This window comes from Lolium perenne, chromosome 2 (assembly GCF_019359855.2).
Source record: "Lolium perenne isolate Kyuss_39 chromosome 2, Kyuss_2.0, whole genome shotgun sequence".
Taxonomy (NCBI): Eukaryota; Viridiplantae; Streptophyta; class Magnoliopsida; order Poales; family Poaceae; genus Lolium; species Lolium perenne.
The window spans coordinates 7,495,085-7,564,591 of record NC_067245.2 but is presented as its reverse complement, the minus strand read 5'-3'; the positions used below and the strand labels follow the sequence as shown (position 1 = coordinate 7,564,591).

The 69,507-nt window shown below is 44.9% G+C and overlaps 7 protein-coding genes and 1 long non-coding RNA gene across 9 annotated transcripts; 4 read left to right on the top strand and 4 right to left on the bottom strand.

Moving 5' to 3' along the window:
* The first annotated feature begins 14,559 nt into the window (after window positions 1–14,559).
* Window positions 14,560–19,006, top strand: LOC127331048 (disease resistance protein Pik-2). The gene is made up of 2 exons (XM_051357127.2): window positions 14,560–15,680; window positions 16,178–19,006. Exons 1-2 carry the CDS (start codon window positions 14,719–14,721, stop codon window positions 18,162–18,164), a joined length of 2,949 nt encoding a protein of 982 aa, XP_051213087.1. The 5' UTR covers window positions 14,560–14,718; the 3' UTR covers window positions 18,165–19,006.
* Window positions 19,007–24,769: 5,763 nt separating this feature from the next.
* On the top strand, window positions 24,770–29,369 carry LOC127331046 (phosphoglycerate mutase-like protein 1). Of its 2 annotated transcripts, none has more exons than XM_051357125.2 (10): window positions 24,770–24,996; window positions 26,138–26,199; window positions 26,296–26,403; window positions 26,549–26,628; window positions 27,456–27,618; window positions 27,893–27,967; window positions 28,049–28,137; window positions 28,624–28,743; window positions 29,048–29,092; window positions 29,170–29,369. In XM_051357125.2, exons 2-10 carry the CDS (start codon window positions 26,140–26,142, stop codon window positions 29,237–29,239), a joined length of 810 nt encoding a protein of 269 aa, XP_051213085.1. In that variant the 5' UTR covers window positions 24,770–24,996; window positions 26,138–26,139; the 3' UTR covers window positions 29,240–29,369. The 2 variants fall into 2 exon arrangements, with proteins under 2 accessions (XP_051213085.1, XP_051213084.1); XM_051357124.2 differs by having other exon boundaries at window positions 24,771–24,996; window positions 26,134–26,199.
* A 3,229-nt stretch (window positions 29,370–32,598) lies between these two features.
* LOC139835946 (uncharacterized) lies at window positions 32,599–33,824 on the bottom strand. Its single transcript, XR_011751282.1, has 2 exons — window positions 33,239–33,824; window positions 32,599–32,912 (listed from the first exon to the last, which is right to left on the bottom strand). It is a non-coding gene; the product is annotated as an uncharacterized lncRNA (long non-coding RNA).
* A 5,962-nt stretch (window positions 33,825–39,786) lies between these two features.
* LOC127331045 (phosphoglycerate mutase-like protein 1) lies at window positions 39,787–44,881 on the top strand. Its single transcript, XM_071825843.1, has 11 exons — window positions 39,787–39,823; window positions 39,861–39,894; window positions 40,967–41,028; window positions 41,117–41,224; window positions 41,720–41,799; window positions 42,499–42,661; window positions 42,986–43,060; window positions 43,151–43,239; window positions 43,782–43,901; window positions 44,226–44,270; window positions 44,355–44,881. Exons 3-11 carry the CDS (start codon window positions 40,969–40,971, stop codon window positions 44,464–44,466), a joined length of 852 nt encoding a protein of 283 aa, XP_071681944.1. The 5' UTR covers window positions 39,787–39,823; window positions 39,861–39,894; window positions 40,967–40,968; the 3' UTR covers window positions 44,467–44,881.
* Window positions 44,882–45,248: 367 nt separating this feature from the next.
* Window positions 45,249–50,809, top strand: LOC127331043 (phosphoglycerate mutase-like protein 1). Its single transcript, XM_051357120.2, has 10 exons — window positions 45,249–45,603; window positions 46,545–46,606; window positions 46,707–46,814; window positions 47,742–47,821; window positions 48,711–48,873; window positions 49,106–49,180; window positions 49,273–49,361; window positions 49,943–50,062; window positions 50,268–50,312; window positions 50,454–50,809. Exons 1-10 carry the CDS (start codon window positions 45,450–45,452, stop codon window positions 50,566–50,568), a joined length of 1,011 nt encoding a protein of 336 aa, XP_051213080.1. The 5' UTR covers window positions 45,249–45,449; the 3' UTR covers window positions 50,569–50,809.
* A 378-nt stretch (window positions 50,810–51,187) lies between these two features.
* LOC127331047 (mitochondrial ATP-independent inner membrane protease subunit 2) lies at window positions 51,188–54,698 on the bottom strand. The gene is made up of 5 exons (XM_051357126.2): window positions 54,384–54,698; window positions 53,957–54,132; window positions 51,819–52,002; window positions 51,569–51,675; window positions 51,188–51,463 (listed from the first exon to the last, which is right to left on the bottom strand). The coding sequence occupies exons 1-5, from the start codon at window positions 54,453–54,455 to the stop codon at window positions 51,382–51,384; spliced, it is 621 nt and encodes a 206-aa protein (XP_051213086.1). The 5' UTR covers window positions 54,456–54,698; the 3' UTR covers window positions 51,188–51,381.
* A 2,744-nt stretch (window positions 54,699–57,442) lies between these two features.
* LOC127331044 (ethylene-responsive transcription factor ERF094-like) lies at window positions 57,443–58,456 on the bottom strand. Its single transcript, XM_051357122.2, has one exon. The coding sequence runs from the start codon at window positions 58,349–58,351 to the stop codon at window positions 57,482–57,484; it is 870 nt and encodes a 289-aa protein (XP_051213082.1). The 5' UTR covers window positions 58,352–58,456; the 3' UTR covers window positions 57,443–57,481.
* A 7,438-nt stretch (window positions 58,457–65,894) lies between these two features.
* On the bottom strand, window positions 65,895–66,929 carry LOC127329697 (uncharacterized). Its single transcript, XM_051356169.2, has one exon. The coding sequence runs from the start codon at window positions 66,858–66,860 to the stop codon at window positions 66,027–66,029; it is 834 nt and encodes a 277-aa protein (XP_051212129.1). The 5' UTR covers window positions 66,861–66,929; the 3' UTR covers window positions 65,895–66,026.
* Between the last annotated feature and the right edge of the window lie 2,578 nt (window positions 66,930–69,507).

The window sequence follows — 69,507 nt, the reverse complement described above, 5'->3', positions numbered from 1 at the left end:
TGCCATTTTTATTTCAGATTGCAATTACTACTCATAATAATTGTGATTTAGAGTAGCGTAGTCACGCACGCTTTTATTTTTATAGACAGTTTTGGGCCTCCAAGTGCAAAGATTTGTAGAACAGCAATAAGTTTCTCTTAAGTGGATCACCCAAGGTTTATCGAACTCAGGGAGGTAGAGGTCAAAGATATCCCTCTCAAGCAACCATGCAATTACGATACAAGAAGTCTCTTGTGTACCCAACACACCCAATACACTTGTCAGGTGTATAGGTGCACTAGTTCGGCGAAAAGATAGTGAAATACAAGTAATATGGATGATTGTAAGTGGTAATTGTAATCTGAAATAAAAATGGCAGCAAGCAAATATGTAGCAGAAATGGTTGTAAATGGTGTTTCAATGCTTAGAAACAAGGCCTAGGGCTCCTTACTTTCACTAGTGTACACTCTCAACAATGATGCCCTGAATACATAGATATTATCTCTTTACTACGCTACTCTAAACCACTTTCCTACTTGATAACAAACACAAATTCACCGTTTAGGGTCGCATAAGCATTCCTTAAAGTTCGCATTCCCAATCTATGGACACCCCACACTGTCACTTTGAGCATACAAAGATGGTACTAACTAGACACCACAATTCATAAGTATTTCTGTAAATTAAGCTTAAGAAACAAGCACGGTGTGCACACTGTCACCTTCACACCGTTGGACAAGATGTCCCCGGAGATCACATAATAAAACCACTTGAGTAGCATAGTAGTTGGAGAATAACATCTACATATTCAACTATATTACAAAGCTCATGATCACATAAAGATCATACATGGAGAGACAGATAGACCACATAGCTATCGGTAAAGCCCTCAGCCTCGGGGGAGAACTACTCCCTCCTCATCATGGGAGTCAGCAACGATGATGGAGATGGCGGTGGAGTCGATGGAGATGGCGGTGGAGTTGATGGAGATGGCTCTGGGGGCAATTTCCCGTCCCGGCAGGGTGTCGGAATAGAGACTTCTGTCCCCCGGGATCTTGTTTTCGGCGGCTGCGGAGCTACGAAACTTTTCTGGGACGGAGTCTAGATTTATTTAGGGTTTTCACGTCGGGATGCATTTATAGGCGGAGGAGATATGTCGGTGAGGTGCCGGGGTGGCCCACACCATGCCTAGGCGCGGGCCAGGCCAGGCCGCGCCTAGGCATGGTCTCGCCGCGTGCTGCACCTCTTCGACCCCCCTTCAGACTTCGTCTTCGTTACGGTAAAATATTGACTTTGGCTTTTGTTTCGTCCAATTCTGAGAATATTTCATGTACAGCTTTTCTGAGACCAAAAATAGAAGAAAACATGGAACTGGCACTGTGGCATCTTGTCAATAGGTTAGTGCCGGAAAATGTATAAAAGTGCAATGAAGTGTAAGCAAAACATATATAAATTGGTGTAAAACAAGCATGGAGCATCAAAAATTATAGATACGTTTGCGACGTGTCAGCCACGCCGCCCTGCCATCGTCGTGGTCGTAGTCTGCGCGCTCCGCCTACTCATCCTCGTCCTCCTCGTCGTTCTCCTCTTCTTCTGCGGCGATATCGTGGTCGAAGTACTCGAGGTCGCCAAGGTAGCCAGCGCGGTGGCGCGCGTCGAACTCCCTCGTCCCGAACATGATCCAGTTGTAGGAGTTGAGCGCGTACGCCGGATCTTCTCGGAGATCGCTCGGCTGTGGCGAACCTCGTCCCGGCACTCTGGGCCCTCGCGCAACACGGGAGGGACCGGCATGCTCCTGGAGTTGAGGTACCAGCCTCCTCCAGGCAGGTTTGCGTCCGTCCATGGTACCAGCCGGTTTTCCACCGAAAGGCGGCGCGCGAACTCAATGCGGACGTACCGCCCGACCCATAGCTTCTTACCGTACCGCGAGCCGCTAGCCTCGTGGTCGTTCTTGGTATTGCGGAACGGCCATCATTTCTTCCCCATGGCGTCGGTCGGGTGGATAGGGTGGGCTCTGGTAATGGTGTGGTCGGGGAAATGGGCGCCGGCAGCGTTCCTTTAAGAGGCTCGGATGCCATCTCACCTTCAATATCCTTCCACTCCGACGCCACCCAGCAGCGCACGCTTGAGGAAGCCGAGGCGCGCCATTAACGCGGCCCTAAAAAGCTGCAGCGCGCCGCCCGTAAGTAATACCGCGGAAGACGAAGCATATGTGTCCCTGCCAGGCGGGCCCATGTGGGGACCAGCGGACGATAGATACGTCCGCATAGCATCCACAGAGATGCAAACCTGACGCATTTTGGGGCCAAGTTTGCGTCGCTGCGGACGGCCCGGTTATGATGGGTCGTCCCGCTGGAGGTGGTACGAGACACATTTTGGTCCGGGTGAACACAAACGTTCGCTCAGCGTCATCACCCGTTGGAGATGCCCTAACAAAAAGAACAGTAATACAAAAGATTAGCTACTAGACTGAGATCTCGTTCCTTTCGTCCCACCCCGCAAAAGAACTCCGTGGGTCGGCTGGGATCAGACTCGGCGTGTATTAATCCCAATCCAAACTAGGGGTCCGTTTGTTTGGGCTTCTACTTCAGCTTTTGGGGTCTAAAAGTGGAAGCCCAAACAAACACCCAACAATTGATAAGCGCTTTTCAGAATCGCGGCCAGAAAATAAACTAGGTCCGCGTCCCGCAGGAAAAGCGACGCGGGAGGTGCTTCCCGAGCTTTTGCCCGCTTCCCGCAGCAGCAATGACTCAAGTGCCCTCTATACTTCACCCTATTTACGAAAAAACTGCCAGGCCATATATAAACAAGAAACCTGCCCTTCCTGCCCTTGAAACGGACGAGCCGCACGCCCCCCCGAACCGCATTTCCCCATTCCCCTGCTGGTTAGGGTTAGGGGTTGGCCGCCGCCGCCCCCGTTCCCCGCCGCCGCCGCTGTTCCCCGCCGTCCGCGCCGCTTCCCGCCGCCGTCCGCGCCGCTTCCCGCCGCCGACGTGCGCCTCCTTCCTTAGAACGGGCGCAGCACGGGGCGCGCAGCACGGGCGCGCTCGATCCCGTCGGTCGGCTGTTCCCCGCCGTCCGCGCCGCTTGCCGCCGCCGTCCACGCCGCTTACCGCCGCCGTCCGCGCCGCTTCCCTCCGCCGACGTGCGGGCAAGCCTCCTCCCGTCGGCCGCCAGAGACGGGAGCATCTGGAGGCTCGGCGTCGCCGTTCCTCGTCCGACACCGTCCCTGCGGCCTTCTCCGACGCCTCACCAACGTCCTGCTCCGACCCCGCCAACTCTGCTTCTCCGGCGACCAACACTGCCTCCCTGCCGCACCAACGACCTGCAACGAGAAGGTGAGACACTTGACCAGAACCAAGTACCTGTGGCCCTTGTATGAATTAAGTTGGTGAAATATGTATGCTTGTTTAGGCGAAATATGTATGCTGGTACTGAATTGAATTGCAATACATACAGAGATGTCATGTCTGTGCATGTTTATGTGAATTGGAATCTGTAGGACTTGCAATCTGTTAAATATATTTTGCCTTATGCCTTTGATGGAAGATAAGACACCTAAGGCACATTGGGATGCATTATCTACTACAACATTTTGTGAAATCTGCATGGAGCAAAAGCGAAAAGGAAATAGGCCAACCGCTTTCCTTAGTCCGGAGGGGTACAAGAATTTAGGTAGAGAATTTGGTATTAAGACGGGGAGAAACTACACGAAGCCACAATTTAAAAATAAATGGGATTCAACGAAGGCATTGTACCAAGCATGGGTGTACTACACTACCAAAGCTACTGGACTTGGTTGGGATCCGGTGAAGCAAACAATTACAGCAGATGATGCACAGTGGGCTGAATTGATCAAGGTATGATATATATAGGATGTGTATGCTATATTTACATTTCAAAAAAGATGGATCAGATTTTGGTTATTAACTTGTGAAATCTTATGCAGGCTAACAAGCTTATTGCGGGGTTCAAGAAAGGTCCGCCCGACAACTTGGGGTTGATGGAGATCATGTTTGAGGATGCCCATGTTGATGGAACATCGGCGGTCATGCCAGGAGTGCCAAGAGAAGTACCAAAAGAAGTGCCCGCTGATTTGGTTCATCTTGTAGATGATGAAGGCTCGGCGCCAACACCTCCAAGTGTGAATAGAAAGCGTGGGTCTGCTAGGATTCCATGCAGCCCGGGGAAGAAGAAGAAGAACCCCATGCAACAAGAATTCAAGCGTTATGTTGACCATTGCATTAATGAAGACCGTGGAATATCATCTTCAACCAAAGTGGTAGTCAATTGTTATTGAGAGAGCATTCGGGGTATTGAAGCAGAAATGGCGTATCTTGCATGGCATATCAAGTTACTCGATAGAGAAGCAGACAGAGATTATCATTGCATGTCTAGCACTACATAACTTCATTCGCGATAGTCAATTGTTTGATCTACACTTCTATCGATGCGATAATGATGAGAACTATATGCCTCCGGGGCATGTTAGTTCCACATCAGCCGGCAATGTGGGCAATGATTTGGGAGAGGATCATGTTAGCATGAATAGCACTCGTGACAACATAGCAAACGCTTTGTTCGCATCAAGGGGAGGTGGCTAGGCGTTGAGAACACTTCTAGCTCTTTTGGGTCCATATGGACAAGTCTTGTAATATATATCTAGCTCTTTACAAACTTGTTGCTCTTTTGGGTTCATATGGACAAGTCTTGTATATTTAATATGAACAAGTCTTCTAACATAATTAAATCGACGTAATTCAATCCTTAAGCGTGGCAATTATGTTAAAAACACTCAGAATTAGCTAATTCGTCTCAAATCGGCATTTATAGAAGTTCACCAGCATTCAGGGGCATTTCAGACATTTCATCCTTCTTACCAGCAACAGCAGCCATCCACAGCACTCCTACCAAACATCAAATCTCAGCTTCTCACAGCTGCTTCCTACAGCTGCTTTTCCACAGCTCAACAGCTACAGCTGCTTTTCAAAAGCTGCAGCCCAAACAAACAGGGCCTAAGAGCGTCTCTACCGGCGTTTCCTAAATAGGCGCCGACAGGGGTATCGGTACTGCTGTATGGGGGCGTCGACACTGCATCTTCTATTTGGGGATGTTGTTCCCACACCGGTGTCCCCCACATGATAGCCTCGATATAATTCAAATGTAAAAAATATTGTAAAAAGACAAAAATTATACGAATTTAGATAATTTTTATACAAATGTGACTCGAATTTGAACTAAAAACTAAAAATAACTACTGGCGGTGTGCATCGAAGGCGCTGAAGTCGAGGTTGTCCACGTCGTCGTCGTCATCGTCGAGGAGGTGCCGAAGGACCAGTCGTCCTCGTCCTTTGGCGCCTGAAGTTCGAACCACACCGCCACCTACCTCGGGCCGAGCGTCATCTGCCGGTAGTCCTTGTCGATGGAGCGACCGATGATGAAGTTCTGCCCCGGGAATTCCTTGTCATCGTCGCCACGGAGGGCCGCCTAAGCCTCCGCTTCCATCTCCCACCATCACCTTTTCGTCGCGGGAGGCGGTGCTGAGGGATCGGCGTCCTCCTCCTTGACGCGCCAGCGTTGGACAGATGCTCCGACGTCCTCCGAGTCGGTGCGGAAGCCGTGCACCGTTGGTTGTCGTGGACAACGACGCCGACAAAAGGAGGCGCGGCTGAGCGCGTGCGTCCACTGACGCTTGATGAAGCGGACCGTGAGTGGGCCGACGTGGTTCTTGCCAGCGGCCTCTGTAGAGGTGGCGCCTTCGGTGCCATCCAATGCGCATGGGGAAAGTAGAGCAGGACGTGCGGAGTGTCGTCGTGGACGCGCGGGTGGTAGCCGTACTCCTCCAGCATCGTGTCGATGTCGCGGCCTTTCCACCAGGCCCGGCGGCCGACACGGTTGAAACGGCCGGTGTCACAGCCGGTCAAACGAGCGGGTGATACGTCTCCGACGTATCGATAATTTCTTATGTTCCATGCCACATTATTGATGTTATCTACATGTTTTATGCACACTTTATGTCATATTCGTGCATTTTCTGGAACTAACCTATTAACAAGATGCCGAAGTGCCAGTTGCTGTTTTCTGCTGTTTTTGGTTTCAGAAATCCTAGTAAGGAAATATTCCCGGAATTGGACGAAATCAACGCCCAGGGGCCTATTTTTCCACGAAGCTTCCAGAAGTCCGAAGACGAAACGAAGTGGGGCCACGGGGTGGCCAAACCCTAGGGCAGCGCGGCCCCACCCCTGGCCGCGCCGGCCTGTGGTTTGGGTCCCCCGTGCCGCCTCCTGACTTGCCCTTCCGCCTACTTAAAGCCTCCGTGACGAAACCCCCAGTACCGAGAGCCACGATACGGAAAACCTTCCAGAGACGCCGCCAACGCCGATCCCATCTCGGGGGATCCAGGAGATCGCCTCCGGCACCCTGCCGGAGAGGGGAATCATCTCCCGGAGGACTCTATGCCGCCATGGTCGCCTCCGGAGTGATGAGTGAGTAGTCTACCCCTGGACTATGGGTCCATAGCAGTAGCTAGATGGTTGTCTTCTCCCCATTGTGCTATCATTGTCGGATCTTGTGAGCTGCCTAACATGATCAAGATCATCTATCTGTAATTCTATATGTTGCGTTTGTTGGGATCCGATGAATAGAGAATACTTGTTATGTTGATTATCAAAGTTATATCTATGTGTTGTTTATGATCTTGCATGCTTTCCGTTACTAGTAGATGCTCTGGCCAAGTAGATGCTTGTAACTCCAAGAGGGAGTACTTATGCTCGATAGTGGGTTCATGCCTGCATTGACACACAGGACGATGTGAGAAAGTTCTAAGGTTGTGTTGTGCTGTTGCCACTAGGGATAAAACATTGATGCTATGTCTAAGGATGTAGTTGTTGATTACATTACGCACCATACTTAATGCAATTGTCTGTTGCTTTGCAACTTAATACTGGAAGGGGTTCGGATGATAACCTGAAGGTGGACTTTTTAGGCATAGATGCAGTTGGATGGCGGTCTATGTACTTTGTCGTAATGCCCAATTAAATCTCACTATACTCATCATGATATGTATGTGCATGGTCATGCTCTCTTTATTTGTCAATTGCCCAACTGTAATTTGTTCACCCAACATGCTGTTTGTCTTATGGGAGAGACACCTGTAGTGAACTGTGGACCCCGGTCCAATTCTCTTTACTGAAATACAATCTACTGTAATACTTGTTCTACTGTTTTCTGCAAACAATCATCTTCCACACAATACGGTTAATCCTTTGTTACAGCAAGCCGGTGAGATTGACAACCTCACTGTTTCGTTGGGGCAAAGTACTTTGGTTGTGTTGTGCAGGTTCCACGTTGGCGCCGGAATCCCTGGTGTTGCGCCGCACTACATCCCGCCGCCATCAACCTTCAACGTGCTTCTTGGCTCCTCCTGGTTCGATAAACCTTGATTTCTTTCTGAGGGAAAACTTGCTGCTGTGCGCATCATACCTTCCTCTTGGGGTTCCCAACGAACGTGTGAGTTACACGCCATCAAGCTCTTTTTCTGGCGCCGTTGCCGGGGAGATCAAGACACGCTGCAAGGGGAGTCTCCACTTCTCAATCTCTTTACTTTGTTTTTGTCTTGCTTAGTTTTATTTACTACTTTGTTTGCTGCACTAAATCAAAATACAAAAAAATTAGTTGCTAGTTTTACTTTACTTGCTATCTTGTTTACTATATCAAAAACACAAAAAATTAGTTTACTTGCATTTACTTTATCTAGTTTGCTTTATTTACTGTTGCTAAAATGGCCAACCCTGAAAATACTAAGTTGTGTGACTTCACAACCACAAATAATAATGATTTCTTATGCACACCTATTGCTCCACCTGCTACTACAGCAGAATTCTTTGAAATTAAACCTGCTTTACTGAATCTTGTTATGCGAGAGCAATTTTCTAGTGTTAGTTCTGATGATGCTGCTGCCCATCTTAATAATTTTGTTGAACTATGTGAAATGCAAAAATATAAAGATGTAGATGGTGATATTATTAAACTAAAATTGTTCCCTTTCTCATTAAGAGGAAGAGCTAAAGATTGGTTGCTATCTCTGCCTAAGAATAGTATTGATTCATGGACTAAATGCAAGGATGCTTTTATTGGTAGATATTATCCCCCTGCTAAAATTATATCTTTGAGGAGTAGCATAATGAATTTTAAACAATTAGATACTGAACATGTTGCTCAAGCTTGGGAAAGAATGAAATCTCTGGTTAAAAATTGCCCAACCCATGGGATCGACTACTTGGATGATCATCCAAACCTTCTATGCAGGACTAAATTTTTCTTCACGGAATTTATTGGATTCAGCTGCTGGAGGTACCTTTATGTCCATCACTCTTGGTGAAGCAACAAAGCTTCTTGATAATATGATGATCAACTACTCTGAATGGCACACGGAAAGAGCTCCACAAGGTAAGAAGGTAAATTCTGTCGAAGAAACCTCTTCCTTGAGTGATAATATTGATGCTATTATGTCTATGCTTGTGAATGATAGGACTAATATTGATCCTAATAATGTTCCGTTAGCTTCATTGGTTGCACAAGAAGAACATGTTGATGTGAACTTCATTAAAAATAATAATTTCAACAACAATGCTTACCGGAACAATTCTAGTAACAACTATAGGCCATATCCTTATAATAATGGCAACGGCTATGGTAATTCTTATGGGAATTCTTACAACAATAATAGGAACACACCCCCTGGACTTGAAGCCATGCTTAAAGAATTTATTAGTACACAAACTGCTTTTAACAAATCTGTTGAAGAAAAACTTGGGAAAATTGATATACTTGCTTCTAAAGTCGATAGTCTTGCTGTTGATGTTGATCTTTCGAAATCGAAAGTTTTGCCTAATGAGAATCATCATAATAAAATTGGTACTACAGCAAATGCCATTCAAGTTAGAATTAATGAGAATATAAGATTAATGGCTGAACTGCGTGCTAGGTGGGATAGAGAAGAAAATGAAAAACTAGCTAAAGAGAAGAATGTAGCTAAAGTTTGGACCATTACCACCACTAGTAATGCTAATGCTACACATGTTGCTGCACCTCCTACTAATAATAATAAAAGAATTGGTGTTAGCAATGTTTCCACTTCTAATGCAAAGCGCGAGAAACTGCCTGAAACTGCTAAAACTGCTGAAACTGCCTGTGATAAAGCTGCTGAAATTTTTTCCAACATTGGGGATGATGATCCCATTGCTTTAGATTATAATGGTTTGAATTTTGATGATTGCCACATCTCTGAAGTTATAAAGTTCTTGCAAAAACTTGCTAAAAGTCCTAATGCTAGTGCTATAAATTTGGCTTTCACGCAACATATTACAAATGCTCTCATAAAAGCTAGAGAAGAGAAACTAGAGAGCGAAGCCTCTATTCCTAGAAAGCTAGAGGATGGTTGGGAGCCCATCATTAAGATGAAGGTTAAAGATTTTGATTGTAATGCTTTATGTGATCTTGGTGCAAGTATTTCTGTTATGCCTAAGAAAATTTATAATATGCTTGACTTGCCACCGCTGAAAAATTGTTATTTGGATGTTAATCTTGCTGATCATTCTACAAAGAAACCTTTGGAGAAAGTTGATAATGTTCGCATTACCGTTAACAATAACCTTGTCCCCGTTGATTTTGTTGTCTTGGATATTGAATGCAATGCATCTTGTCCCATTATATTGGGAAGACCTTTTCTTCGAACTGTTGGTGCTATCATTGATATGAAGGAAGGTAATATAAAATATCAATTTCCTCTCAAGAAAGGTATGGAACACTTCCCTAGAAAGAGAATGAAGGTACCTTTTGATTCTATTATGAGAACAAATTATGATGTTGACACTTCGTCTCTTGATAATACTTGATACACACTTTCTGCGCCTAGCTGAAAGGCATTAAAGAAAAGCGCTTATGGGAGACAACCCATGTTTTTACCTACAGTACTTTGTTTTTATTTTGTGTCTTAGAAGTTGTTTACTACTGTAGCAACCTCTCCTTATCTTAGTTTTGTGTTTTGTTGTGCCAAGTTAAGCCGTTGATAGAAAAGTAAGTACTAGATTTGGATTACTGCACAGTTCCAGATTTCTTTGCTGTCACGAATCTGGGTCCACCTCCCTGTAGGTAGCTCAGAAAATTAAGCCAATTTACGTGCATGATCCTCAGATATGTACGCAACTTTCATTCAATTTGAGCATTTTCATTTGAGCAAGTCTGGTGCCATTTTAAAATTCGTCAATACGAACTGTTCTGTTTTGACAGATTCTGCCTTTTATTTCGCATTGCCTCTTTTGCTATGTTGGATGAATTTCTTTGATCCACTAATGTCCAGTAGCATTATGCAATGTCCAGAAGTGTTAAGAATGATTGTGTCACCTCTGAATATGTTAATTTTTATTGTGCACTAACCCTCTAATGAGTTGTTTCGAGTTTGGTGTGGAGGAAGTTTTCAAGGATCAAGAGAGGAGTATGATGCAACATGATCAAGGAGAGTGAAAGCTCTAAGCTTGGGGATGCCCCGGTGGTTCACCCCTGCATATATCAAGAAGACTCAAGCGTCTTAGCTTGGGGATGCCCAAGGCATCCCCTTCTTCATCGACAACATTATCAGGTTCCTCCCCTAAAACTATATTTTTATTCCATCACATCTTATGTGCTTTTTCTTGGAGCGTCGGTTTATTTTTGTTTTTGTTTTGTTTGAATAAAATGGATCCTAGCATTCACTTTATGGGACAGAGACACGCTCCGCTGTAGCATATGGACAAGTATGTCCTTGGTTTCTACTCATAGTATTCATGGCGAAGTTTCTCCTTCGTTAAATTGTCATATGGTTGGAATTGAAAAATGATACATGTAGTAATTGCTATAAATGTCTTGGGTAATGTGATATTTGGCAATTGTTGTGCTCATGATTAAGCTCTTGCATCATATGCTTTGCACCCATTAATGAAGAAATACATAGAGCATGCTAAAATTTGGTTTGCATATTTGGTTTCTCTAAGGTCTAGATAATTTCTAGTATTGAGTTTGAACAACAAGGAAGACGGTGTAGAGTCTTATAATGTTTTCAATATGTCTTTTATGTGAGTTTTGCTGCACCGGTTCATCCTTGTGTTTGTTTCAAATAAGCCTTGCTAGCCTAAACCGTGTATCGAGAGGGAATACTTCTCATGCATCCAAAATACTTGAGCCAACCACTATGCCATTTGTGTCCACCATACCTACCTACTACATGGTATTTTCCGCCATTCCAAAGTAAATTGCTTGAGTGCTACCTTTAAACAATTCAAAATTTATTACCTCTGATTTGTGTCAATGTTTTATAGCTCATGAGGAAGTATGTGGTGTTTATCTTTCAATCTTGTTGGGCAACTTTCACCAATGGACTAGTGGCTTCATCCGCTTATCCAATAATTTTGCAAAAAGAGCTGGCAATGGGATTCCCAGTCCCAAATTAATTAACAAAAATAGACACTCCTCCATGGTATGTGATTGTTGGACGGCACCCGAAGGATTCGGTTAGCCATGGCTTGTGTAAGCAAAGGTTGGGAGGAGTGTCATCATAATAAAACTAAAATAAAAAGGCACTCCTTCATGGTATGAGATTGTTGGCAGGCACCCGAAGGATTCAGTTAGCCATGGTTTGTGAAAGAAAGGTTGGAAGGAGTGCCACACAAAAATAAAATAAAATGGGAGCCGCTCTTTGAAGGTTTGTCTGGCAAGGGGGTTAGAGTGCCCACTACCATTCGTTGACAACAACAAACACCTCTTAAAATTTTACTTTTATTGCTCTTTATATGTTTTCAAAATCAAAGCTCTAGCACAAATATAGCAATCGATGCTTTTCCTCTATGGAGGACCATTCTTTTACTTTCAATGTTGAGTCAGTTCACCTATTTCTCTCCACCTCAAGAAGCAAACACTTGTGTGAACTGTGTATTGATTCCTACATACTTGCTTATTGCACTTATTATATTACTCTATGTTGACAATATCCATGAGATATACATGTTATAAGTTGAAAGCAACCGCTGAAACTTAATCTTCTTTTGTGTTGCTTCAATGCCTTTACTTTGAATTATTGCTTTATGAGTTAACTCTTATGCAAGACTTATTGATGCTTGTCTTGAAGTGCTATTCATGAAAAGTCTTTGCTATATGATTCACTTGTTTACTCATGTCATATACATTGTTTTGATCGCTGCATTCACTACATATGCTTTACAAATAGTATGATCAAGATTATGATGGCATGTCACTCCAGAAATTATCTGTGTTATCGTTTTACCTGCTCGGGGCGAGCAGAACTAAGCTTGGGGATGCTGATACGTCTCCGACGTATCGATAATTTCTTATGTTCCATGCCACATTATTGATGTTATCTACATGTTTTATGCACACTTTATGTCATATTCGTGCATTTTCTAGAACTAACCTATTAACAAGATGCCGAAGTGCCGATTCTTTGTTTTCTGCTGTTTTTGGTTTCAGAAATCCTAGTAAAGAAATATTCTCGGAATTGGACGAAATCAACGCCCAGGGGCCTATTTTTCCACGAAGCTTCCAGAAGTCCGAAGACGAAACGAAGTGGGGCCACGGGGTGGCCAAACCCTAGGGCGGCGCGGCCCCACCCCTGGCCGCGCCGGCACTGTGGTTTGGGTCCCCGTGCCGCCTCTGACTTGCCCTTCCGCCTACTTAAAGCCTCCGTGACGAAACCCCGGTGCACGAGAGCCACGATACGGAAAACCTTCCGCAGACGCCGCCAACGCCGATCCCATCTCGGGGATCCAGAGATCGCCTCCGGCACCCTGCCGGAGAGGGGAATCATCTCCCGGAGGACTCTACGCCGCCATGGTCGCCTCCGGAGTGATGAGTGAGTAGTCTACCCCTGGACTATGGGTCCATAGCAGTAGCTAGATGGTTGTCTTCTCCCCATTGTGCTATCATTGTCGGATCTTGTGAGCTGTCTAACATGATCAAGATCATCTATCTGTAATTCTATATGTTGCGTTTGTTGGGATCCGATGAATAGAGAATACTTGTTATGTTGATTATCAAAGTTATATCTATGTGTTGTTTATGATCTTGCATGCTTTCCGTTACTAGTAGATGCTCTGGCCAAGTAGATGCTTGTAACTCCAAGAGGGAGTACTTATGCTCGATAGTGGGTTCATGCCTGCATTGACACATGGGACAGTGACAGAAAGTTCTAAGGTTGTGTTGTGCTGTTGCCACTAGGGATAAAACATTGATGCTATGTCTAAGGATGTAGTTGTTGATTACATTACGCACCATACTTAATGCAATTGTCTGTTGCTTTGCAACTTAATACTGGAAGGGGTTCGGATGATAACCTGAAGGTGGACTTTTTAGGCATAGATGCAGTTGGATGGCGGTCTATGTACTTTGTCGTAATGCCCAATTAAATCTCACTATACTCATCATGATATGTATGTGCATGGTCATGCTCTCTTTATTTGTCAATTGCCCAACTGTAATTTGTTCACCCAACATGCTGTTTGTCTTATGGGAGAGACACCTCTAGTGAACTGTGGACCCCGGTCCAATTCTCTTTACTGAAATACAATCTACTGCAATACTTGTTCTATTGTTTTTACGCAAACAATCATCTTCCACACAATACGGTTAATCCTTTGTTACAGCAAGCCGGTGAGATTGACAACCTCACTGTTTCGTTGGGGCAAAGTACTTTGGTTGTGTTGTGCAGGTTCCACGTTGGCGCCGGAATCCCTGGTGTTGCGCCGCACTACATCCCGCCGCCATCAACCTTCAACGTGCTTCTTGGCTCCTCCTGGTTCGATAAACCTTGGTTTCTTTCTGAGGGAAAACTTACTGCTGTGCGCATCATACCTTCCTCTTGGGGTTCCCAACGAACGTGTGAGTTACACGCCATCAGCGGGCTCCATGGCGTGCTCCTCTTTGAAGCGCCCCGGCCACGCCGGGCTTGTGGGCGCGTTCGACGGCTGGCTTCGGTCGCCGGCGACATGTGCGCCCGCCGCTCGGCGATGAGGACGCGCGTTTCCGGCCCAGGAGGAGGCGGCGGCACGGCGTAGCCGGCGTTTGACACGTGCCACCCCTGCGGCAGCTTGAACTGCAGCGACACGGGGATGTGCTGCTAGTATATCACGTTCGCCTCGTTGTACATGAGTTGCAGCGATCGGAGCCCGCCGCTGCCGCTGGCCTCGACATTGTGCGTCATCGCTGGGTTTTTCGTCAGTAGGTGTTTCACGCGCCATCTGCGAGAATGGCAGTGGCAACGGCTAGGGTTGGAAGACGGGGAAGAAGAGAAGTGCCAGAGAGGTGGTTTTATGGACGGCAAGCGGACGAGCGTTGAAGGCGCATGGAGAGGTGGGTGGACGCCGCGTGGCTAGCCGCGTCCCTCGTCGCCGCTTCAGTTTCCGAGCGAGAGACAATTAACGCCGATGACCAATTTTTCCACGTTGTTTTCACACCTTTTGCCGGCACGGGGTTATCTGCGCTTTTATTCGGGCACACCGTTGTGAGGGAAAAAAAAAAAAACCCACCAAAACCCTATCCGGATCGCTATGTGGGTTCACATATCCGCAGCTCCCTTGATGGCTCGTCTCTGCTTCTCCTCATCCATTCTAAGTTCTAACTTAACCATCTTCTGTTTTCCACCCAAATTTGTGCAGAGATCTTAATCGGCCTGGAAAAAGCAAGGGCGCAGCAATGGAGCTGGTGGTGGGAGCTTCGGAGGCGACGATGAAGTCCGTCATGGCTAAGCTGGGCGGCCTTCTGGCCCAGGAGTACACCCTGATTAGGGGCGTCAACGGCGACCTCCAGTACATCAACGACGAGCTCGCCAGCATGCAGTCCTTCCTCCGCGACCTCGCCACAATCAGCGCCGGCGGCGGGCAAGCCCAAAGCCACGGCCACCGGATGAAGGACTGGATGAAGCAGATCCGGGACATCACCTACGACATCGAGGATTGCATCGACGACTCTGCCCACCGTCTCCACGGCCTCCGCTCCGACATGTACTGCTACTTCCTTGTCAACAGCGTCTATGAGGTCCTCACATGGTGGCCTCGCCGGGACGTCGCTGCCAAGATCTCTGTTCTCAAGATGCGGGCGCAGCAGATCGGCGAGCGGCGGGAGAGGTACGGCGTCAACAACCCGGAGACTGCCGGCGGAACCGAGGGACCTCATGCTGGGCACAGCACTAGCGCTGGATTCGACGCTGCCGATAACCAGGATGCAAGCCTTCAGCTTGTGGCGATGAAGGACCCAGTGGGAGTGGAAGACCACATGAAGGAGCTGGAAGAGTGGGTGACTAACGACAAGAACAGCTGCGGCGTGCTCTATGTTGTTGGATTCGGAGGGGTGGGGAAGACCACCATCGCCACGGCCTTGTTCACGAAATTTGGGGACCAATTCGATCACCGCGCGATGGTCACCGTGTCTCAGAGCTCTGACATCAACGCTGTTCTGACCAGCATCAAGAATCAAGTCATGCCGCAGTCCAGCAGCCAGAAGCAGGAAGGCGCTGAAGGTGTATTCGGTCGGCTCAAGCAAGGTGCCTCCGCATTTGCAGCCAAGTGCTGCAGCGCCGGCACGTCAGAGGAAACGCGTGGTGAGACGAAGCTAGATCAGCTCAAGAAGGACCTCAAGGAGCACTTTGATAACAACAGGTATATAGTACACATCCAATCCGTATTGCCTTCTCTGACCAAGTAACATGATGTATTTGGTTGATTCATGTATCTACTCTAGCTGATCCGTGATTGTAATAAGTACTATCGGAATTTTGGTGATTTGACACTTTGGTTTAATAAAGCAAGCCGTGTGCATCTATTGATGCAGAGGCTGGGGCTATGCTCTTTTATCTAAAAAAAACATGATGTAGTCAATTGTACCGGATAGTACTTCTTACTGTTTCTGTTAATGACATAGTGAGTACATATCATCTGGGGACATGGATTAGTTCTGAATCTTCTGATATACATATGCATTTCGCTAATTGATTCATAAGGAAAACAACATATTTGGACCATGGAATTTGCCACTTAGATCTTTTCGTCCTACCATGTTAGACAAGAATTAGACAGTCATTTAATAATTCAGAAAAGGATTATAGATATTCTGGTCCCTCACTCTCTGCTTGCACTTTATATTTCATTTCTTGCAGTTACTTGGTCTTGATTGATGATGTTTGGTCTGCAACAACATGGGACCAGATCAGAAAGTCGCTTCCTCCAAGTAAGCAACGCAGCAGAATAATAGTTACTACACGATTTCAAGCTGTTGCTACAACACGTAGAGGAGAAGAAGGTGATCATACTCGTAAAGTTGTCCCTCTTGGCATTGAAGAATCTGAGAAGTTATTCAAGCAGGCCTTCTTTGAATCCAAAGGAAACAAGGTTGATAAGGTTCCGAAGGAAGTCTGGAAGATGTGCGGGGGCCTGCCTTTGGCCATAGTTACCATGGCCGGCCATGTGGCCTGCAACCCAAACAAATCAGAGGAAGAATGGTTGAAGGTTTGTAAATCTCTGTTTCCAGAGTCAGGGAAGGATCATGGGAAAGATGGTAGGAAAGACCTTACCCAGGAGGAAGTTGGTAGGATTGTTAGTCATTGCTACAATGACATGCCTGCTGACATCAAGACTTGCTCTCTGTATTTGAGCATATTTCCGAAGGGCCAAAAAATCAGCACAAAGCGTTTGACACGGAGATGGATAGCTGAAGGCTTCGTTGCGGAGAAGCAGGGGCTGAGTGTGGAGGATGTTGCAGAGACATATTTCAATCATCTCATAAGAAGGAAGATTATCCGACCAGTTGAGCACAGCAGCAACGGAAAGGTGAAGAAATGCATAGTCCATGACATGGTTCTTGAGCACATTGTAGCGAAGGCAAGTGAAGAGAATTTCATCACTGTCGTTGGTGGTAACTGGCTTATGCCGCCACCTAGCAGCAAGGTCCGTCGCCTATCCCTCCAAGAAAGCGATTCCAAACGTGCAAATGATACAGAGAAGATGAACTTGTCTCATGTCCGCTCACTTACCATGTTTGGGAGCTTGAACCAACTGCCTTCCCATTCGTTCAAGTTTGGAATTGTACAAGTCCTGGATCTTGAAGGCTGCACAGGTTTCAAAGTGCATCATACAGAGGAGATATGCAAAATGCTTCTTCTAAAGTATCTCAGCCTTCGAAGAACCGACACTAAACAGCTTCCAAAAGCGATTGGAAAGCTTGAGAACCTTGAGACTCTGGACATTAGAGAGACAAATGTTGTTGAGTTGCCTAAAACTGTATGCCAGCTTGAAAGGCTGGTAAACATACTTGGTGGGGATAAAAGAACAAGAAGGGCATTAAAGCTTCCTGAAGAGTTGAATAAGAAGAAGAAAATGAAGGCCTTGCGCATACTCTCTGGGATTGAGATTGTTGGGGGATTGGCGGACCTTCATCATTTGACTGAGCTGAGGAAGCTTGCCATCTTCAAGCTCAGCACCATGGGCGATGATGCCAGTTTCAAAGATTTAAGCTCCTCTATCGAGTACCTTGGTGGCTACGCTCTACACGCCCTCATAATTGATGACGAGTCATCCAAGTTCATCAAATCACTGGATGATATGTCATCACCTCCAAAATTCCTTGTTGCCCTTGAGTTATCTGGCAAGATGGTTCAGCTCCCTGGCTGGATGACACAACTGAGTGCTCTCAGCAAGTTAACCCTTTCAGTAACAGCTCTCCGGACAGACAACTTGCTGCTCCTTAGCAACCTAGAGTCACTGTTCTCTCTCACCTTCTCATTCAGGGCAGAGAAGCAGGATTCGGAAACAATGACCATTCTTGCAGAAAACAAGCTGTCGTCTGACGGAGAGATCACTGTTCCAGGTGCTGGATTCAAGAGCCTTAAGCTTCTCCGCTTCTGTGCTCCTCTGCTTCCAGTACTGAGCTTTTCAAAGAATGCCATGGCAGAGCTCGAAAGGCTTGAGCTGCGGTTCAGCATGCTGGAGGGCCTTTGCGGCGTGGAAAACCTTGCGGAACTGAAAGTGGTGCATTTGATATTGGACGACAAAGACGGCGAACATATGACCAAGATGGTACAACGCGAGGTGGAGGGAGCAGTGAAGAGGGCCGATGGCAAGGCGCCCAAGATAATCCTCGACCAGTGACTTATGGAAAGTATGCCCAACAGTGGTGCTTTGTGGGTCTATGTAAGTTTGAAACTCATCACATTCGTATCTGTTATCTGCCACTACTTGTGCAGTTGTGCTTTACCTATGCAAAGAAGGATGATGCTTCCCCAGTAACAGCTCTCGAGACGGACAACTTGTTGCTCCTTAGCAATCTAGAGGCACTGTTCTCCCTCAAATTCTCATTTAGGACAGAGAAGCAGCACTAAGAAACAATGGTGATTCTGGCGGAGAACAAGCTGTCCTCAGATGGGGAGATCACATTTCCAGGTGTTGATTTCAAGAGCGCAAAGCTTCTCCGCTTCTGTGCTCCTCTGCTGCCAGTACTGAGCTTTTAGAAGAATGCCATGCCAGAGCTCGAAAGGCTCGAGCTGCGGTTCAGCATGCTAGAGGGCCTTTGTGGCGTGGAAAACCTTGCAGGACTTGAAGTGATGCATTTGACATTGGACGATAAAGACGGCGAGCATATGACCAAGATGGTACAACGCGAGGTGGAGGTAGCAGTGATGAGGACCGGCGGCAAGGCGCACAAGATAATCCTCGATCAGTGACTGATCCAAAGCAAGCCCAACAGTGGTGCTTTGTGAGTCTCTTTAGGTTTGAAACTCATCTCATTCTTACCTGTTCTCAGACATTACCTGTGCTGTACTTGTGTGTGTTCCATCCGTCATGTTTATGCGTGCAGGAAGGCTGATCATCAGTAGCATGATCTTGCAGATTTCGTGTAAGAAACTGGCATGTATCAATCTCTGGACAACTGATACCAGAATTTATAGTGTGTACAACACAGTGTTGTAGTATATGAAAGTCCATATGTTTTATGTATTCGTTCCCAAAAAACAGCAACCAGAAGTCTCCAAAAGGAAACAAATCTGTAGATGTCACCGTAAGAAAAGATGTGTTAGAATAACATTTGATCCAGTAAGAAAAGATATGTAGATGTCACCGTAAGGAAACAAATCCAGTAAAGCATCTGGTTGTAACATTTGATCACTGGCACCAGCTATTTTTTACTGGTGTGAACAAAACTCTGGGAGCATGTTCCATGGAAAAATAAGAGAATAGTTATGTACTGATTGTATCCGTAGCTGGAGATCTGATACAGGAAGTTATCAAGTGTTCAACATGTTGTAACATGAAGGTCGGCACATGTGTTTTCTGTATTTGTTCCCCGAAAGTCAGCAACCAAAAGCAAACAAGGGGCTGTTTGAATTGTGGTTGGCACTCACCATATCAAAATTTTGGCATTAACTGGTATCATAGGCCAGCGTTTGGTTTGAAGCCCAACTTTCTAAGCCACGCCAAAATTTTGGCGAAATAGGGGTGGACGAATCGGTCGCCAAAATATTTGGCTGCCCCTGATTTGGCGTGGCGGGGTGGGCATAAACCAAACAGCCCCCAAATCTACGAATGTCACTGCAAGTAATTGATGCAGTGAAGCATCTGGGAGGGTCATATTTGATCAGCGGCACTGGCTGTTTTTTCACTGGGGAAAAAAAGGAGGCAACAACTGTAGGGCAGAATGCACTGCATGCATGGCTCCCAGTGAACAGACTGCAGTGTTCACAGGCAGCGAATTAACCAAAAGCAAGCATGAATCCGGTTGCTGGACTTGCCTGGATCTGGATGGATGTAGGCAACCACTGAGAACATGGATATTCGGCAGGTTGCAAGTCGCCCTCAGCAGCCTGGGTGTGGCGGCATTAGTTTACTGCCCACCGGTGAATAATTGTACACATGGAATTATCCAAATGCAGAAACGATGGAGAAGTTGACGCCCGAGCGATGGAGATTGGGCGCACGTGCTCGCTCGCTAGTCTTCCAGCTTTGCTCGTCAAAAACTAATAATACAAGGGTGAACGCAAAGATGGAGGTCAGCAAAATGAGGTCAGCTTTGGACTACAATATGGAGTAAGTAAGGTTCATGTAGAGGCAAATTCTGATAGACTGCTATGCCAGTGTAGAAAGGGATGCAACTCACAATGTATTGATTGGGTGCATATGGCATTACATATATAGGCCACGTCCTCGACTATACAAGGAAGGAGGCGGGCCCAATAATAAATACAAAGATATGTATCGCTATACATAACTACAGAAGATACACATCCGGATATACAAGGATATGTATCTCAACACCCCCATGATCGAAGCGTCGCCTGGTCGAACGCATAGACTGGACCGGAACTCCTCAAAAGATGCCGTAGGGAGACCCTTGGTCATAATATCCGCAAATTGTTGGGAGGTGGGCACATGAAGTACTCGAATGTGTCCAAGGGCCACCTGTTCCCGAACAAAGTGGATGTCCAGCTCAATATGCTTGGTGCGGCGATGGTGGACCGGGTTGGCGGAGAGGTAGACGGCGGAGACGTTGTCGCAATAGACCACGGTGGCTTTGGCAACAGGACATGAGAGCTCAACGAGGAGTTGCCGCAACCAGGAGACCTCGGCAACCGCGTTAGCAACAGCCCGGTACTGCGCCGGCCTTTGGAGCGAGAGACCGTGGGTTGTCGCTTAGACGACCAGGAGATGAGCGAAGGTCCGAAGTAGACGCAGTAGCCAGACGTGGAGCGACGCGTGTCGGGGCAGCCTGCCCAATCGGCGTCCGAGTAGGCGACGATGTCCGTGGCGGTTGAGGCGTGGAGGGAGAGGCCGAAGTCCATGGTGCCACGAATGTAGCGGATGATCCGCTTGACCGCAGCCCAATGAGGATCCCGCGGAGCGTGCATGTGAAGGCACACCTGCTGGACAGCATACTGTAGCTCGGGGGGGTCAAGGTGAGGTACTGCAGGGCACCGACGAGGGAGCGGTAAAATGACGCGTCCGTGGCCAACGAACCATCCGTGGCGGAGAGCTTGGATTTCGTGTCGACAGGCGTGGCCACGGGTTTGCAATTAAGCATACCGGCGCGGTCCAGGAGCTCGTGGGCGTACTTGCGCTGATGAAGGAAGAAGCCGTCGGTGCGACGTACGACCTCGATGCCGAGGAAGTAGTGCAGGGGCCCCAAGTCCTTGAGGGCAAACTCAGCGCGAAGACGCTCGGTGATCTGTCGCAGGAGGTCCGTGGAGCTGGCCGTTAAGATGATGTCGTCGACGTAGAGCAGCAGGTACGCGGTGGTGGCGCCATTGTTGTACGCAAACAGCGAGGCATCAGAGCGGGTGGAGCGGAAGCCGAGTTGGTGAAGAAACGCTGCGATGCGCTGGTACCAGGCGCGTGGGGCCTGCTTGAGCCCGTATAACGAGCGCGAGAGCAGGCACACATGATCGGGGTGGGCGCTGTCGATGAAGCCTGTGGGCTGCTGGCAGAAGACCTGCTCCTCGAGATGGCCGTGAAGGAAGGCGTTGGAGACGTCCATCTGGTGCACAGGCCACGCACGGGAGACCGCGAGCTGAAGGACTATGCGGATCGTCCCGGGCTTGACAACCGGGGCAAAGGTGTCGGTGAAGTCGACGCCGGCACGCTGGCGAAAGCCACGAACCACCCACCGCGCCTTGTGACGGTCGAGAGTACCGTCCGGATGGAACTTGTGCTTGAAGACCCACTTCCCGGTGATGATGTTGGCGTGAGGGGGTCGGGGAACAAGCGTCCATGTCTGGTTCCGCTGCAGGGCGTCGAACTCGTCCTGCATGGCCGCAAGCCACTGCAGGTCGCGGAGAGCAGCCCGGGCAGAGGCGGGCAGGGGCGATGGCGTGGATGGTGAAGGCGCGGAAGTCGACGCGGTGCAGACGTACTCATCCGAGGGGTACCGCGTACTCGGGACGCGAATCCCTGCACGGGCGCGCGTGAGGGGCCCCGTGGCCGGCGGCGGAGGAGGCGGAGGCGGAGCCGGAGACGAGGCGTCGCTCAGCAAAGACGGCGCGGCGCCCGAGCTGAGGCTCGAGGGCGACGCAAGCGGCGTCGAGGAGGATGAACCCGGTGAAGGCGCGTCGCCGGCGAAGACGGCGCGGCGCCCGAGCTAAGGCTCGAGGGCGACGCAGGCGGCGTCGAGGCAGGCGTCGGCGCGGGTGTCGGCGTGGGGTCACCCGAGACATGGCTCGAGGGTGACCCAGAGGGTGGCGAGGCAGCGCCCGAGCCAGAGCTCAAGGGCGCGGCGGAGGACGACGAGGCAGTGCCCGAGTCCGAGCTCGAGGGCACTGTAGCCGGCGGACCTGCCGGGGCAGGGGGTCGACGCCGGGGACCATTAGTAGGCGAAGGAGGAGTGGCGACCACCTGTCTCTGTGCAAAAGGAAAGCAATGCTCATCAAAGTACACGTGCCGGGAGGTGAAGACGCGGTCAGAAACCGGATCATAGCAGCGGCCAGCGGTAGCCTTTGGTGTTAGCCGGGTAACCGAGGAAAACACACGGAACGGAACGAGGGGCGAGTTTATGAGGAGTGGTGGCGGCGATACTAGGATAACAACGACAACCGAAAATCCGAAGACCGTCGTAGGATGGAGGGGAACCGTAAAGGAGGTGATGAGGTGCATAGTTCCAGCGGGGACGACACGGACGAAGGTTGACAAGTAGGGTGGCGGTGGCTAAAGCATCAGGCCAAAAGGTGGGGGGAACATGGCTGTGGAATAGGAGTGTGCGGATGCAGTCGTTGAGGGTGCGGAGGATACGCTCGGCGCGACCGTTTTGTTGGGACGTGTATGGACAGGTTAGACGGAAAATAGTGCCGTGAGAGGAGAGTAGGGTGCGGACGGCGACATTGTCAAACTCTTTTCTGTTGTCAGTTTGTAGGCCGTGGATGGGGCGACCGAACTGGGTGGAAACATAGGCGTAGAAGGCTGTGAGAGTGGTGGCGACATCAGCCTTTTTACGGAGGGGAAACGTCCACACAAAGTGAGAAAAATCATCAAGAATAACTAGGTAATAAAGAAGACCAGAATTACTTGGGATAGGAGAGGTCCATACATCACTATGAATTAACTCAAAAGGAAAAGACGCAATTGTGGAAGACTGACTAAATGGAAGACGAACGTGTTTACCAAGACGACACGCTTCGCAACTATGTGAAAACTGTTTAGTAGATGAAAACGAAAAACCCCTCATTATTTGGTGAAGCGTGTTGGCACTGGGATGTCCAAGACGAGCATGCCAAAGATCAACGCCTGCGGAGAGAGCACGAGGTGCGGCGCCGGGGGTGGAAGGCGACATCACCGGATACAAATCGCCGGGGCTCTCACATCGATGGAGGACCATCCGGGTGCGGGCGTCCTTAACAGAAAAACCAAAAGCGTCAAATTCAACAGTCACAGAGTTGTCACGAGAAAGAGTTTTAACAGAGACTAAATTCTGAATAAGCTGGGGAGACACAAGGACATTATTAAGAGACAGTGGTTGAGAAGTAGAAGGAAAATTAGCAGAACCAATATGAGAAATAGGAAGACCGGCACCGTTACCGACAATGATGCGAGACTCGGTGGAAGTGGGATAGAAATGGGAAAGGTTACCCGGGTGAGCGGCCATGTGAGACGAGGCGCCCGTGTCCATAAACCAGTTGCCGCCACCGGCGTAAGAGCCAGGTGCGGGCGCCTGTTGGAGTGCCGCGAAGAGCGCCGGGTCCCATGCGGGCTGCTGCGGCGCGTAGGGTGGTGGCGCGACGTGGTAGGCCGGGGCGTAGGGCGGCGGCGTGGCGGTGAAGGCCGGGGCGTAGGGCGGTGTCGCGGTGACCCCCGTCCATGGGTTGTAGGCGAAGGGGTTGCTGCCGTTGGAGACCAACGACATGACGACGCGCGCGCGGGGGACGACGACGGCGCGGGGGTTGGAGAGGGAGGCGCGGCGACGACGACGCGGAGGACGGCGACGGCGCGAGGGTTGGGGAGGGAGGCGCGGCGACGACGACGCGGGGAACGGCGACGGCGCGAGGGTTGGGGAGGGAGGTGCGGCGACTGCAGGTGCGGCGGCGGCGCGGCGTGAGAAGGAGCACACGCGGCGGCAGCACAAGGGCGGCGGCGGCTAGGTTAGGAACGGTAGGTGTCTGATACCATGTAGAAAGGGATGCAACTCACAATGTATTGATTGGGTGCATATGGCATTACATATATAGGCCACGTCCTCGACTATACAAGGAAGGAGGCGGGCCCAATAATAAATACAAAGATATGTATCGCTATACATAACTACAGAAGATACACATCCAGATATACAAGGATATGTATCTCAACAGCCAGCATCGGCACATATGCATTTCTTTTTTTCGAAGAGGGAAGAGACGCCATCCCCACCGACTGATAATATGCACGTATGCATGATCTCCAGTCGACAAACAGCGCGGCCTTTACAGCTGAATAACTTGAACGGCCTGGTGGTTGCATTGTTTGAGAAGAAGCTGAATCGAACTTCGAGTCCTTAAGCTTGAACCCAGTGGTTGAGAGACCGCACGCCTTTTCCGTGCAAGGCTCTCTTCCTTGACAGCAGAGAATTGCATTTGCATATATGCAGCAGAAGAGGGAGGTGTGGATGGAAATGACTGTAATAAAACACATGGAAAAATCCAAGTGGAGAATGCGGACAATGGCGTGCTCGCTGGTCTTTCAGCCTTGGGCGTCATAATCTAATACAACAAGGGTGACTAGGCGAATGCAAAAGGATGTCAGCAGAAAGCGAGGGCGAGAGAAACCGATCACGCACAAGACGTAGAGCCAGACAGAGCTCGAGGCAAGATCGATTTGCATCTGACTCGTCACCAATAAATAAACAGAGAGGTGACACACTGGTACCTATACTTTTACCACCGCATCTCCCTCTCCGCTGCTGCTGCTGCCTCCCTCCGTCGGACGGATTTCCCGCCGCCATGCTCCCCTTCACTGCTGTGCTGCACCTCAGGTACGTACGCTCCAATTTCTGCTAATTAATTGAACCAACCAAATGGTGCAGTCTCTTCTCCCTCCATGGAAAAGGATCGATTCAGTGCAATGCAATGGCTCATTGCTGCAATCTTTTGGCGTTGCCAAATCGCTGCCTGTCTTTCCTCGATGCCATGGGATTCATCATGGGCAGGATATTAACACTAACCGGTCGCACTTAGAGCACCTAGTTTGCATACCAATAGAGGGATTACGGGTTGGTCGGTGAAGTGGTAGCAGGATGCCGTGGTCGTGGAGGAAGCCCATGGATGCCGTCGGTAGCTCTCATCTTCCCATTGCTTTAGGACACACTTGGGATCGGTCTAGGGTTTTAGGGTATGTAGTTGAGCTGTATAAAATGTATCTATGCTCTTGGTTAGCCGTGCTCCAATCAGAGCGATACGAACATTTGTTCGTGACCCCTTCCACTTAACGTTACCTTTTACCCGGTCAGAGCCTAGATCAACCAGCAGTTGATACTTTAACACCAACAATTGGGCCAGCGCATACGGTTTGTAGAATCCAGCTACAATTAACACCTTCAAAACACCATGGAATTCTTTGGCTTCTCGAAACCAGCTTTTCCTTTTCTCTTTCTTTCTCTTAGTTTTGGGTTTTCTCTTTGAGTTCCCTATACATCTTGTACCCTCTTTCTAATATCAACGAAAAGCAGACCAGACTGCCTTTTCGTCAAAAAAAATTCCTACCTTGTGATTGTTTCATTTTGCCGAATCAGCATATATATGCTTCATTCTGTAAAGCGTGAGGTACAGGGTGGAAGCCACATTGCGAACAATGAAGCTATCTCTTTAATATTACTCTGTCTCTAACATTTCAAACATAACAAAATAGCATACTATGTTCATTTTGACGAATAAGTATATAACTTTAGTCAAAATTCAAAGCCTACTAAGTTTGACCAAATATATAGAAGAAAATATCAAAATTTACAATATTAAATAAAACACTATAAAAATATATCCTATGGTACATCTATTAATATTGACTATGACTGGGTATCGTAAACATCATATTTTTGTCCATAACATTGGTCCAATTTAGAAATCGTTAATTATTGGAAAAGAGGTAGTAGTAATAATTTATTTATGTTGGGCAGACAGACATGGACACCGGCGCTGGCACTGCTTTGTATCCTCTGCATCGATGCAAAACTATATACCTGGTATACACTTCCTCCATTATTGGTGACCGACTTTAAAATATATGCAGATAATGTCCAATCTCCTTAACACTGTAAACCATTGATGAGTGCATGCAGGTGAGGCATGCCCAGGGTGTTCATAATGTGGAAGGCCACAAGGATGTTAGGGCATACCTGTCACCTGCGCTGCTTGATGCCCAACTAACCCCTCTGGGCTGGAGCCAAGTAAGATTTCTTGTTCCTTTTTTCGTGAATTGATCCCCATGAATTTCACTCAACGAACACATAATGATGATTGGAAGTGTCACTCAACTTTTCTCATGCGGTATTTTCAAGTTCCATTGATGTTGATTTTTATATTCATTTGTAGGTCGATTGCCTTCGAGAGCATGTGACAAAATGTGGACTAGCAAAAAAGATTGAGTTGGTTATTACTTCGCCTTTATTGAGGTATAGTTTTCCTTGACCTTCGATCTGTTCTTCTTGTACATATTTCAGTGTTCTGGATCTTCTTCTAAGCATTTTAATGCTTGAGAAATTGTGTTTTCCCGGTGTTGGAGTTGCATTGATGCTTATTATCTCAGGCTTTCAGCTACTACTATAAATTGTAGCCCTGCATAAAACCTTCACTAGATTGTTCATGACTATATTTTCTTAAACCTAGACGATTCAGTGATAAACCGACTTTGCCAGACCAATGACCCATTTTTTTGCCAAATATTCCCTGCTCGTGGGCGGTTCCATCCAGGTCTGTTGCAACAAAACGCATGCATATAGGGGATGATCCCATCTAATACACGTTCTAGTTTGCAACCAAACACACGCTTAAACCTAGACTAGATTTAGTGATTGGCAGTGAATACCAACAAATAGCTTCAATTCAAAAGCACAGTTTAGGGTTCGAGTCAGAACTGTGCAGCAATAGCTTCATGGTTGGCGTAAAATTATGAGATATATGTGATGTACATCCTTGCAAGAAGCTTGACTTTTTTTTCCAAGGAGAGTGTACTTTTTTTTTGTACACTTAGCGGACATTCTTGCCGTCTGCAATTACATGACACATGTGCATAGAATCTAGCACAGATAAAGTTCAGTTTCAGCTTTCATTTAGACCCTTGGTCATGCCCCTCATGTCAATGGCTACTAATTCTGCTTATCTAGCATATATATTATTGTCAAAACTCCTATGATAAGCCATATGATATAATATGACAGTGCATTGCAGTAGTATGTAATTACCAAATGAGCCTCACAGTATTTTACAACTGTTGTCGCAGAACTATGCAAACTGCAGTAGGGGTCTTTGGTGGTGGGAACTATACTGATGAAGTAAGTGGATCGCCGTTAATGGTAGAAGGTGCTGGACACAGTGGACGTCAGGCAATTTCTAGTTTAAACTGCCCACCATTTCTTGCACTTGAGGCCTGCAGGGAGCGCTTGGTATTTCTCTCACAAAGAACACGAATAACACATGAGCAATTCTTTGTTAAGAAATACATAATGATGCTATCATCATTTACATTGGTTATATTAAATAGTCTATTTGTTACAGTTGAAGGAATAACTTATTCAGCTTACTTTGTTCTAACTTCTAAGTTTAATACCCCCATGTGAGGAGTAGTATGCCTTCTGTCTCTGCTTTCCCCTAACAGTAATGCTCTGTCAGACAAATTTTCTTTATATTTCATTTTTTCTATTTGATTTCAAAATGCAGGGTGTTAATCCCTGTGACAAGAGGAGCAGCATAACAAAATGCCGCACTCTCTTTCCCGCCATCGATTTTTCTTTGGTATGTACTAATTCATGAGAATGGTTCATGCATCATTGTCGTAATGGTATTTTAGTATGCGTGTCCTTTCGCCCTTTGCAGATAGAGAATGATGAAGATGTGCTTTGGGAACCAGATGTCAGAGAAACACGTGAGGCTGTTGCTGCTAGGGGCATGAAGTTCATTGATTGGTAATTTTCCTTTCTATAAGTTTGATTAGTGCCTTCCATTATTGTCTTCAGAATACAAGCCTAATTAATGATCCGGTTATACATTCTCGAAAAAAAATGATCCGGTAATATGGCTATGAAACAGAAGTATATCAATAATACTCATCTGCACGTCATATATACTTTTGATTCTCATTTTGTATCAATCAAAACAATTTGTTCACCCAAACAACCAATTCATTCAGGGCTCGCCCGAACTGGCAGGGGTCCATCTTCCTAGCAAATTATGTGAATATCCTCTTCGTTTTCACCTATGACGTATGGACTGGTAGGCGGAAGCTGACCCAGTCACATATGTCACTTTATCGAAAAATGTCACTTTACTTGTTTTACAGAAAAACTAAAACCAGTGTTGAAGGATTATGGACTGCATTGGATTTACGTTCTGCCCAGAAATTTTATTTGTTTAGCTTGACTAAATTAAAGTATCCTCGGATGTTCTTGCAGGTTATGGACAAGAGAAGAGAAAGAGATAGCCATTGTCAGCCATTGGGGTTTCTTGCGTCACACCTTAAACATGTACGGTAAAGAGTGTCATCCTACCGTAGCACAGGAACTGAACAAGCAGTAAGTATTTTCTCCTTGGTAGATGTCAACTAATTAATCAACCCATATTCTGCAAACTTATGTTGCTGCGAGAGCACAATATTTGCAATAGGTAATCATTCGAACTTGAAACCATACACAAGTATAAACAAATTGGTCTGTTTTTTTCTTTAAGGAAAAAAGTTGTGTATTCTTCGTCTTGAGATAGAATTACGATACTGTTTGAGAAATTCTTCTGTCTTGCATTAGGCGCTAAAAGGTTCAAACCAAGGTTGACTACATCATCACTTGAGCATGTTGCTAACGTTGACTTGGTTATATACAGGTTTGCCAACTGTGAGCTCCGGTCGATGGTGTTGGTCGACAGAAGGTCAGTGCTTATTTTTGTTTCATTAGCAGTTGATGCTTTGTTTTTCTATAATGAGGATTCGCTTTGCAACACTGCAGGATGCTTGGATCCGATACCCATACTTGCAATTTCCCTGGGATGGACGTTGGCGAAGCTAGCAAGAACTGAGCACGTTGGGAGCACATGGATGTCTTCTCTTATTAAATCCCAGTTCTGGCTGACAATTACTGTGTACAAAATAACAAGCCAATCAAATACTACGAGATAGAATAAAATGCCTACAAGTAAGCATGTTGTCTGTCTTGTCGATCTCAGGGTAAAGTTGATTTGGACATCATTGAAAACATGGCCGTTGCGCACAGGGCCGGCTCTGGGATTTCGAAGGCCCTGGGGTGAGCTCTATCAATGGGCCCAAGGGAGATTTTTTTTTAATTCCATACATGAACTGATAAAATTATTGTAAACACAAAAACATGAATGTTTTTTTAGCAGAATAAAACATCTTATAAATTTTCTTGCCCTCGTTTCAAACCAAGAAGTATCATAGAATCTACAAACACATAAAGAAGGAGAAAGAGCATGAACAAAACTCTAAACCTGCAGTAATTGTGGAGATAGGTGAGGGCCTAACCTGAGGTAGGAGGCTGCAGGGAGGAACTCTCTCTACTTAGGGTTACAGAGATAGAAGCACCTTATATAGGTCAGGACTGGGCTGGGCCAAATGGGCCACAACAGAGAACAAGAAGACAGCCCAACAGATACACCAACAGTTGTCTAACACTCCCCCTCAAGATGGGTGATAAATATCAATCATCCCCATCTTGGCACAGGCAAGATTACGCTCCTTTGAGCCTAGTCCCTTTGTTAAACAGTCTGCCACTTGTTGTCCTGATCTCACATAAGCCAATGAGATAATCCCGGCATCAATCTTTTCTTTAATAAATAATCTGTCTATCTCCACATGTTTAGTTCGCTCATGCTGGACAGGGTTATTTGCTATGTTTATGGCAGACATATTATCACACCACACTTTCAAGCTTCCTTGCCTTAAAATTTTCAGCTCTCTTAGAAGGTTTCGTACCCACAACATTTCACCCAGGCCCTGTGACATAGCTCTGTACTCAGCTTCGGCTGTTGATTTCGAGACAACAGATTGTTTCTTACTTCTCCACGACACCAAATTTCCTCCAACAAAAACACAATACCCTGAGGTGGATCTTCGATCATCTAAGCAGCTAGCCCAATCCGCATCACAATATCCATCTACATTTAGGTGTCCATTACTTTTAAACAACACTCCTTTTCCCGGAGTGCCCTTCAAGTATCTCAAGATTCTTTGAGCTGCTTCCAGGTGTCCATCCCTCGGATCATGCATATAGCGACTCACTACACTTACTGCAAATGATATATCTGGTCTCGTGTGGCATAAGTATATTAGTCTCCCAACAAGTCTTTGATATTTCTCCTTGTTTATGGGTTCTCCAGACTCTGCTGTGATTTTAGTGTTCTGGTCAATAGGTGTTGAAGCCACTCGGCACCCCAGCATGCCCATATCATCTAAGAGATCCAATGTATACTTTCTTTGAGATAGTGATATCCCTTTTGACGATCTTGCAACTTCTATTCCAAGGAAGTATCTAAGTTTTCCCAAATCTTTCACCTCAAAGGCCTGACTCAAGCATCCTTTCAGTTTTGCGATTTCCACAACATCATCTCCCGTGATGATAATATCATCAACATACACAGCAAAGATAGTGATTTTCTGCTCCGAATGTCTGTAAAATAAGGTATGGTCTCCATTGCATTGACCATAACCCATGCCACACACCACTTGTCTGAACCTGTCAAACCAGGCCCGTGGAGATTGTTTGAGACCATATAGAGATTTCTTCAGTCTACATACCTTCCCTTTAGTTTCAGGTCTGACAAATCCTGGTGGCATCTCCATATACACCTCCTCTTGAAGATCACCATGCAGAAATGCATTTTTGACATCAAGTTGATGCAAGGGCCATCCGAAATTTGCTGCACAAGAGATCAAAATTCTGACAGTGCTCATTTTTGCCACTGGTGCAAATGTCTCATCATAGTCAATGCCATAAGTCTGACTATATCCTCTTGCCACAAGTCTTGCCTTATATCTCTCCACTTTTACTTCTGCATTTTGTTTTACAGAATAGATCCACTTACAGCCTACTGTATTCTTTCCTTTAGGGAGATCTGTTAACTCCCATGTTTTATTTTTCTTCAAGGCCTCTAACTCTTCCATCATAGCATTGCACCATCTCGGGTCCAACCTGGCTGCCTTCCAATCCTTAGGAACAGATACAGTTTGTAGTGAAGCAACAAAAGCCCGAAAAGTGGGTGACAATGCCTCGTAGGAAATATAATTTCCTATGTCATAGTCATCATAACTCAGTCGCTTTGGGGGCCCAACATTTCTTATCCCTTTCCTTATTGCAATTGGCAAGTCTAGGCTATTATTGGACTCAGTCTGAGATTGATTCTCCTCTGCAGAATCTACACTTGTACTTCCTTGATTTTCTGGTCCAATGGGTTGCTCCCCCTGCCCCTGGTCTTGTTGCTCCTCCGGTGCATCTACTTGTTCCCTTTGTACTTGTCTTCTAGAGTACACAAGTGGATTCTGCAGCCATCTTTGTGGTGGTACAGGTCTAGGTGGTGTAGGTGTACCAGGAATTGCAGGAATCTCCGCAACAATAGGAAATTGTTGATGTTGTTGTTGGTCACCATCTTGCTACTCTTGATCAGCACCTTCTTTGTTGCTCCCCCTCTTGAGCATCACCAAGATGGTCAAGCCCCTGGAACAAGCCACTAAGATCACTCTCACCGTCATAAAATGGTTCTGACTCGCGAAACGTAACATCCATGCTTACAAATGTCCTCCTGTCAGTGGGACTCCAACACTTGTAACCCTTCTGTCTGGAGGAATAGCCAATAAAGATACATTTGATAGCCCGATGATCTAGCTTGCCAACAGATGGCCTGTGATCCCTTACAAAACATGTACAGCCAAAGAGTTTGGGTGGTACAACAAAGTCATTGTTATTTAGAAGGAGTTGGCAAGGAGACTGCATACCTAGAATCTTTGAAGGCATTCTGTTGATCAAATATGTAGCAGTCATAACTGCCTCACTCCATAAGAATTTTGGAACATTCATGGTAAACATAAGAGATCGAGCCACTTCAAGAATGTGCCTATTCTTCCGCTCAGCAACTCCATTCTGGGGAGGAGTGTCAGGACATGAAGTCTGGTGCAGTATACCTTGCGAAGATAAGAAAGCAGCAAAAGGTTTGTTGATATATTCAGTACCATTATCAGTTCTGATCACTTGCACCTGAACATTGAATTGGTTTTTCACATAGGCACAAAAACTCTGGAAACAAGTGAACACTTCATCTTTGTGACGCATAAGATAGATCCAAGTCATTCTGGAATAGCAGTCAATAAAAGTCACAAAGTACTTCATGCCACTTATCGACACAACAGACACGTCCATACATCAGAGTGCACTAACACAAATGGGGATACACTTCTGATCCCTCTACTAACATAAGAGGTTCTCGTATGCTTAGCATATTCGCAGGCATCACAACATAATTTGGTTTTGTCCACTCCATTCATTACATCAGGAAAAACTCGAAACATTTTATCAAACGCCATGTGACCCATTCGACAATGATGAACTAGTGCCATACTCTCCTTTCCTCCAACAATCGCAGCAAGCACAGAACTAGCATCATGCCCCATCTTGTCACGATCTATGTGCCAAAGACCTCTATGCCTGGTTGCAGTCCCAATCTTCTTGCTGCTCTCCCTTTCCTGAATTAAACACATATATCTATCAACTATTATACGGTAGTCCTGCTGATCAATCAAGGCACTTAGAGATAGCAGATTTACTGGAAAAGCAGGAACATGTAGAACTGATGACAATTTTATGTTGGGTGTACATTGCACCGACCCCTCCCCTTTTATAGATTGTGCTGTGCCATCAGCTGTTTGGATAGTGCCTCTATGTGTGGAAGGATGCTGAGTATAAGAGTCAAACTCACTAATATTTCCAGTAACATGTTTGGATGCTCCAGAATCAAGAATCCAATCTGAATTAGCATTATGAGTGGCTATAGAAACTCTATCAATATTACCTTCATCTTTGTAGACATAGTGAGCAAAGTTCCCAAAGGTTGCTTCATTTTGTCCTTCTTCCTTTGATTGTCCCTGAGAGGTACTGGTAGTTGACTCTGAAGCTGCTGCCATATGTGCCTTGGGTGATATAGCGTGCTGCTGTCCTCCACCCCTGCCATACTGATATCCATATGGCTGTCCACTACCTCTGCCATAGTGCTGTCCACCACCTCTTCCATGGTGCTGTCCATATGGCTGTCCACTACCTCTGCCATCACCTCTTCCTCTGTAGCTTCCTCTGCCATGTGTGTATCCTCCTCTCCCCCTACTGGATGTAGCAAAGGAGGTACACTGATGCTTCAAGTGTCCCTTCTGCCCACAAGTATAGCAGTCTCTCATCTCTTGTCTCTCGTTAGTGTAGAAGGTTGGATGAGGGACAGAATCGCTTCCCTTTGTCATATTCAGACGCACTTCCTCTCTGGACATAGCTGCAATGGCTTCTTTGAGAGAAGGGGTAGTGGTTTGATGCAGTAAAGCAGCCCTTCTCCCCTCAAAATCTTGATTAAGACCCTTCAAGAACTTCATGACTCGCCGACGTTCAATCCAGCTTGCAAGAAGACTCACACATTCCCCATGGGCAAGTTCCAGAGGATCAACATGATCTAAATCTCCCCAAAGATGCTGCAACTCAGCCACATATGCCATCACAGTTTTGTTTCCTTGTTGCAAGTCATGCACTTTATCCTCAATCTCAGCAATCAACATAATGTTCCCCTTTCCAGAATAAAGATTTGATAGGGTGTCCCATACCTCTGAAGCTTTTGTGAGTGCCTCTACAGAAGCAGCAATGTTAGGAACCAAAGAGTTAAGCAACCATGCCACAATCAGAGAATTTATGGCATTCCACTGTTTCCATTCCGGACTGGTCTTGTCTGCTGGTTCTGCAGCTTCACCACTCACACGTTTATCCAGCCCTTTCGAGTTCAAAATCAACAGTGCCCTCCTTGACCACCGGAGATAGTTGGCCACTCCTTCCAACTTGATTTCATTCGCCGGCAGCTCAAGTTTCTGACCGATGATGGTATGGGAAACGATTGCTCCCCCTCCAGCAGATCCTCCTCCATCTCCTTTGGTAGTGATAAGTTCTGCCAGCTTCTCCAGAGCCTTGGCCAAATCCCTGTTGTCCCCCATGCTTGACACCAAACTAACCTCTCAGAATCACCAAAGGACTTACCCGCAGGATGCCTCTTCGTCTCCTTACTTGTCACTGCCTTCCCCTCCTTGCCGCCGCAGCAGCCTGCTCCCTTCCTCTTCCTCCCAGCCACCGCAGCAGCCTACTCCCTTCCTCTTCCTCTTCCTCCTAGCAGCCACAGCAGACTAGGCTTCCAGATCGGCAGTCCTTCCCATCGTTGCCCTCACTGCCCCTTGCTCTGATACCATGTGGAGATAGGTGAGGGCCTAACCTGAGGTAGGAGGCTGCAGGGAGGAACTCTCTCTACTTAGGGTTACAGAGATAGAAGCACCTTATATAGGTCAGGGCTGGGCTGGGCCAAATGGGCCACAACAGAGAACAAGAAGACAGCCCAACAGATACACCAACAGTTGTCTAACAGTAATCATGCTCTAGAAAATTAGTAAAACTCAAAATTAACAAACTTGATCGCTGTAGTAATACTAAGCAATCTGAATGGGCGACTGACTCTCTCCTCCACAAACAAACTGAAAGCCTGAAAGTGATAGGGAACGGACAGAAATCTAAACGTACTGTACAAACTGCTAACAACAACGATAGGGAACGGAAGCAACATGCAACTGCAAGTATGTAAAACGAAAGAAACATCAGAGTAGGCCAGAAGGTCTCGTGCTCTCCCCTCTCGTCGAGTCCTTGATCTAAGAATTACCTATTTGATCTTGATCTCTCCCCAATTCCGTGCTCCCATGTGGTCGTGCCTCCTTCTCCGTGAGTGATTAGGGATTGGCGACTGGCGACGGGGTGAGACGAGGCGACGGCCTCCGTGAACGAAACGCCCTTAGCCTAGTTGTGCGATTGGTAGATGGACCATTCTTTTTTTCCTTTTTTTTTCCTTCTGTTCTGCCCTATACGTACAAGGTACCTGATATGGGCCCCCATTTCGGCGGGGTCCGGGCCGTCGGTCCGTCCGCACCGCACCAACCAAATCGGCCGAAGATGAGCCTCTCGATCAAAACCGGCTGAAATTTGGCCGGAATTCAACAAATCTAGTGGCGGAAGAATTACGCGGGAGCTAAAATTTCCCAACTGCCAACATAGACCAGTTCAGGGGCAGCGTTCTACCTTAGATGCAGCACCATCCTGAGATTAGGCACAATGAGAGTATCATAAGTAGTATTATGCATGCCATGTTGGCAAAAATCTGATGTGGCGCACCAATATGATACCGTATCATAGCACGTAAAACTAGAAAACTTAATGATAAACACATCATGTACACAAATTTGCATTGAGATTCTACAAAACATTAAATATGATGATACTATGATATTATCTTATGATACTATGCATTATGGAGGTAGTATCATAAACTAGTATCATGTGCATATGATACTAGTGTATGATACTTTCCATTGTGACTAGTTTGACAAAAAACTCAAGGGACCAGCTATGAAGAATTTTGTCCAAAAATAAGAAGGCCATTGACAACACCGGCCGGACGGCCCGCAAGACCCGGGTCTCCACTTGTGACTCCATGGGACGATCAATTGCAAATCAGTGGTGGAGACAGAGAAAGGCAAGAAAAAAAACTCCATTGGAAATCCTAGGAGTGGCTTTCAACACCAAAGAATTTGCGAGGACTAGGGTTTTGTGATTTGGAACTGTTTAACCAAGCTATGCTAGGCCGTCATTGTTGGCGTTTGCTGATGGATCCTTCCTCTCTCTATGCAAGGGTCTTAAAGGGCCGATATTTCACTGACTGCAATTTCTAGGATGCTCCAAAGCCTCAATCCTCTTCATATACTTGGAATGCAATTACTGAAGGACGGGGTCCGATGTGGTAACGGTGATGGAAAGAAAATTAGGATTCTAACCGACAAGTGGATATCAGATGTGCCTCCTTATACCCTACGGCCCTGGTTTCTTTGCTGCCAGATCAGACTGTTGTGGATACGTTGATGAGTAGTGAAACAAATGAATGGGATGTGGAACTCATTCACGCTATTTTTCAGGAAGATGTTGCGGTCCAGATCCTTTAGGTGCCTATCAGTCGTCACGGAGGCGAGGACTCATTCTGGAGACTACGTAGTGTGCTCGGAGTATCACACCAGATCTGAATGGGTGGCCATCGACCGCAGTAAGATTGGACAAGGATCGTCGCTAGTCGTATCAAATACTTCCAAAATTTGGAAGAAACTTTGGGTGAGCAAGGCATCGGGAAAAATGAAGACCACGCTTTGGTTGCTCACGACTGTCTCTCTACGACCAATTCTAGAAGATCACGCTTTGATTTTAACTAAATTATTCTAATAATTCTGAAAATCATTCTCGAAAAATTATGATAATTGCTAGGATGGAGGGATTTTGCAAAAATATTATTGAGTTCAGCTTCTATATCATTTCTCATTCATATTTGAGATGTTTGTTCTGTATGATGAAGCGCCGGCCAATTGCGGCCTCATTATATCATGATGGTATTTCTACATATTGTAATGATTTGTCTTTTTTGTTCACTAATTTTCTCAAATTAGCTATTCATGTTTGTGTGAGTATTAATGAACTTCTACCATGCTGATTTTTGGTAGCAAATCTAGTAGAAATTTTGCACACACTTTGTTAGCACCCCTCTTTCTTCGTTTCCGGCTCTACCACTAGGCCGTTGAAATTGGTAATACAATGGTCGTGGGTGTTGCCCTTTTAGGAAAATTAAGTGTCGGATAATTTCAAATGGCCTATTTCGCTGAGTTTGTTGTTATAACGGTTTGATCATTTTTATGAGGTCTGCTAGAGATGCTCTTACGATTATCAGTCCGCTAAAAAAGAGCAACTCGGAGACAGCTGTGAAGAGTGGGATGGACGGCAAGACGCCGAGGATAATCCTTGATCAGCGACTGATCCAAAACTATCTCTAGAAAGGCACCAAACAAGTATCGTGAATCCGGTTGCCGGACCTGGAATCCTGAATGGATGGATGGTTGGATGCAGGCTACCGCTGAGATAATGAAGTTTAAAATCGCGATTAGTTTACTACACGCTGAGAAGGAAGCCCGATCGGTGATTGGTATTTCGGTCAAACAAGCTTTGTTGATTGCCACTCCCACTCTCTGCAGCCATGGCCCATAGGAACTGGCAACGTGGATATTCTGCAGCATGGCATCCTCAGCTAGCCCCTAGAAATTCTGGGCCGGATACGGAGCGGGGATGGATATTCGGCAGGCAGGAGGATGCCAGTCGCCCATCCTCTGACTCGGCCTCGCATCGTGGGTGCGCCGGCGTGAGATCTCCAGCAAGTATGATACAGTACTACCTTCGTACCGGATTAATGGTCAATTACGTATTTCGAGAAATAATTTTGGCTACTATTTTGATCAATAAAATATAAGATATATATCACAAAAAATATATTAGTGAAAACATTTTTTGAATACGAATCTAACTGTATAATTTTTGTGGCATATATCTCATATTTTGTTGACCAAATTAGTAGTCAAACTTGTTTCTCAAAATGCGTAATTGCCCATTAATCCGGTATGGAGGTAGTACACTACTTAAAAACTGGTTTTAGGTCATTAATTTTTGGATTTATGGCACCGGCTTATCAGATGATGTAAATAGGGCATCACCAAATGCTAGATGATGTAAAATAGGGGACCTGGCATTGATGTCCGATTGTGTGGAGGGAGAGAGGCGGATCTGACGGCGTCGAGCGCCAGACACCAAGCTCAATTTTAGCCGATAGAGTTCGTTGGAGACCATGGAAAGGAGGCAAGGGTGGAGTAGGGGCCGAAGGGGAGTGGGGTATGCAGCCAAATCTGGCGGCCCTGTGCTGATTGAGAACCGCGAGCTTGGCAAGGAGTTGTGGCTCACCGGCGGTTACATGGGGTTGCAACAACCGCTAATCGTCGGAGATGGGCGGGCAGCGGTGATACAACGACCATCATGAAAGTCGGAGGGGCGAGGAAGGGTCGAAATATGTAGATTCAACGCAGCGGCGTGGGCGAGCGGGTGAGCGCCGACAAACCTTTACCGGCCCAAGGCATACGTGATTTCAAGGTGTTTGGAGGGAGAATGGAGCGCCGGGATGAGTGACGAGGGTTAATCTCGACAATGCCCATGGGTTTTCAGGAAAGGGAGAGAGCTGGTGGTTTCGAACACTTGTCAGATAAACTAAGTATCTGACGAAAAAAATAGATTGTAGGCTAAAGTCACCGAGATTGTACTGAATTTAGGGTTTGCAATAATGCGTGGTGTTAGAAATATTTTGATGCCCTCCCCGGTGGCTCCTACTAGCCCTTATATAGTGTGTTGGGTCTCAGAGTTCATCTCCGGGTCTGTTGCAATAAACATATGTCGGATTACCTAATTTGGCTAATACTTAATTTAATCTAGTTTCTAGTCTTGAACTGTTCTTGGACCTCATGGGCTTCATACGACCCTTCTTGGATCCGCACCATGGTTAATAATATCGAGTACCTATTATGGTATACTCATGTTAATTAGGCAAATCGGTGGACGTGCTGCATGAGAGGGAGAAGAGAAAAGTTCCATGCGATTGTTGGGTTGCGCGTGGCCGAAGTATGTGATAGGGCAGCCGGTTGGTTTCCCAAATTTGCCGCACAAGAAACATTTTTTTAGGGCACGATGTAAAATATAGGTCACATTTTAGGGGATACATCATCTACTATTTATTGAAGCTTTTTTTTAGGCTTTCATGCCGAAAAGTGGTTTTGGTTATTGATGTCAAATGCTTTCGCTATTAAAAAAAAGAGTAAGAAACGTTTTTTACAATTTACTAAAAAATGTAAAAATAATTCTGGAGATTGTGAGTGATGTAGTTTACAATCATGCAAAATCTCAACCCAAAAGTCTTTTTCACAATTATGATTTTTGTTTTTTTTTAGAAAACGAGATTCCAGTGCACCAAAATCTCTATTCGTGGCATAAAAGTTAGTTTTATTATTATTGTTTTGAATCCTGTTGAAGATGCTCTCGGTTTACTCCCGAAACCAGCTAGAGCCTGGTGTAGCACGGCAATGCAATTAGGCAGAGTGTACACACGGAAATATCCAAGTGGCAAGGAGGTGGCCAGCTGATGCCGAACGACGGCGACGCGCGCTCGTCTTCCGGCAAAGCAAATACAACGGCGATGCGGAAAGGTGGTCGGCAGGGAGGCGGAAAGCAATCAAGGAGGAGAAAGCGATCATGGAGGAGGAAGAAGACCAATTCGGGACCGCAAAGCCTCCGTCGAGGCAAGATCCAATTTGCATCTGACATCCATGCCTCGTACCCAATAAATTAAGCCAAAGCGACACGGGTGGACGCGCGTGCTCCCACTGTTGCTACTTGTACCACCACCACCACGGCAACCGGCCATCCGCCTACATCTCCACACTACCTCTCCCTCCGCCGCCGCTGCCGCTGCATCCGTCGGACGGATCCTCCGCCGCCGCAGACGCCTTCGCTGCTCCTCCTACTCCGACTCAGGTACGGCCGGCCGCACGCACGCCAATCCTCTTCTTCTTGTTCTCCCGTTTATCAATCGAACCGAACGGTGAACCGAATGCTGTGGCCTCTTCTCCCTCACTCGCTCACTCCGTGGAAACATCGAGCGATTGTCTTCTTCCTCTTGGATTTGGTGAACTCAAGGGTTAGTTGTCATTTGTCAATCTGAATGCTCGCTACCTCCTCCTCGATCCTAGGTGGTGGCGTCGCCCCTTCCCTACCTTTTCGTCGGTACACGGTACCAGATCTACCGCCAGCGTATCTCCGCCACACACACACACACACCACACGGATATTTTCCGGTTAACCGCCCTGTGCTTTATCCTCGTCTCTTTCCCTTTCTTCCCTTTGGCGGATCGTCTTTTCCATACACTTCAAAAGTACCATTTTTATTATTTTTAATGGAATCATAGCAGCCATCGTTAGATCTCCTCTCCATACTTGTAAGGACCGACGTTGACGCGCATTCTAATATAGTATACTATTCCAGATGCAACAGAGATTTCAATTACATTACACCGAAGAAATCGTCTCCTCCGGAACGGACGAATAACATAACAAAGATGTAGTTTTGTGAACACGTTCATGGTTTTTTTTGTAGGTTATAGTTGCCCGATTAATCCCAGAGGAAATCGCTTCGCCCATCCGGATCACTGCCTGCTTTTCTGGATCCGATCGGGATTACACCCTCTGTACAAGTTTTTTTTTTTTAATAAGAGATACCCCCTGTAGTAGTTCCTTTTTATAAGACGTTTTGGCAGCACTTCAATTTGAATTGCCAAAACGTCCTATATTTGGGAACGGATGGAGTACTTCATACTTGAATACTTCCAATTCAGCTCATGTGCTTTTTGCCATGTAATTCTTCCGTTGCTTCAAACCCGTGCCGATGCATGAACATTCCTACCTTGTGGAAATTTCATTCTCTAGGACATTGCTAAGTTTTGAAACTACATGTCGCAACAAATTCAACCGTCTCTTTACACTCTTGGTGTTTTGTCTAGTTGGTCAATGAATAATAGTAGTATAACATATTCTATTTCTTCTTGGGCAGAAATGGAGGCCAGTGCTAGCACTGCTCTGTATCCTGTGCACCGATGCAAAACCATATACCTGGTACTACACTTCCTCAGTTATTTGTGACAAACCTGTACCAAAGATACAAAGAATGTTGCGCCTCATCAACTGTAACGAACGAATGCAGGTCAGGCATGCTCAGGGTGTTCACAATGTGGAAGGCGAGAAGGATCATAGCGCCTACATGTCACCTGCGCTGCTTGATGCCCAGCTTACCCCTTTGGGCTGGAGCCAAGTAAGATTTCTTGTTTCTTTTTTTTTTTGTGAATAAATCCCCACGCATTTCAATCACCACTGCTAGCATACTTTTTTATCAAATATTTGAGGCATCAGTGACTCTGTGATGTTAACACGAGCATTGCAAATGGACGCACAAATGCTCTCTAAGCACGTTAGAAAAGCCCTTTACCATTCCTTCGCCTTTGCCATTCATTGTCACAGGGTTGGATGGTAACCTCTATTTCACCATGTGTGTTGTGCTCGTATTCAAGCACATCCATAGTAAAATAGTATCCCCCCGTTCAAATTAGTTGATGCAGATTTGTTTAGATTTGCATGTATCTACACACTAAAACGCATCTAGATACAAACAAGTTTGCGTCAATTAATTTTTATGGCCCTGCAGTGAGTTCCTTTATGGCCCTGATACAAAATTTTGATTCGAAATGTCACTCAATTTTTCATGTGGCATTTTCAAGTTCCATTTATGTTGATTTACATGAATTTGTAGGTTGATTGCCTGCGAGAGCATGTGACAAAATGTGGACTAGCAAAAAAAGTTGAGTTGGTTATTGTTTCGCCTCTACTGAGGTATTGTTTCCCATGAACTTCTGATCTTCTTATACATATTTTCAGTGTTCCGGATTTTTTATAAGCGTTTTATGGTTTGAGAATTTTTTGAGCTCTGCTTAAACCAAGACTATGTTGATCTTCCTAACTATATTTTCTTGAACTGAACATGTTACTTATCTTTGAAAAAACATGTTATTAGAAAGGCCCATAAATTATGTCAGTATTCTGTAAAGCATCTCCACTATAATACTCAGTTATTGCTTGCGTCATGAATCTATTAGTTGTACCATGGAATTGCAGTTTTATCATACACATTCAGTTATTAGCTGTGTATACTGAAACATGGCCTCAGTCAGAAGAGCAAGCTCAACTTGGCAGCTTGTTTGGAGTTAGTCCATTGCAGCAATGGCTTCATGGTTGGAGTAAAATTATGATACCTGCTGTACATTCTTGCACATAATCTTTACTTTCCCTACAATGGTCCAAACAGAGTTTAGGGTTGTTTTTCTTATGTACTAACAGATAGCCTTTATGTCTGCAATTTGCTACATGTCGTACATGACCAATGTGCAAAGAACCTAGTACAAACAAATTCTAGTATACATGGTTATCAGCTATGCTAATTGCTAAGGCATGATATAACACGACAGTGCATTACAGTATAGTATGTAATTACTAAATGAACCTCACACTATTTTACTTGAACTATTCTCACAGGACTATGCAAACTGCAGTGGGAGTCTTTGGTGGTGGAAACTATGCTGATGGAGCAAGTGCATCACCATTAATGGTAGAAGGTGCTGGACACAGTGGACGTCCAGCGATTTCAAGTTCAAACTGTCCGCCATTTCTTGCAGTTGAGGCCTGCAGGGAGCACTTGGTATTTCCCTCTCACGATGAACACAAATAACACAAGAATTGTTTGCTATAAAATACATAATGCCGTCATTTTTTGTGTTTTCATTTTACGTTGGTTGTATAAAATATTAACTAGAGTAGGCTGTTCACAGTTGGTACAATATAACTTATTCAGCTTACTTTTGACTCCCTCTGTCCCTTTTGAGATGTTGTATCTCTCTGCTTCTCCCATATCAGCGAAATACCCTCATTTGAGAAGCTGTATGCCTCTGCTTCTCCCATATCAGCAATGCTCTGTTGAGAAATATTCATAATGTTTCATTTTTTTATTTGATTTGAAATGCAGGGTGTTCATCCCTGTGACAAGAGGAGCAGCATAACAAAATACCGTACTCTCTTTCCTGCCATTGATTTTTCCTTGGTAAGTATCTAGTGTTGCTAGTTCATGACAACAGTTACCTTAGACAGTGCCACAATGGTGCTTTAATATACGTGCATGTTCTCTTTGCAGATAGAGAATGATGAAGATGTTCTCTGGGTACCTGATGTCAGAGAAGAAAATGAGTCTGTTGCTGCTAGGGGCATGAAGTTCATTGACTGGTAATTTTCCTTCCTAAGATTGCTTAGTTCATTCTCATTAATGCCTTGAAAATACAATACAAGCCTAATGAGCGACTATATGAACATGAAACATAAGTACCTCAATAATATTCACTTATAGTTCTCCTTTCTATATCATATATCACTTCTAGTTCTCCTTTCTATGTCGTTCAAAACAGTTTGTTCACCCATGTAATTTATTGACCCCTCCGCTGGCCTAACTGGAGTTGGTCTTCCTAGCCAATTGTGTTATTTGCCTTTCTGTATGGATTGGAAGCAGAAACTTACCATATAGCTTACTTTATCTGCATCAACCCCTATTGCATGTTCTAGAGAAAAACTATAATTGGTGGTGAGGGATTGTGATTGCTCTGCTTGCTCGTTTCTCATATACCCAGTGAGTTATTACTGAGCGAGACATCCTACATGATGGAGCATTCATGTGTAGCATATATTGAGAAAGACAAACCTGAGATTAGATGACTTGGTAACTTTATTTTGGCAGCTGGATTAAATTAAAATATCCTTGAATGTGCTTGCAGGTTATGGACAAGAGAAGAGAAAGAGATAGCTATTGTCACCCATAGTGGTTTCTTATTTCACACCTTAAACAAGTATGGTAAAGAGTGCCATCCAACCGTAGCAGAGGAACTGGGCAAGCAGTAAGTGTTTTTTTCGTTGGTAATTGTCAACTAATCAACCCCATCATATTCTGCAAACTTTTGTTGCTGTGAGCATGATATTTGCAAAATGTAGGCATTAGAACTTGAAACCATATACAAGTGTAAAAAAATTGGACTAGTTTTTCTTGCTGTATAAATTTTTTTTTTTTATTCTTCATCTTGAGATAACATGACCAGATAGAATTATGGTACTGTTCAGAGAACTTTATCTTGCACTATCGTGTTAGACCCTAAAATGTTCAAACCATGGTTGATTCCATCATCACAAGAGCATGCGGCTAACTTTGACTTGGTTATATACAGCTTTAACAACTGTGAGCTCCGGTCAATGGTGCTGGTCGACAGAAGGTTAGTTCTTGGTTTGCCTCAGTGATCAGATTGCCATTGATGCTTTGCCTTTCTGTAACGTGGATCTACTTTGCAACGCTGCAGCATGCTTGGATCAGACACCCCTACATGCAATTTCCCTGGGAAGATACCGGCCGGACTTGACCTGCCTAGCGATGTCGCGGACAAGAAGCACGCCGAGAATGGTCAAGTTTGAAACCGCACGACTGAAAGTGAAGTGAAGATAAGCAGCATCTACGGATAGGACTTGTTGTCTGTAGCTCTGAAGGCGGAGTTGGGCAAATTTGATGGGAGGGGAGAGGGGGGTTGAGATAGGGGTCAGGGGAAGGACAAAGTCGACACAATTTGTTATTGTTATTTTTGCCTGAACACGTACCCAAATTTCTGGGAATAAAAGTCATTCGTATGTATCCTCCTTCTGAAGGAAGACTGTCGTGGTCGGCCAAAGTGTTTGTGATTGTTTTACGCCGGTTTTAAGGGCGAATCGTACTGTCATGAGATGAGGTAGCGAATTGGTCGGTGGAGTATGCGGTAGAAGCGACATGTGGATGTGTTCTCGGGTGTGTAATGCAAAATAAATAAATAGAGGAAATAGAAAGGATTCGACGTCAGGTGGTTCCACGGATATTCGGCAGGATGCCATCCTCGTGCGTCATTGCTGGTTTACCGGCCAACCAGTTGGCAGTTGCAGACAGACTCGGCAATTGAGCACATGGCGATATCCAAATGGAGTAAAAAAAAAAAAAAAAAAAAAAAAAAAAATAAAAAATAAAAAAAAATGTTTGGCTTTAAGGGGAAGAAACCCAAAGCGCTGTGATTTTACTAGAAGTGATTGTGTGTACGACACCAAATTGCGAGTGCGGAGACTCGAACCTGGACGGGCGGGGATGCATCAGCCCATCCCAACCACCGGGCTATGCCTCGGTTCACTATCCAAATGGAGTAACGAGAAGGAAGAAGAATCTGATGGCTAGCGATGCGATGGAGGTTTTCGCCTTCTCTGCGATGGAAGGATGTGGAGGCTGCGATAAAATCTGACTGGGAAAGCGATCAAAAGGAGGAAGACGAAGTTGGAACTGGAAGTGTGGGCACGGTATGGTCGTCGAGACGAGGTTCCGATTTGTCCATGTGACGAGCGAGCGCGAATAAATTAAGGAAGCACCACCGCCCCGAGTCGAGATGCCTACTCCCCCTGCTGCTTTTGCCACCACCGCCCCGGCCACCCGCCTCCACCTCCGTGCCTCCCCCTCAGGCTCGCCCGCCGCTTCATCCTCCTCCGCCGTTTCCCGCCGCCGCCGCTACGCTCCCCTTCGCTGCTCCTACTCAACATCAGGTACGGCCGCCGCACTCCACTCTTTTCTCCCCGCGCGTTAATCAATCCACCTGAAAGGTGCGGTCTTTTCTCCAATCTCCCTCTCCCTCCACTCCCCAGAGCACCAGATCTCGCGCTACCATCTATACCTACCTCCGCCAGTCCACAAGCCCCCCTCCTTTTCTATGGTTTCGCCCACACATGCGCTTGTTATTTACGGAGCTCAACTTTTACCGCCCATCTCCTTCAACATGCTTTGAACGATCGATACGATAGTCTAATCATGTAGCAATTCATTTAGGCCTAGTTTGGTAATGAAGTTTTCTCAAAACTGAAGTATTTCAGTGCATTGACGAGGAATACTGCAGTTTTGTGATACTATAGCATTTCTCGGTTTGGGCAAAAACTACAAAGCGGTTGGGGGCATGCTGTTTTGCTGTACATTGGATCAACTGATGGGAGTTGTGAACGTCATATAGTACTACATGAAAACTCAAGTAAATGTGTAGCAAACTAATGATGATAATGCTTCAAGCAAAGCACTTGAGATATGTCTGTGTAGAACAATGGACTGGAGTGACTTGTGAGGCGTAGATGAAAAAAATGCATCAGAGGCAGCATATTGCATGCAATCATGCATTGAACTAGGAACGATGGGTGCATGTTTCTTTGTAGGCTACAGCTCATGCTCGTGGAGTGTACAACGAGTCTGCGGCTGTATTTGCACGGCGTTCTAATTGATTTTCTAGCTTTCTCCGTTTCAGGAAAAAGAGGTCACGAGTTGATTTTTTAATACTTAAAAAAAAAACCATAGTTTCTAGGATAATTCAGTATTAATACCATAGTTTTTCATAACTCCCAAACACATCAAAGTATTCTAAACTGCAGTCATTCAGAAAACTACAGTATTTCCCAAAAACTTCAAAATACTTTGCTACCAAACACAGCCTTATCCTGTGCAGAGATGGAGGCAGGCGCCGGCACTGCCCTGTACCCCCTGCACCGCTCCAAGACCATACACCTGGTACCACGACGACCTTCTCGATTCCTTTGGTGAACGAACCTGCAGCAAAAGATGCAGGTAGTGGCCAATCTGATTAATTGTAACCAATTTATCTGTGCAGGTCAGGCATGCCCAGGGCATCCACAATGTGGCGGGCGAGAAGGATTACAACGCGTACATGTCAGAGGAGCTGCTTGATGCGCAGCTTACCCCGTTGGGCTGGAGCCAAGTAAGTCTACGTGTTTCCTTTTCGCAAGTTCATGATCCCTGTATGCCGTCCAGTCACCGCCCTTGGCCTCATCAGTTCTACTCACAAAGGGTGCAAATTGTGGTTCTGCTACTCTTTGTGAAATATTTATTAAGATGGCAGTGCCTCTTGTCTTTTGTTGACATGATCATTGCAATTGGAAGCACAAGTGCTCTCAGTTACAATATTAGTTTCGTCGCATTTGCCGTTCATTGGCACGGGATTGGATGGTAGCCTATGTTTTGCTGGCATGTGTTGTGCGCATGGTAGTATCAAGCACGTCCATGCTAGAATATTGTCAACCGTTAATATAGTTTATGACTGTGGCATCATGTCTGCTGCATTAGTGATAAAGTTCATTTTGATCTGTAATTACGTGTTGCATACTCAGATTCGTTCAGCAAATTCTCATTTATGATGTTCAACCTTTATCCTGGTGGTAACATCTTCGGCCAGATGCAATTGTGGCAGCTCTGCCATTGTTCAGTATTTTTTTCTACATGCTGGAGAATACTATTTCCATCCTAACGGAATCTTTGCCTGCGTACCAGCCATTTTATATGCAAAATCGTATGTTTTTAGTACTTCACATGGTTCTTAAACAAAAGAAGCCCCATGTGTTGGCATCAACCTCTGACAAAATATATTAGTTCTATCCCTAGTTGCATCAAAGTGCAACGGCACCACCTTTTGTTCGATGATGTTGAGTTGCCTTTAGTGAATACATGTAACAGTGAGGTCTCAGGATGCCTTATGGTTGTGAGCCAGTTATTTTTCATGTTCATCTCGAAGTGTTTGTCTGCACTGAATTCTTTTCTGGCACTGCCACATAATGTTGATTTGAAATGCCACTCTTTTTTTATGTGGCATTTCGAAGTTCCATTGATGTTGATTTACATGCACTTGTAGGTTGATTGCCTGCGACAGCATGTGGCAAAATGTGGACTAGCAAAAAAGATTGAGTTGGTTATTACTTCCCCTCTACTGAGGTAGTTTTCCTTGACCTTCTGATCTTCTTGTACATATATTTTCAGTGTTATTGTGTTCTCCCAGTGCTGGCATTGCATTGATGCTCTTTCAAGAATATATCATCTCAGTCTTTCAGCTACTAGTATAAATTGTAGCTCTTAAACCTTGCCAATGTAAATAGTTGTACAGTGTTGCCTCCTTGCCAATCTTTTTAATGGAAAAATCACACGGTAAAGCGGTAATGTTTTTTCTGTAGCTCTTAAACCTAGACTGGGTTATTCTTCATAGCTATATTTTCTTGAACTGAATATGTTATTTGTATTTCTTTAAAGATGTTATTAGAAAGGCCTGTTAATTTCATTATTCTGTAAAGCATTTCCTCTATAATATCAGTAATTTCTTGTGCCCCAAGTCTATCAGTTGTACAACGGAATTATAGTACTATTATACACACTCAGTTATTTGCAGTTCATACCAAAACACGGTTTCAGTCAGAAGAGGATTTTGCAGTTAACAGTCAGAACCGTGCAGCAATTGTTTCATGATTGGAGTGAAATTATGAGACGTGATGTACATCCTTGCACAGAATCTTGACTTTTTCCTGCAACGATCCATCAGAGCTTAGGTTTGGTTTTCTTTGTACACTAGCTGATATGCTTGCTGTCTGCAGTTCTTGCTGCATGTCTTACATGACACATTTGCATAGAATCTAGAACAGATAAAATTCAGACCCAGCTCTCATTTAGACTGTGAGTCATGCCCCTCATGTCAATAGCTACTCAACTCTGCTTATCTAGTATATGTTATTATCGGAATTCATGTGCTAAGGCATGATGTATTATGACAGTGCATTGCAGCAGTATGTAATTACTAAATGAGCCTCACAGTATATTACAACTATTCTGACAGGACTATGCAAACTGCAGTGGGGGTCTTTGGTGGTGGGAACTATACTGATGGAATAGGTGCATCACCATTAATGGTAGAAGGTGCTGGACAGAGTGGACGGCAAGCGATTTCAAGTTTGAACTGCCCACCGTTTCTAGCAGTTGAGGCCTGCAGGGAGCACATGGTATTTCCCTCACGAAGAACACAAATAACACATCAACAATTGTTTGTTACAAAATACATAATAATTTATCATCATTTACTTTCTCATTTACATTGGTTAGTATTAAATATTAACTACAATAGGCTATTCTCACAGTTGTTAGTATAACTTAGTCAGCTTACTTTGTCTCTGCTTCTCCCGTATCAGTAATGCTCTGTTGACAAATATTTAAATTTTTTTCTTCCAAATGCAGGGTGTTCATCCCTGTGATAAGAGGAGCAGCATCACAAAATACCATACTCTTTTTCCGGCCATTGATTTTTCCTTGGCAAGTACCTAGTATTGCTAATACATGAGAACAGTTTCATGGGATACTGTTGCAATGGTGTTATAATACATGTGTGCTCATGCCTTTCACAGATAGAGAATGATGAAGATGTTCTTTGGAAACCAGATGTCAGAGAGGCAAATGAGTCTGTTGCTGCTAGGGGCATGAAGTTTATTGATTGGTAATTTTCCTTTCTAAGATGATTACTTCCTTCTCATTAATGACTTGAAAGTACAATCTGAATGACTTAGTTATGTGGCCATGGAACACAAGTACCTTAATAATATTCATCTGCACTTCGTATGTCACTTTTGGTTCTCCTTTCTGTGTCACTCAAAACAATTTGTTCATCCAAACAAGCAATTCATTCACCACTGGCCCGTCCTCACAGGGGTCCATCTTCCTAGCGAATTATGTTATTAGCCCCTTCATTTCCATTTATGGACTGGAAGGCAGAAGCTGACCATATAATCTTAATTCAGCACTTCCATGATTTAGAGGAAAACTAGAACCGGTGGTGAAGGATTGTGCACTGCATCAGATATACCTTCTGTCCTTGCAACAATGCTTCGCTTGTTTCTCATATACCAGCGACTCAGCATCAGGTGACTTATTTGACACTAGTTAGTCCTAGATGTTGGAGCACTTTTGTGTAGCATGTATTGAGAAAGATAAACCCCAGATTAGATAACTCATTGAGTCGACCAGTAATTTTATTTTGGTAGCCGGATTAAATTAAATTATTCTTGATTGTGCTTGCAGGTTATGGACAAGAGAAGAGAAAGAGATAGCTATTGTCAGCCACAGTGGTTTCTTATATCACACCTTAAACATGTATGGTAAAGAGTGTCATCCAACCGTAGCAGAGGAACTGGGCAAGCAGTAAGTACTTTTTTCCTTGGTAATTATGAGCTAATCAACCAACTCATCATATACTGCAAACTTTTGTTGCGGATAACATGACTAGATAGAGTTATGACACTGTTCGGACTACTTTTATCCTGCACTAGGCACTAAAATGTTCAAAGCATGGTTGATTCCATTCATCACAGGAGCATGTGACTAACTTTTACTCGGTTAAATACAGCTTTAACAACTGTGAGCTCCGGTCGATGGTGTTGGTCGACAGAAGGTCAGCTCTTGTTTCTCTTCAATGATCACTTTGCGGTTGATGTTTTGTTTTGTTTTGTGTTTTTTTTTTTTTTTTTTTTTTTTTTTTTTTGAGATCTGCTTGTCCTTCTTTATAACGTGAATCTGGGTTGCACCGCTGCAGTATGCTTGGATCAGGTACCCCTACATGCAATTTCCCAGGGAAGATACCGGCTGGACTTGACCTTCCTAGCGATGTCGTGGACGAGAAGCGCGTCGAGGAAGCTAGAAAGAACTGAGACAGTTGCGAGCGCATGGACGTCTTTGATTCCTTTGTCTTCCCCCAGCTCTGACTGACAATGGTTAACTCTGAAATATAAGTGATTAGCAACATCTACAGATAGGGCTTACTGTCTGTAGCTCTGAAGTAGGATGTTTGTTACTATATAATTTGTTGTCTGAACACGTATCTAAATTGATGTGAATAAGGATGATTTATACATGTAGCCCTCTTTTTGAACGAGGACCAGCTTTCTGTGACTTGTTCTGTGGCTTTTATTGGCTTAGGTAATCAAGATCAGATTTCCTATTACTATTTTTAAAATATCTTGATTTTGCCCCGATTTATTTGTCCTACTTCATTCCACAATTCAGAGATAAAGACTTCCCAGACACATTTTAATATGTTGGCCACTATTTTCCCAATCAACATTCTGCTATAAGATTCTCTGATATGATAACAGAATACAATCATAAGAGTCCTGTAAAATTGTGATAGTAATACCAACATTGTCAGATAGGCCAGCCATCTTCTCATGTAGATGCTAATCTGAATATTTCACATCAGCACATACCGATCAGACAACACGACTGTAAATGGAGCGAGAATAACCCAGACATGGGAATGAATGATCAGAATTCAACAAAACATATAATGCTTATTTCTTGTGATGAAATATTATTGACTCCTCCAGATCACAAGCAAACAGCGGATAACATTGATCCATCTCTTCCAGATCGCAAGCGAACAGCAGGTTCTACTCAAAACAACTAATGATTTCAATAACAGAATCCACGTAAGTGGGAAATGGTACACCACATGATGTCGTTATCTACATCTTATTGTTCTTCACCATCTCTTCCACATCGAGCTCTACCGCCAAAACCGGTGAATCCTGGAACATGGCTACGCGGCTGTCACACAAAAAGTAATAGCACACATTTTCAGCTCATGTCCAAAGTATAGGTATAGGAATGATTCGGCGCTGAACCAAACAAAGGGAGCAAGGGTCCTCCTACCTGTTGTCCACTGGGCCATGATCGACGGCTGTTCTTAAAGAGTATATCACCCTGCCAACAATATCAGTCATAGGGACAGGCCCAAATAAGCGGCTGTCCCTAGCTTCCTGCCACCAAAACAATAGCAAACAACTTGTCAAGAGACCTCTGAAATTACGTTTCCTCAACTAAAATACAAAGAAAAAACTGGTCGAACCAAAGCTAACATAATTGTTCACTATTGCTAATTAGTGTACCAAAACACCCATACCTTTGCCTTTAGTGCTTGGTTGTCTGCCACAACCCAGCATTGATCCTTGTCCAGTACAAAGGGTTCGTCCTTCTCGTCAGTAGAGACAATCTCATAGCCTTCCACAGCAGCCAGGCGTCGAACAATTAAATCATCAGATTTCTCCGGGTCCTTCAACAAGACAATGTCCCCAACAAAGACTTCTCTGTTGAAACAAGATGCACCACAAGGCTTTCTGTGAGATCCATCAGTTGACTTAGAAGGAAAGGTGCCGGTCAGCGAGAGCACATGTCACATGTCACATCATGAAACAATTTTGATAGGAATGAACGCTGGTTTATTTATGCAAAATCAACCAATTCGCAACAAGGCTTTCTGTGAGATCCATCAGTTGACTTAAAAGGAGAGAGCAGGTGCCGGTCAGCGCAGCACGTCACAAATTTGATAGGAACGAACGCTGGTTTAATTACGGAAAATTTACCACCTCTATAAATATGTAAAGAAAGTAAATCTCGCACATAATTTTCATCCTATATTTCAGAATTACATTCAAGAGTTGTGCTCAGATTTTTAATTCAAAGATCTTTGCTGGACCTTCTTCTCAAGAGTTCTCTAGGTAGACACAAATTAGTACCCAAGGAGCATTTTTTCATTTTGTAAAACTGCAATATCTGTACCAACATAAAATGTACAACTTGGAGTTTGATGCAAATCGTCTGAGCCATCCAATCTAATTTAACGGCTCAAAAAATTTAAGGCCTCCTCTTATGGATGCCACATGAATCAAATGAATGGCACATCCCTATACCTCAATTCCAAAGGAAATTAAAAATCTACTCCAATCTCTTTTTTCCACTCACTCACATAGGATCGACGCCCTTTTCCTGTATTTTATCCAAATGACTATTCCTGCAATTTTCCTGTGCTTTGCAATCCTCTGTCTTGCACTTGCATTCCTGTCAAATTTCTGCATTTTACCTATTCATGTGTTTCTCAATCTTGCGATTCAAAGCGGCCATAAGTTTAATACTCCCTCCGTTCCTAGATATAAGCCACATAGTTTCTACAAAAATTCCTAATTTGTACATTAATAGTCTCTTAATAGCAGCATGCCAATTATCATTAATGACTCACTCTTTCATGATATGAGAAAGTGCAAAAATTTATTTAACATTTCTTACTCCTGACCCCACGGCTGCCCATTTGCTTCACAGATACTGTGCATTGTGTTAAATTTTATTGTTTTCATAATTCTTTGTTTTTTTGCTATTTCTGTAGACATGCTAATATTGTCACATACTTGCAAACACATAAAATCAGAGGAGGATTTGAATCTGGTAGAATTATATTTTTTAAAGCGTAGTTTAGAGTATACTGGAAAAAGCATTCACTGCATGTGTATGTCTGCAGTAGTTTGCCAAGATACAGGCATCTTCGCTAATGTTATAAGTTGTGTCTGTTTTTTTATCTAACTTAGATCATCTAAGATGCTAACGTCGTTATAAAAAGCACCAAAATACCAGACACGGCCGAAACTGTTGCTCTGGATAGTGCTCTATTTGTTTGGGTAGATACAGCAGCAAATCATATGGAATCACCTTAGTTAACTTTTGCGCTAGAGGTTCTACGCCATAAAACAGACAACCTTAATTCAATGCACAGTACCATAAATATTTGTGTGGAAATTTTGAGTTCGGGCATTACATTGTCAAGTCCGAGATAATATAAGCCTACATTTGTTTACAGTAAAATGCGCATTTGATGGCTCGACAAGGGGTAGAAAGTAAAATGAGCTCATTTGTAAACAAAACAATGGTAACTAGATTCTTATATATGTCCATCTGAACCATTTCTGTAGAACTAGACTACAGCAGTTTATTGCACAGAAATATAAAGGTTAGGAAAAAACAAAAAGACTACTTATACGCAATAGCATGGTACTGATTGGCGAAAAGATTACTTTGGGGATAAAGTGCCATCCTTCCTGACGAGATACAGTGAAGGGTTTATAGGAAAAGGGAGTTTTTTTTTTGAACGAAAGGTTAAGCGTTTAAACACTGATAATACCTAGATTCTGATCCATTGTTCACCTGAACCATTTGCTGAGATTCGATTCAACAAAAAATGTAAATTTTTAAGCAGGAAACAAAGAAGATTACTTTGGGGATAAAGTGGCGAGCTTCCTGACGAGCACAGTTCCTCCAGTGGGGTTCACGACGGGGGCCATGGCCTCGCCCCCTTTGGTCCAGTGCGGGAAGGTGAGCTTCCCCTGGAAGAAGCTCTTCCAGATAGCGTCGCTCAGCTCGGTGCTGTTGATCTGGCCGACGTTGTACTTCTGCATTCGGAACACGAGGAAATGTCAGAAGTGTGAGACCAGGAGAAGGAGTAATCGCTCCACATCTTATTCATAAATTATGCGCACAGTGAGCAGGATCCTAGACAAAAATAGATGTGACGCAATTGATTCGGGCGAGGTTCCTCTTGCATAGGATTTCGTTCTTGGATTGGGTCGAATAACATGCGGGGATCGAGCGGGGGTAGGTAGGAGGAAAGAAGGAAGGAATGGGGGAAGGGAAGGGGGCGTACCTTCCATGAGAGGGAGATGGAGTACTCGAACTTGTGGGCGGCGTAGCGGAACCACGTCGACAGCGAAACCATCCTCTCTCTCCGCCCTTCTTAAGTCCTAGCTCCTGCTACTCCTCGTCCGCCTGTACTGATCCCCTCTCGTCTTGGAGGATTCCTCCTGCTGGGTGCCGGTGAAGGAGGTTGGATTCCTTCTGCTCCCGATCGGAATCCCTGCGGGATGGGCCGGGGACGGCGGCCGGAGGAGCAGGAGGAGGCGACGGCGAGAGTGAGAGAGATGGAGGGGATGCTAGGGTTCTTCTTCGTCCTGATCTTGGACTCGACGAGGACTGTCATCATCAGGGAGTGGCATGGGCCTAATTTACTTGTTGGGCTGTGGCTTTTTCCTCGTTGGGCTGGTATCATTCGTTGGGCTTTGAAGTCTTCTTTTACCTTCTCTTATATATTTCCCATTTCTCAACTTATATTTGATTTTCTTTGTTTTAAAATTGCATTATAATAGAAATTTCCATGTGTGATAACATTTCATGCTCCGCCGAAAATGTTCATGAATCTTGTAAGAAGGCAAACCAAATATGCAACAAAGGAACAAGTTTTTCGTGTGTCCTTTTCAATGTTCATCAAGTTCATTAACAAATTATTATATTCCAACAAAATCATATATTAGATAAACGTTAGCTTATTTCAGTAAAAAATATGTGTGCTTTTTAAAGTAAATCATGTCTACAGAAAAGTTCACGAATTTTAGAGAAAAAGTTAATATGTGTCGTTATGGTCATGTATTTCTAAATAAAGTTAAGGTCTATAGAACAAATAGATAAAAATAAAAAAAATGATAATGGGACAGGAGAGAAGGAAATAGAACAAAGCAAAAAAAAAAAAGGAGGAACAACAAAAATAAATTGAAAGAAAAAACAGAAACATGACATGCAACATCTTTTTCACTTACAAACAAAAGTTTTTTTAGATGCTTAGCAACCAAAGTTGGTCTAGAAAACAACCAACAATAGATATATTAATTAATTCAATATCCGCTAGATCTTGTTGGTCAACGAATCCTAGAAGAAAGTCATTGAAAAAGCTTAAGCAAGTTGTGTTGCCGCCACTGTTCAAAAAATCGTCCGATTCAACAATTAATTAGCTGATTAATCGCTAGTTGATGTTCACTCATTAGCCGATAAACTCATTTATCGTCCGATTAATCGGCCGAGTTGCCTATTAATCGCTAATGGCCAGCCGATCGAGTTGATGCTGATAAACGATTTCCTCAGCATTGGCCTATGCAATCCTCCTGATCTTCTCCTAGTCATGATTTCTTACAATTATATTTTGTTTTCATATAGTTTTCATGTAATCTATATGCGACAAGATCCGTAGACTTTATTTTCTGCTTGCAAGACATTTTTTTTTTGGCTGTAATAGACAAATGTTAGTTTCTTTGTTATGCAATGAAACTAGGGATGAGATCCCTTTTGATAAAAAAAAAATCAATTGTTACTATTGGTGTTTGGTAAGGAGAAAAGGATGTGTAAAAAGCTAATTTGTCACAACAGTTAAAAATGAGAGAGATTATAGTGATATCATGTATTATACCATTTGGAACTAGAAACAATAATGTTGAACAGAACTTGTACATAATTTTCGCTAAAATTATACAAATTAGAAAATACAATAAAATTATGATACTACCAAGTAATATCATGCATTATGAAGATAGTATGTGCCGCAAAAGCAGTAAAACCTGCCAACTGCATCCACTAATTAACCCGCAGCACGTCCTTTTTTACTAAAGCTGTAAGCAAATGGACTCTACATAATTCACTGTTGGAAGTTGGAAAAGGCGATGCCTACGCAACGCTTAAGCATGATTACGCACTAGGCAATAGACAAATACCTCGCCTAGCTAGGGCATAAACAAAAGCCTAGGCAGTGCAACCAATAAATTGCCACCTCCAATAAGAAATCATGTCATACTTCGCTCAGGGGTCAGATAGGTAATTTTACATGGTGGTTGTTGGTAATTTTCTCATTTACATGTTCTAAATTAATGTGTTCTCAAAAAAATATCCTATATGCACACCTGATGGTAAAAATATGTGCCCACCTAGGCTACGCTCCTCGAAATAGGCTTTCGCCCCGCTATATTAATATAGCAACCAACCGATACAACAAGCACGCTGGGGCTGCAGCACAACCAAGCCCAAAAGGAAACACAAGAGAAAAGAAAGAGAAAACAAAGCCGACACCGGCAGCTTGACAAGAACAAGAATGACTCGCAACCGCTGCGCCCTCCAGAGAATGCTACCACACTCCTAGCACGCCGAATCGCCGCGTATCAAGCAACAACTTCAACAAGGAAAGTGACGAAGACACCACTGCTGCCCGGACTAGTCCTAGGGTTTCCCCCGATACGCGGAAGGGATTGGGGAGGAGGGACTACCGACGCCCTTCAGGAAGGCAAGGCGACACCCGCAGGCGTCACCGCGTCGGTGTCGGGCCTGCCGACAAGATTTCTCCCGTCCCCCAACTCACAAACCCGGACGATTCAACGTGCTCCACCAGACTTGCCGCCCACCAGCACACACCACCGCGATCTTGAGGCCATCCTCGCTGTCTCGCTGTGGTTGCCGGACCTAGGCTACGCTTAAGGCGCTTAAGCACTGTTTAACATTAGGCGAATGCCAACTGCTTCGCTTACGCCTAGCGATTTTGCTAACCTCAACATAAAATTAGCATGTAGGATCATAACTTAACCTCCGCTAGAAGTGCAAATAATATCCTTTTGCTTTGCCATCCTTGATCAAAGCGCACTGAGCTCAACTCGAGCAATCTCCTTTGCCATGAGAATATGAGATCCTTCAGAGCCCATGGTCTTACTCTAATTCTACAGTGGCATCAGGCATGCGAATGATGCGATTCATTCGACAGAGATCGAACCCATTTCACCTTTTTCTTTCTTTTTCGAAATTGGTGAAAATTGGCGAATTTGACAGGCAGTGTAATGTTGGCGCGCCTACCAATCAAGATGTTTCGCATTAATTCAACTCAAACTCAAGCTCAAACTCAACACTTTGCATACGCTACATGTACAATTCACCATACTACTGCAATCCACCGTACTGCACAAAGTCAGCTCCAGGTACTTGAAGCTGGAGCGGGTGGTCGTCGGAGATCCTGAGAAGCTCCTCCAGGTAGTCAGCGCCCAGGTCCTCCAGCTCCACCACGAACCGCGTCTGCCCGGTCGTGCCATTGCTGCAAATCTTGCTCTTCCTCCTCCTACCGCCGCCCGTCGCCGCCGCCTCTGTCACCATCTCGGCCTTGCTGCGCCTCCTCCTCTTGCAGTGCCGCCGCTTGAGCGCCAGGACGGGCGAGCCGCCGGTGCCCGTGGGCGTTGTGGAGACGGCACTGAGCTCTAGCGCGCGGAGCGACTCCTGGACGCGGTCTACGGGGAAGTTGAGCGCCGTGGCCGCGCCACGCGAAGACAACGCCGCCTGGTCGTAGGCCATCGCGGCGGCCTCGGCGGTGCCAAAGGTTCCCAGCCACACGCGCGCGCCGCCTCGCGTCGAGTCGCGGATCTCCGCCGCGAACCTGCCCCACGGCCGCGCACGCACGCCGATGAACGAAGTCGCCGCCGCCGGTTTGCGGCGCGGTTCCCGTCCCGCACCCGCGTAGACCATCTCGCCGCTGCTAAAGTCGGATGGGAACGAGTCCGAGGAGGAGGAGGAGGTGGAGCAGGATGGGTTGTTGCCGGCGCCCATGTAGCCGGGGTAGAGCATCTCGCCGCTGCTCAAGTCGGATGGGAATGAGTCTGAGGAGGAGCAGAAGGGATCGGCGGCGCCATTGAATCCGGTGTAGTACACGTCGCCGCCGGTCAAGTCGGACGGAAATGAGTCCGAGGAGGAGCAGGAGGGATTAGCAACGGCGCTCGTGTAGTACATGGCGCCGGCTTGGTTGTGACGCTGATGATCCATGTGTATGTGTGGGTGGAGATGCTGATGATCCAAGCTTATCGAGCTGAGCGTTGAGGACGAAGCTAACTGAGCAGGTGGGTTAATATAGAGCTGATCGAGCCAGCGTCGGGGTTTGACAAAATTCTGTGTTGACTATTTCACAGAAACACTAATCACTTGGCCGGGCTAACATAGGGCGGCTGAATAAGACAACCTTGCTCGGGTCACTCATCGTTAAGCGTAAGGAATATGATAATTTCCGCACCAAAATCAGCATCGAATTCATTTTAAGGTATCTATATCCGATTTTGAACAATCTGACGGATAAGGATATCCAATTTTAAAATGATGTTTCGAATACTGTATAAGACTAGCACAATACCCGTGCGTTGCTACGGCAATCATTTGTTTAGTACATGCTTAAAATAAATTTATTTTAAAGTTATTGACTCCAATTGATAAATTAAAACACGTACGTCTTCTTTACAACATGCTTGGCTCCTAGTTTATTATTATGTGTTAGTTGCATTCCTGCAAATTTGCCACTGTCCATATAATGCATTCCTTCGTTAGAAGTAATATTATGTAATCCATTATTTAAATTTCCCAACAATCATCATACTTTCTTACAACCATAGAAAAAATGACTAATGTGAATGTCACAACCTTGTTATGGAATTGATCGGACCTGTTGATGTGTTTGTTATTCATAAATGAAATATGGTCCAGCAACTCCTTGTGTGCAACATATTCTAGCACTCGTAAGTGGATTATTCTGAACTAACAACAAACTACAGGAAAAGAATAAATTTATTATAAAATAAAGTACATTCAGCAAGTCGAAGAACTGGTACCCTTTTGTAAGGTTTTTGTGAGAAAATCCGAATTTTGCATTGGCCAATTATCTGACATCAAGTAAACAAAATGGATACACGCTCTGTCATATTTAGCACCTACTTCGGCTCTTCTCATAACCCTTCGCCCGGACCATCTTTCCCTCGTCGGTCACCATCTGAGAGGCTTTAAACAGAAATTCCTTCCACATATGATCTCGGCGACCTGCAATTTAGTCCCATGTTACAATCTTAAAAACAATTAAATATCCTACGTATTTCGATCGGCTAGCGTTTGACATCCAAGATCTCACGTGTACTAAGCAAGTAGCAAATATCCTAGCAGCAAACCACATCAGCAAGCTAGCAAGTTGCAAACAGGCAAAAGGGCACGTGAAGCTTTGTGCACGCGCCGCGGCCATGACCAGCAGCAGGAGTGCGCAGAGGCCGTGGTGTAGGGCACGCCGGGGTTTCCTGTAAGCAGCTGAAGCGGCGGTGTCCGTGCACTTGGCTCGCAGGCTGGGACGGCGCCACACACACGAAACAACGGTCCCGGACGTGGTTGGGCCGTGCTTGCCCAAAAATCAGAGGATGGTTTACAAATATTACAGACGCAGACGTATGCTAATTGGACTCGAACAGCCGATCGATCTGTTTTTCTTAAACCAGAACACGATCATAACTGTCGATCGGATCAGGTGGGGTTGGTTTGACGAACCATCACCAACCATCACGACCTGTTTCAATTTAATAGTAAAGATATGACATAGCAAATAGTATGCGGATCCAAAATTTAATTATTAGTATAATTTGAAGGTTTTAAACTCCATAATCCGATTTTTCAGTCAAAAGCCAACGCCAACCTTGCAAGGCTGCAAATTTTAGCATATGATTTTAGCAAATTTTAGCAAGGCTGCAAGGTTAGTGGGTATTGAGTTACCAAATTCATTTGGCAAGCATGCTTAGCTCAAAATTTCTATCAATGTTCAAATTTTAGCATATCGTGTCTCTTTTTTCTTAACTGTACAAGTTTAAATCTCTCTAAAGAATTGCAAAAACTATAACTACCTACCAATGAAAGCATATAGCCGACTATCTTTATTTCTGGTTCAAGTTCGCCCATTTATGATTCGAATCCGTAGTGCCGTATATCCGCATCCGAATCTGAAACTGATCAATATTCGCTCCGATCCTAATCTGAGAAAAATATATGGTATGAGTAAAATTCGATCCGATCCGTTTACGCCTCTAGTCATTGTAGGTCCCTGATGGTGCTTGCTTCCAACTTCCTGGCTATGGAAATTACCCTGCTTGCTAGAAGTGCACATCCCACGACTGAATTCGGTCTCAGTTCTGTGACATGTGTAGTTTGCTTCAAATTGTAAATTGATCAATGTATGTTATTTGTTTGAATGTTAACAAACAAACCCTAGCAAAGGTATTATTCAGATCCAATCGACCAGCCACAACTCTGGCCGAAAAGGAAGGGGTGATTGTCTCTCCCACATTGTTTCGATAGTTTTCTTTGGTTGAGTTTGGTATGTCTCAAATAAAATTTACCTAACTTCAAATCTATCTCGACAACGCATGGTCTTGTGTTGTTAAGAATCTTGGGAGATTTTGTTTGGCTAGTATCGGTGGTTCTTGTCGCCGTGTGACTCTTCTAGCGTCATCATAATGTTGCCTTGTTGAACAACCACTTCTTTTGAGTATTTGCGAGCAAGGTTGTGGGCCTGGTCGAACCATGGCAATTAGTTGTCTGCCTAGATCAAGCTAGTGCCGCATTGATATGTTTGACGTGGTTATCAATATCTACCTTATGTGATGGTCTGTCATTGTAGTTAGCCAACAAGGTTTGATTATTTGCAACTCACTATATGTACTTCAGTGGCTAGATTTCTCGACGTTGTCCATCGCAGACAAAAGGTTTAAGGGTTTATTGCCGGGGTTAGTTTTGCTACAGCCCCGACGAGAACTTTTGCAAACAATAGCATCATTGTCATGTTTATGCTCCTGGCACCGTGTTAGTATTCACAAGACCTACCTATATTCAGCCCTCGGTATTGGCACGGTGAAATCTCCTCTTTGTCACTCAACATGGAGTTGTTGAGCCAAGTGCACACACAAAAAACCCGCATAAACATGACAATGATGCTATTGTTTTACTTCACCAACTAAACCGTTTGTAGCTTCCATGGTACTTCGTATAGCATATCTGATAATCATGATGATAAGTAGTCTGGTTTTATTTCTTGTGTTAAGATCATTAGTTTTTTTGGGGTACCTAGATGGCTCTATACTCCCTATTTGGTAAAATGTAGTGGATGTTAGTTTTAGTCAAAGTCAAACTTTGTATATTTTTTGTACTTGGTGTGTATTTATAAAGTTTGATTTTGAGTAAAATTAAGATGTACTACACTTCAGGAAATATGTTATTCTCGCTGCCGGTTTGTCGTATGTGTGCGATCTATGTGCCTTGAGGATTCCTCTCAATCATTTTTTTTTTTAACAGGAAAGGTCCCGAAGGACCAAGGGCTTCATTCATTATGCGGTGGAGTACATTTTACAAAATGGCCTGAAGGAAACAAGCAAATTACAACCTAGCCCTTACAAATTGCACTGAGGATCCTAGAGTAAAACAGAGAAACGCGATCAGGTCCAGCTCCTTCTTCACCGCGACAAAGCTCGCCGGAGTCAACCTCTATGCCACCGGGGACAAAACCACTTGGGTCGCAGAGGTGGGAGCTAACTCCGACGACACTGGAGATCCTCCGGGTCGCATGAGCGCTTGACGGAGGTTGTAGTTGCCCTGGAGGGGCCGCCCTTCGGCCGTGAAGTACGGCGATAGTGGCGTCGTGGTAGTCCTCCGGTGGAGGGGCTGCCTTCCAGCCATAGGATACGACGACAGTGGCGCCGTGAATAGCCTCCAAGTTGAAGCCGAGAAGCTTCCCTGCTGCGAATGAAGTGGCCGACGACGAGCAGGTGGGCAACCCTCTTCTCTCTCACCACCATGATGAGAAGAGAGGAGGAGGCCACCGCAGCATCGACAGAGACCAGATCCGCGAGAGATGGCTTTATTTACGGAGATCCTCATCTCCCTCCGCCGCCACACCTCTAGCTCCGACCGCCGGAGCTCCATGAGGTCGAGGAAGAAGACGATGCGGCGCCAGATCCAGCCGATGGGATCCGCCACCTCTCTCCCGGCATACGCGCCATACACCACTAGGGACCATAACCTACACCTACCACTACTGCTATGTACTCCGGCGCCATCTCCTCTCCAACTCCGGCCGGCTAGCCCGACGGAGAGGGAGGAGGAGCGGCCCGGTGAGGATGAGGATAAGGTCAGGAACTGTAGCAAGTTGAGAGGAGGGAAGGGGGAAATGAGCCCAACCGATTCCTCTCAATCATACAAACCTGGAAGGACGTCACATTCCAAAAAGGAATATCTTTTGTTATTCAATTGCCGGACTAAATTTTGTAGTAGTGAGGTCGTTCCAGCTATGACCAACCACTCACATGCAGCAGTATTAAACTAAGACCTCCTGAAAAAAATAAAGAGAAGCTTCCTATGAAATGGATCGGGACGGGCAACGCCGTTGATCTAAAAACAGAAATGAAGGTTCGGAGACGGCTCAGAGGCGACGTGAGCAGCCGCCGCCTTCCCTACTTTTCTCTCTGATGGCGGTCCAAATCGAGTGCAGTCACCACCGGCAGCCAAAGCGAATAAACGACGTAATACTAGTGTATATCTATCTCCATCCTAGGTTTATCGGGACAGTGCTATCCTGGATCTTGACTGCAACAACACAAGCCGTTTCCGAATACTTTCCCAGGTTCCGGATACAGAGAACCAAGGCTGCGATTTTAGCTAATGCCATGACTATTCCAGTCAACTTGAATATCTTTGAGTTTGTTAGTAATTCCTAGTGTAATCGCAAAAGATAAAAACAAATTCAAGGACAGGTACATGTGTGGACGTGCACTATAATATGTGGTAGCATTTGTAACAGACAAATTGGATCCAGATTTGAGCAGGTGGAGTTCACTAAAATTATCCCGCGATGATTAAACCTTCGAGTTCAATTCTTGAGTTTTCCCTAAAATATGTAAATAGTGAACCACTTGGAAAAATAATTATTTAAAAGTAAAATATGTACCTAAATTTAATCAACTTGAACTCAGGTAGTAATAGTGCACATAACACACCCAGTTGTAGATAATTATTATGTGAAGCTGCAAATCTTCCTTCTATAATATATACTTTTTTCCTTTTTGAGAAGGATATTTTTATATGCTGAATTACAGAAGGCATCTTTGTTGAAGTCCCTCTTGACGAACGAGAAAGGTTCAACTTCTTTTCATTTGACTTCTTTGTTCTTCCGCCTTGAAGTCGCACCCAATTGTCAAAGCTCAACGTTTCTTAGACATAAACTGAAGAAGTCTCCCCTTCTTCATCTTGGTCGTGGCCGTTCGAGATGAAGAATGAAAATAAACACGAAACTAACATAGTTTTCCGACAAACTTAATAATAACATATGAATCATCTATGCATGGATCCGATATAGATATTGTGAAACAAGTACACATCATTCTGTAATAAAGAACAAGCATGCAAGTTCTATAGTGAGTTCGAAAAATAGCTCATCCACCGCCAGGGAGGTATATCGGCTTCTTTGACTTCTATAATCTAATGCTCTAGGCTACCATGATGCATATTACATAACCAAAGGGTAATCACATGCTAGTGCTTTAGAACCTCTGGTTGCTAGAAAACAACAAAGTTGCAACTTTAAGTTTATTTAAACATTTAGAAAAACAGTCTACCTTTGCAAAATTGACAAAGAACCTGCCTTCTACGTAAAAAAATATAAAAAGATGACATGTCGCTTTGGAGCAAAAGCATAAGGTTCTAGATTTCTCCATCACTACAAAACTACAATGGCCAACAAGTACTTTTAAATACAAAATGGATTGTATCAGTTTTGTATCACATAATTAATCCAAATAATATTGGACAATCAGATTGCATGTCGGTTATTCCGAGACGAATTGCTCAATGTCTTAGTCTAAAAGGGAGAAATCTCCGCTTTCTTCATATTGGTCATGATTTTTAAGAAGATAAAACAAAATATAGTTTTACCAACATATTTAATCCGAAACCAATATAGTTTCCTATCTTCGTCTTGGTCGTGGTCTTTCGCGATGAAAAGAGAAAATAAATATGAAACAAATATAGTTTGACAAAAAACTTAATACTAACATATGAATCATGTAGGCAGGTTCTTGTACAGATATTGTGAAGGAAGTACACAACATCCTCCAATAAGTACATACGCCCATCTTTGACTTCTATAATCTAGGCCACCATGATGCATATTACATGACCAAAGGGTAACACACATTCTCGTGTGTGTTTTAACCCGATTAGTTGTGGAAAAATAAAATAAAACAAAATTGCAGTTCCAAGTTAATTTGAACACATAGAAAAAAATGTGACATGCCGATTAACAACAAAAACATTTGTAGTTCTCTTCAAGTCATGACTACAAAAGCACAACGATGAAAAAGTGCTTTTTTAATACAAATGGATGTTACCAATTTAGGATCACAAAATCCACATAATGTTGGGAAATTAAATATGTTTTCATATCTTATGCACAATCCAAATTAGAATTTCTGCTCAACATTTTAGTCAAAAAGAGAAGAATTCCCCCTTCTTCGCCTTGATTTTGCTCTTTTGAGATAAAGAAAATAAATAAATACGAAAAAGAATATAGTTTGAACCAAAAAAGTATCATATCAATCATCAAGGAAGGTTCCAACACTATATACTGTAGAATGATATACGAAGGTTCCTGGATGAGATATTAAATTGTATTCTCATTTTTCATCTGATGTTGCGCAAGATGTGCGACCTGTCTCCCGGAGAGTTATGGCTTAGGAGTCTCAAGCTGCTAGTGAGCATCTGAGTACAGAGAAGTGTTTATTATGCATGTCAGTTTGTTGTGATGCTTTTGTTTCAGTTCTCTTGACGGCGTTCCGTTAATATTTCCTAGGAGTAGAACAATTTGGTGAGGCCACATCATCTGCCACCATCATTTTTATTTTTATTTGGTGAATGCCATTTATCTTCATCTTCTCCGGTTTCTCTCAGACAATTGATTTCTCTTTAGTAGGGATGTAAATGGATCGGATTAGATTGGATTTTGCTCATATCATATCCTTTATCACTTTCCCGAATTTGGATATTGACCGGTTTCGGGTTCAAATGCAGATACACCAGATTGCGGATTCGAATTGAAAACGGGCCGGACTTGCACCGGAACAAAAAGTAGTCATACATATGTTCTTATCAGTAGATAGGTATAGTTTTTGCAAATTTAGAGAGGTATTTAAACTTTGAGTGTTGTGTAGTTAAGAAAATAAAGACACAATTTCCGCTAAAATTCAAGCATGGATAAAAACTTGGACCTAAAAAATTGGATTATCAAGCTTAAAACCTTTAGATTATCCTAATTAATTTTGGATAATCCATATCCGCATGTTATTTGATATACCATATCCTATACCGTATCCGGAGCACCACATCGTAACTGGATATCCTTATCTGACGGATTCTTCAGAATCGGATATGAAAACCTTAAGATGGATTCGGGCCCAGTTTCAGCGTGAAAACTATCCTATCCCCATCCATTTATGCTCCTACTCTTCATCTCATATAGGTTTCTAGTCATTATCATGTTATTAGGAATAATAATCTTGCATAGTCGTGTTAGACTCAGAGTTGGAAAGTGTCGACTGTTAGGAGTAATCTTGCATAATCTTTAGCACGCGTTTCCACTCAACGCTAAAGATGATGATTAGACGATCGACTGGGTATGTAACAATTCATCACACTGCACAAACGCATCTGCTGGTACTTGAAGCTGAAGCGCGTCGTCGGTGATCACGAGGAGCTCCTCCAGGTAGTCGGCTCCCAGGTCCTCCAGCTCCACAATGAACCGCTTCTCATCGGCCATTTCACTACCGCTCTTGTTCTTCCTGCGCGCCGCCGCTAGCTCGGCCTTGTTGCGCCTCTTCCTCTTGCAGTGCCGCCGCTTGAGCGCCAGGACGGGCGAGCCGCCGGTGCCCGTGGGCGTCGTGGAGCCGGCGGTGGCGCCGAGCGCGAGTGCGCGGAGCGACTCCTCGACGCGGTCCACGGGGAAGTTGAGTGGCGTTGCCGCGCCGCGCGAGGACAGCGCGGCCTGGTCGTACGCCATCGCGGCGGCCTCGGCGGTGCCGAAGGTTCCCAGCCACACGCGCGCGCCGCCCCGCGTCGAGTCCCGGATCTCCGCCGCGAACCTGCCCCACGGCCGCGCGCGCACGCCGATGTACGACGCCGCCCGCCGTCTCCTTGCCGGCTCCACCTCCACCGCGTTGATCATCTCGCCGCTGCTTGAGTCGAAAGAGAATGACTCCGAGCTGGAGGGGTTGGCGGCGCCCATGCAGCTGGTGTAGTTTTGATGCCGGAACGACGCCGCCTGGCTTCTTGCCTGCTCCACCTCCGCCGCGTCGATCATCTCTCCTCTGCTCAAGTCGAATGGAAATGAGTCCGTCGAGGAGTAGGAGCAGGAGGGATTAGCGGCGGCGCTCGTGTAGTCGCCGGCGTAGTAGTACATGGCGTCGCCGTGGTTCTGATGATGATCCATGTCCATGTTTGTGACTGTGTAGGGCGTGAGTACGTGGTGCTTGGTGTGCTTCCTGTCCTGATCGATCGAGCTTAATTACAGGGCTGAGCGTTGAGATTTGAGAACGAGGCTCGCAAAGCGGGTGGGTTAATATAGAGCTAGCTGAGCGTTGGGGTTTGACAAAAAAAATTGTGTTGACACTGTTTGACAGATAATAATCCTGACCTAGTCAACGGACGGTGCCTCTGCAGCGCTATAAAATATGGCAAGTTGGGGAGTTGGAAAGTTTGTCTGTTTTGGGAGTGTAGCTCCCCGAAGGTGCTTCCTAATGTACAATGGAATGAAAATATTGGATGAATACAGTCTCAATTCCATGACGTATATTTATTTTATTATTCAACAATAAATTAATTTATGTTACTCTCCGCCCCCCTCCTAAAATGAAAGGCGTTTTAAACTTTTTTCTTATTTGTAGCATTTAGCATCTATTTGACAATGATTTTGAATTATAATGTCTACAAAATTAACGCAGAACATAATACAAAATTAAGTGTCTCGCAAACAAATACAACATACCATTATTATATGTTTGAATGTGTTCAACTAAATGGTTTTTTTTGGTTAATTTGAGGTGATAAGCTTATTAGTTTTTATGCACTAAAATCAATAACTATTGTTGCTACTAGTGTTAATTGCGGTATTCAAATGTCGTCAATAGTGCTGATGGTTGCATCTATACATGACCTTTCCCCTAGAAATACCATACATGACCTTGAAATCAAAGGACAACATCTAGCCTATCAAAGAAATTCTCTTCAAAATAGGTAGGCAATACACACTCGTCTATTCGAAACTTTGCTGCTCCAAATTAACTCCGAAGTCTCATACCGTTCTTGACAAAAGGAGGAAAATTTTCTTCTAGAAAGGGTGTTGTGAAGCTAATGGAGAAATGTGCAGATTGTTTACCAACCAATCAAGTTTGCCTCCCCTTGCATTCACTGGTTGCAACAACTACATCGTAGTGGTTACCATATTGTATATACCTATTGTTGAAGGATCCTGTATACCCATCACCACCCGTCTCCCCCTCCTGGTCTCTCTCGAATCTCCGCTTCTGGTCTTCTCCACAGTCTCACCGGGCCAGACCGGAGTGTCTCCCGCTGGCGTTGCCTTTAGATTTAGGGGTAGTTTTTTCCTAGGATTTACCTATATGGAGTATGAGGGTAGTTGGGTGGTTTCAGGTAGACAAAACCACCTCGCCATAGCTCTCCTTCTCTTCGCCGCGTCCTGCTGGTGGCAGACGGAGGCGCAACTGTGCAAGTGATGGCGAGGGGGCTATGCATCTCTCCAAATAAAGTCTACAGCTAGAGTTTTGAGTCGGGCTTTTCGGATCAGCCCTGGCTCTACGGGGCTTCTCGCTTAGCGGCAGAGCTCCCATGGAGGGAGCCGAAGGCGGCGGCGGTGATGGAGTCGAGCAGCTCCTTCAATAAGGTCCGATCTGTGGCCTTCAGTTGCTGCAAATCATCTCTACATCTGCCTCCTCCGACTCGTGGCGGGAGTTCGGAGTCTGACGGCGGATTTGTTTTCATGGTGCAGTGTTTGACAGCCAGGTCTTGCTGTGGGGTTTCAAGCAGGAGTGAGGCCATGTTCTCCTCTGCATCTCTCCCGGGTAGAGTTGAGGAGGGGGCATTTTGCTGAACTTCGGATCGGGAGTCTGCGGCACTGGAGTTGTGACACCATTGATAGAGCTCCATCCTCGGCGACCAAATATTGTCTGCCGACTCAGTTGGCCTTAGGGTGGCCTTTTGATTCGCCGGTGAAGGATCCCGGCGTTTCCTCAACCACCAAGAGGAGGCTCTCATCGAAGTACCAGACGGCGACCCACGTTTTCCTAGCGCCAAGTGGTGATGTCCCCGACACAGAGGAAGATGGCCGTGTTCGGCACTTCCGCTGCAACGACGATCAGAGAGGACCCGATTGCTTTTTCAACTTACTTCCTAGGGTCTTCTCTGTAAATTTTAAGGACTTATTAGCTTTATGTTTATTCTGTAGGGTCCTTACTGCATGTGTACATGTACTACTGAATTAATGAAGGTGTCCAGACCCTTCGGGGTCTCTCCTTGTTCAAAAGAAAAAAAAACTACATCGCCCATATTTCTCCAAGCCGTGATCACGGTTCCCGAGTCAATGTTGGCAACTGTAATGCAAGCCTAGTGCATATTATGATGAAGATTATATTGGAGATGACACACAGACCCTGATTGATCGCTCGATTAACGGCGCTACTCAATCCTAGAGCTTGAATCAACCGTGTTTGTGGCCGCTAGGAAGACCTACAAGCCGTGGGGCGGTCGACGAGGTGATAGGGAACACATAATGGATCAACGACGCATATGGAATGTTGAATGCGCGAGGAATTGTCCATTTGGCGAGAGGTTTAGCGAATCTACCTCTACCTGGGATATCCTATCATCATGGTGATAAGTAGTTATTCAGGACTTCGTGTTGCCATAATTGGTCAGTCCGTCAGTACTATATTTTTTCCTGCTTAATCACGGATTGATGTTGTTCGTCGTTTGTGGCTCGACCGATGTGACTTGAAGGATTCCTCGATCTCAAACGCAACCCGGAGGACGCAGGTCACATGTGTAGAGAACAAAATTAGCTTTGTTAA

Excerpts from the sequence above, each read along its gene's own strand:
- LOC127331048 (XM_051357127.2), top strand. The coding sequence starts at position 14,719 with ATGGAGCTGGTGGTGGGAGCTTCGGAGGCGACGATGAAGTCCGTCATG. Across the intron at positions 15,681-16,177 it reads GAGCACTTTGATAACAACAG|TTACTTGGTCTTGATTGATG; the intron begins GTATATAGTACA and ends CATTTCTTGCAG.
- LOC127331046 (XM_051357125.2), top strand. The coding sequence starts at position 26,140 with ATGGACACCGGCGCTGGCACTGCTTTGTATCCTCTGCATCGATGCAAA. Across the intron at positions 27,968-28,048 it reads CCGCCATCGATTTTTCTTTG|ATAGAGAATGATGAAGATGT; the intron begins GTATGTACTAAT and ends CGCCCTTTGCAG. Across the intron at positions 28,744-29,047 it reads GCACAGGAACTGAACAAGCA|GTTTGCCAACTGTGAGCTCC; the intron begins GTAAGTATTTTC and ends GGTTATATACAG.
- LOC127331045 (XM_071825843.1), top strand. The coding sequence starts at position 40,969 with ATGGAGGCCAGTGCTAGCACTGCTCTGTATCCTGTGCACCGATGCAAA. Across the intron at positions 41,800-42,498 it reads ATTGTTTCGCCTCTACTGAG|GACTATGCAAACTGCAGTGG; the intron begins GTATTGTTTCCC and ends CTATTCTCACAG. Across the intron at positions 43,061-43,150 it reads CTGCCATTGATTTTTCCTTG|ATAGAGAATGATGAAGATGT; the intron begins GTAAGTATCTAG and ends TTCTCTTTGCAG.
- LOC127331043 (XM_051357120.2), top strand. The coding sequence starts at position 45,450 with ATGCCTACTCCCCCTGCTGCTTTTGCCACCACCGCCCCGGCCACCCGC. Across the intron at positions 46,607-46,706 it reads GCTCCAAGACCATACACCTG|GTCAGGCATGCCCAGGGCAT; the intron begins GTACCACGACGA and ends TTATCTGTGCAG. Across the intron at positions 47,822-48,710 it reads ATTACTTCCCCTCTACTGAG|GACTATGCAAACTGCAGTGG; the intron begins GTAGTTTTCCTT and ends CTATTCTGACAG.
- LOC127331047 (XM_051357126.2), bottom strand. The coding sequence starts at position 54,455 with ATGGTTTCGCTGTCGACGTGGTTCCGCTACGCCGCCCACAAGTTCGAG. Across the intron at positions 54,133-54,383 it reads CCATCTCCCTCTCATGGAAG|AAGTACAACGTCGGCCAGAT; the intron begins GTACGCCCCCTT and ends TTCCGAATGCAG. Across the intron at positions 51,464-51,568 it reads CATGGCCCAGTGGACAACAG|CCGCGTAGCCATGTTCCAGG; the intron begins GTAGGAGGACCC and ends TTTGTGTGACAG.
- LOC127331044 (XM_051357122.2), bottom strand. The coding sequence starts at position 58,351 with ATGGATCATCAGCGTCACAACCAAGCCGGCGCCATGTACTACACGAGC.
- LOC127329697 (XM_051356169.2), bottom strand. The coding sequence starts at position 66,860 with ATGGACATGGATCATCATCAGAACCACGGCGACGCCATGTACTACTAC.